This window comes from Eucyclogobius newberryi, unplaced genomic scaffold, assembly GCF_026437365.1.
Source record: "Eucyclogobius newberryi isolate DKJ021-1_F unplaced genomic scaffold, fEucNew1.0.hap1 SCAF_14, whole genome shotgun sequence".
Lineage (NCBI taxonomy): Eukaryota > Metazoa > Chordata > Actinopteri > Gobiiformes > Gobiidae > Eucyclogobius > Eucyclogobius newberryi.
The window spans coordinates 32769427-32841515 of record NW_027315768.1 but is presented as its reverse complement, the minus strand read 5'-3'; the positions used below and the strand labels follow the sequence as shown (position 1 = coordinate 32841515).

Here is a 72089-nt window from a genome sequence, read left to right as displayed (position 1 = left end):
GCAGCGTCTGAATGCATCGCGCTGCTTTAAATGGACGGACTCGAGCTGGAGAGGAGAAGGTTGCTCATTTATTACCCGCGGGCCGCCGGCGGGCACAGCTCCAGGCTGGCACACACAAGCGCGCCAATTCAAAGGCCCCGGCCACAGGTGAAGCCGCCTGGGAGACCGCCAACCTCAGGCGTCGTCCCCCAACCCCGCATTGAGAGGGCATTGTGGAGGCAGGACCCGGGCAGGAAGGACAGCACTCCAACACCACAGAAAGCACCTTGTTTCGGGGCGAGCAGACGGGGCAGAGGAGGGCGGCCTGGTGGGCGCCGTTGGGGGAGCGGCGGGAGGGAGACGGGCGTCGGAGCGTCCGGCTGGCCGTGGGTGAATGGGCAGGAAGGCAGATCGAGCATGCACCTGCAGAGAAACAGAGTGAATGATGAATGAGAGGGGCCTTTCGGGGGAGAGAGAGGGGTTAGGGTCAGGTCATGAGGCGGCGGCGGCTAATTACAGCTGAAAGATGCTCAACTCACTGTCTGGAGTGTGAGTTCAGTTATAGTTTATAGTCTGTGTTATATTGGAATGTTTATCGACCAACTGTCGCTCTGAAATAGTGAAAGGAAGTTTAGACCTGGTTTAGACCTGGTTTAGACCTGGTTTAGTCCTGCTTTAGTCCTGATTTAGTCCTGCTTTAGTCCTGGTTTAGTCATTGTTTAGTCCTAGTCTAGACCTGGTTTAGTCCTGGTTTAGTCCTGGTTTAGTACTTTTTTAATCCTGGTTTAGTACTGGTTTAGTCCTGGTTTAGCCCTGGTTTAGTCCTGGTTTAGTCAAGGTTTAGTCCTGCTTTAGTCCTGGTTTAGTCCTGGTTTAGTCCTAGTTTAATCCTGGTTTAATCCTGGTTTAGTCCTGGTTTAGTCCTGGTTTAGTCAAGGTTTAGTCCTGCTTTAGTCCTGGTTTAGTCCTGGTTTAGTCCTGGTTTAGTACTTTTTTACTCCTGGTTTAGTCCTGGTTTAGCCCTGGTTTAGTCCTGGTTTAGTCCTGGTTTAGTCCTGGTTTACTCCTGGTTTAGCCCTGGTTTAGTCCTGGTTTAGTCCTGGTTTAATCCTGGTTTAATCCTGGTTCAGTCCTGGTTTAGGCCTGGTTTAATCCTGGTTTAGTCCTGGTTTAGTCCTGGTTTAGTCCTGGTTTAGTCCTGGTTTAATCCTGGTTTAGTCCTGGTTTAGTCCTGGTTTAGTCCTGGTTTAGTCCTGGTTCAGTCCTGGTTTAGTCCTGGTTTAGTCCTGGTTTAGTCCTTGATTAGGCCTGGTTTAGTCCTGGTTTAGTCCTGGTTTAATCCTGGTTTAGTCCTGGTTTAGTCCTGGTTTAGTCCTGGTTTAGTCCAAGTTTAGTCCTGGTTTAGTCCTTGTTTAGGCCTGATTTAGTCCTGGTTTAGTCCTGGTTTAGTCCTGGTTTAGTCCTGGTTTAGTCCAAGTTTAGTCCTGGTTTAGTCCTGGTTTAGTCCTGGTTTAGTCCTGGTTTAGTCCTGGTTTAGTCCAGGTTTAGTCCTGGTTTAATCCTGGTTTAGTCCTTGTTTAGGCCTGGTTTAGTCCTTGTTTAGGGCTGGTTTAGTCCTGGTTTAGTCCTGGTTTAGTCCTGGTTTAGTCCAGGTTTAGTCCTGGTTTAATCCTGGTTTAGTCCTTGTTTAGGCCTGGTTTAGTCCTTGTTTAGGGCTGGTTTAGTCCTGATTTAGTCCTGGTTTATTCCTGGTTTAGTCCTGGTTTAATCCTGGTTCAGTCCAGGTTTAGTCCTGGTTTAATCCTGGTTTAGTCCTGGTTTAGTCCTTGTTTAGGCCTGGTTTAGTCCTGGTTTAGGCCTTTTTTAGTCCTGGTTTAGTCCTGGTTTAGTCCTGGTTTAGTCCTGGTTTAGTCCTAGTTTAATCCTGGTTTAGTCCTTGTTTAGGCCTGGTTTAGTCCTGGTTTAATCCTGGTTTAGTCCTGGTTTAGTCCTGGTTTAGTCCTAGTTTAATCCTGGTTTAGTCCTTGTTTAGGCCTGGTTTAGTCCTGGTTTAGTCCTGGTTTAGTCCTGGTTTAATCCTGGTTTAGTCCTGGTTTAGTCCTGGTTTAGTCCTGGTTTAGTCCTTGTTTAGGCCTGGTTTAGTCCTGGTTTAGGCCTGGTTTAGTCCTGGTTTAGTCCTGGTTTAGTCCTTGTTTAGGCCTGGTTTAGTCCTGGTTTAGGCCTGGTTTAGTCCTGGTTTAGGCCTGGTTTAGTCCTGGTTTAGTCCTTGTTTAGGCCTGGTTTAGTCCTGGTTTAGTCCTGGTTTAATCCTGGTTTTACGGACTGACCCTGGAGATGTTCCACGGTGCAGCATTAAAACATGCTCCATACGGCACATTAAAAGTGAGAAATGATTCCACAAAATCATTTCTCACAGATTTGACCCTGAACCTCTGATTGAGAAACACATGATCCATGTGGTTTTCTCCAGTGGAATAAGAAATGTTCTGTTTTTGCCCCTCGGCCAAACAAACGTGTAAATGTTGCTTTTCTCTGAAGTGAAATCGCTGTGAGCGGTGACGCAAACTGGGGTTCACGGGCCCCGCGGATCCGGTTTCCATGCTCGACACCTGCACGTCTCCCGTCGCATCCAGAAGGGCCCCGGGGGTGAAAAGACGGTGCTGTCCCGTGCCCCCCCCCCACACACACACACACACACTTCAGAGCATCCGGCCAGGGCTTTACACGGGCGCAGGGCGGGTGGGGCAGGGCCGAAGAGTGGCGTCTTTATGGCTCGTGGGCCACCGTCCGTCTGGAGAGGCCCCTGGGTCCATAGAGGGGCCGCACCTGGAGCTTCAAAGCCCGGCCTGTGTGTCTCGTTTCTGGACGCCAACAGGAAGGACCCGCCGGCCAAAAGAATCCCGGAGCATCAGTGACACATGCAAACGGACACTACGGGCCCCCGATGAGAGGGGCCTCTGTGCAGGGGGACGCACGGACCACAAGGACCACCCGGACCACCCTAACCCTTTACAGGAGGATTGTTTTTTAATGTCTCAATGAAAAAATACATCAAACATGAAAAGTCTAATTTTTTGTTTTAAAAAAATCAACCCTTGTACAAACTCCAGCTGCAGTTACTGTGATGTTTAAGGATTTAACTTTTGCTTTATTTATTCAGCCGTGGCTGGAGAGCCGCGGCACGGTCAAATAGCCGCGCAGTTTCAGGGACCGCGGCATTTCCCTTATAGCCCTAACCCTAGCCCTAACCCTAACCCTAACCCTAACCAACTAACCCTAACCCTAACATTAACCCTAACCCACTAACCCTAACCCACTAACCCTAACCCTCTAACCCTAACCTCAACCCTAACCCACTAACCCTAACCCACTAACCCTAACCCACTAACCCTACTCTAACCCTAACCCACAACCCCTAACCCTAACCCACTAACCCTAACCCTAACCCTACTCTAACCCTAACCCTAACCCTAACCCTAACTCTAACCCTAACCCTAACCCTCTAACCCTAACATTAACCCTAACCCACTAACCCTAACCCTACTCTAATCCTAACCCTAACCCTAACCCTAACCCTAACCCTCTAACCTTAACCCTAACCCACTAACCCTAACCCTACTCTAACCTTAACCCTAACCCACTAACCCTAACCCTACTCTAATCCTAACCCTAACCCTAACCCTACTCTAATCCTAACCCTAACCCACTAACCCTAACCCTAACCTTAACCCAGCGCGGTCTAAAACGGCGCAGTTTGGTCCGCTGCTCTGCAGACACTGCAGACTCTCCCTATTTATTCATGAATCTCGGGTCTAAATGACGTCTACAGAGAATTATTCTATAAAAAAAGAAACTTTTTTTGTTCTTTACTGAGGATGTTTATGATCTTAATAATTGCAGCTTTGGCAGTTGGATGTTTGTGGTCTGAATGGGATTTGAACCGTTAACCCTCTGGTTTGTGGCTGACTCAAACCCGGTCCAAAAACTGGACTCAGTGCAGGACATTTTTGATTTGAGTCACAGTTTCAGATCAGGAAAACAAAAATAAATATGAAATGGCCAAATGTGGCCCACAGGCCACAAAGAATCTACTTTAAAACCAAAACATTTTATTACAACATTAAACTTTTAAAACTGAGAACTTCTCTCTCCCCATCTACCTCTCTCTCTCTCTCCTCTCTCTCTATCTGCCTCCTCTCTCTCCTCTCTCTCTCTCTCTCTCTCTATCTGCCTCCTCTCTCTCTCCTCTCTCTCTATCTGCCTCCTCTCTCTCTCCTCTCTCTCTATCTGCCTCCTCTCTCTCCTCTCTCTCTCTCTCTCTCTCTCTCTCTCTCTCTATCTGCCTCCTCTCTCTCTCCTCTCTCTCTATCTGCCTCCTCTCTCTCCTCTCTCTCTCTCTCTCTCTCTCTCTCTCTCTCTATCTGCCTCCTCTCTCTCTCCTCTCTCTCTATCTGCCTCCTTTCTTTCTCTCTCTCTCTCTCTCTCCTCTCTCTCCTCTCTCTCTCTCTATCTGCCTCCTCTCTCTCTCCTCTCTCTCTATCTGCCTCCTCTCTCTCTATCTGCCTCCTCTCTCTCTCCTCTCTCTCTATCTGCCTCCTTTCTTTCTCTCTCTCTCTCTCTCTCCCTCTCTCCTCTCACTCGTTCAGCCCCCACTCTCTCTCTCTAATGGGAAATTAACAGTTGCTCGTGACTGCTCTGCTCTTTTCTCTGGACAAACAGGTGCAGATCCCTCTAAAGCTGTGGCCCGAGCCCCCCCCCCCCCCCCCCCCCCCCCCCGAGCCCCCCCGAGTCCCCCCGAGACCCCCCCCGAGGACCCCCCCCCCCGAGCCCCCCGAGCACATGAGAAGGCTACAAGCTGTTAATAAGGTGGAACTGATGGGCCGGAGGTGGGTCTTTGTGTCTCCCAGCATGCTCCGAGGCGGCTGGCCCGGGACAACTGCAGCGTTGGGGCCAATGGGAGAGGGACATGGAGCCTAAACACCCGAGTCAATCATTCTTCAAATAAGCAGCAGATTCATGACGGGTGAGTGCGGGTGGGCCTCACATCAAGGTGGGAAAGTAAAGACCGATGACAATGACAAAACAGTCAAAAAAAAGGAAATTAAACAAGATATGCAGAAAAATAAATCACATAAATCACATGCAAGAGTCTGTTTTACACGGGTTTGGTCTGAGCCACGCCTTGTCCCGATGTGGACTCGGTTTGGTTCTGTTTTAGTTTAAGTTTTACATTTGCACGTTCAACACATTCACCTTTCAACTAAACCTGAAACTAAACCTGACCTGAAACTAAAGACTTAACCAGGACTAAACAAGGTCCAGAAGAGGACAAAATGCACAAACTAAACCAAGTTCAAACCTAGTCTACATTAGGGCTCAAACTGGGCTCAAAGTGGCTTAACGAGGACGTGTCTTCATCTGGTTCTGGTTTGCATGTGTGATGTGTGGATATTGTATGAAATATAAATCTGCATTATTCATTTTATCAATTAGAACTACGGGACAGACAAAATATCAAGGTGAGAAAATATTCGCTTTGAATAAACAAAACTGAACGTGTCATTTGAAAAAAGGCTAAATATATTTAGTGTTTTTACAATGGAGATATTTGTTTTTGTCTTTTACAACACTTTTTACCTGTCAGAAATTCCACACAAAAATATTAAAATCATTAAATCATATGAATTCAGAAAAAAATATTCTGAAATGTGTAACAGTGTCTTATATTCAAAACAGGGGGAAAACTGTCAAAAAAGCAAAGATATTTTAAGACTTTATTGCTCTTTTTTAGATCGCGTAGATCTGAATTTTCTTAATATTTGATGGCTAATTGTGTACGCTAATCTTTTTTTTTTTAAACGTTTAAAATTATGATTCAGAATTTGATTAAGCTGCTGCTGTTCTTTCTTTTTTCATTGTGCACGGACCAAAAAGTGCCTTGGGCCAATCTCATTATCCATCTTAAGTGTCATAAGTGTCATTCTGGGTATTTAGCGGCAGTTAGCGGCTGTTAGCGGCGGTTAGCACGACGTTAGCACATGTTAGCGCAGTGTTAGCGGTGAAAGTGGGGGTCCGCCATCTGCCTTTGGATAAAACCGTGACCGTTTCCTTCAGGCTTCACGCCCTTTTGGCCCCGCTCTCCTCCCACTCCTCCCCCCGCTCCCGTCCCGGGCCGGCCGCCACAAAGCATGCTGGGAAACACAAAGGCCCGCCTCCAATCGATCAGTTCCACCTTGTTAACAGCTTGTGATCTTCTCATGTGTTTGTGCAGTGACAGTCAAAGGGGAAACTGCGGCTTGTTTTAGGCTGTTTTCACTTTTTAGTCCCTTAGTTTGCTCTGGTGTTTCCACGATTAATCCACTAGTTGTGACTCAACGATAAAAAATAATTGCAGTCATAATTGTTATCTGGAGACAAAAACATGTAATAAATAAAACATTTCAGCTTTTCATTAATAATAAACTTAATAAAACAAGACGGCATTTTTAGTTTCATCATCCATCTTCTTCCTCTTTTCCGGGGCCGCGGGGGCAGCAGTCCAAGCAGGGACTCCCAGACTTCCCTCTCCCCAGACACTTCTTGATGACATATTATGCTTTTTCTGGTATTCAGCATTAAACTATAGCATAAGTACATCACATTTGCCTCATGTGTCGGCCTGGTCCACGTCTAATGTCGGGATTGTTCTGTTAAACCCACAGTTCAGTTTCACACAGTTAAATGACTCGGAAACATGTCTAAAAGGCTAATTTTGCACTGTTAACAAAATATATATTATTATTATTATTATTATTATATACCATATATATATATAACGCTCACCTCACCCTCCGCAGGTGGTCTCTGTTTATCCCCTTTCAAGCTCGGGTCCTCCAGAGGCCCCTGGGAGCTTGAGGGTTCTTCAGTGTCTTTGCTGTTCCTGCACTTTTCTGGACCGAGATGCCTGATGTTTTTCCTGGATCTGCTCAAGTCATTCCTCCAGTTTGGGGGTCATTCCTCCAGTTTGGGGGTCATTCCTCCAGTTTGGGGGTCATTCCTCCAGTTTGGGGGTCATTCCTCCAGTTTGGGGGTCACTGCCCCACAAAATGAATGACATGAGGTCTGTGTCATGTGCAGAGCACCAGAGCACCTTGATGACAAATGGGCTGTTGGAACAAGGAGAAATGGGCGATAATAATAAATTGAATAATTTGATAATACATTATTTAAAAATAATAAATAAATAAGTCAAGTAAAATAAAAAATATAAATAATTAATTGAATATATTAATTGAAATTTAAATCTAATATCTGTCCATGATCTCTCCCTCCTCAGGGATTACACAGATCTTGTTCTGTAATAAATGATTCAGTATTTTCCTGTCATTGATTAAGTGTCTCTCGAGGAGCTGTTTCCTCTCCATTATCTCCGTCTGAATCTGTCACGTCGGTCGTCCATCAAACTGCCAGCACCTTCACAGGACACAACCCCAAAACCAGCCTCCACGGACGGGCAAAAACCTCCGCGGCTCCACCCCCCGGCCTCCGCGGCTCCACCCCCGGCCTCCGAGGCTCCACCCCCCGGCCTCCGCGGCTCCGCCCCGCGGCCTCCACGGCTCCACCCCCCGGCTTCCGCGGCTCCACCCCCCGGCCTCCGAGGCTCCACCCCCCGGCCTCCGAGGCTCCACCCCCCGGCCTCCGAGGCTCCACCCCCCGGCCTCCCCAGCTCCACCCCCCGGCGTCCGACTAAACCAGATCTAGTCCAGTCACAACTTATCAGCAGAGGATTTTTGTTGACTGAGGAGTTTAATCTAACGTGTATCGCTCTAACGTATAAATACACAGTTTACTCGTACGTTTATGTCGTTTTTCGCTTGATCTCTTGTCGTTTCTTGACTGCAGTTCGGGTCAGACGCGTGGAGATACTTGATGTGTTTTCATAGCTTTTGCGACGTCCCGTTTCGTTCGATTAATCGGTTGATAACGGCGTGTCTTTAATCAACCAAAGCCGTACGACACAAACCGTCTGGAGAATGTTCAGAGGTTTATCCTTCTCTTTATTTCTGCCCGTTTTAGGTGATGTTTACGGTCATTTCACGTTGGCGCGGTGCAGTTTTGGCCTGAACCGGGTCTTAACCGGGGTGAACCCAGGACTTTACCCGGGTCCAAACTCGGGTCTCGTCCTCTCATTACGTCCGTCTGTCACGTCCCTCGTCCATCAAACTCAGACCCCGGCTTTTAGACTTGAACCCGAACATAAAGAACGTCTTGTGTTTGAGAGTAACTTTGGTGTCTGAATCCATCTTTGTCAGTGGTAAATAGCAGAGTTTATAGGGTTAACCAGCGCTCTCTATTAGCCCGGTTCAAATCCCCAGGGGCTTTGTTTCGGAGTGGGACATCTGCCACAACAATAGACAATCGCGGCGTTTTGCGCGTTGGGTTTGGAGACGTTTTTATTGAGGTCTGACTGTCTGGAGGAATGCGCTAAGAGTTGTTTGTTCAGCGGATCTCAAAATGTGGCCTCGGTTTAAAGTGACGTACGACGGGTTTTTACGATCTTTGGTATATTTGTACCTGTTGTACACGTAGATGATAGTTTTACACCGATCGAGCCGGTATGTGTGGAGAAAACGTTGACAAATCTAGGGGAAATGACAGGAAGTGACATCACACCAGGGACATTTCATCTCATTCCAGACAAAGTTTATGCAGAATTTACACAAAGAAACCAACTTTTTTGACTCTCCAAATATTATTCATCAAAATTCGTCGCTCTATATTTTTGTGACACATGAGATTTTTCCCAGTGTTTGCTGGGTAATTTCCTAGTGTGATGCCATCAGTTACAAACTGGAAGTGAAATTATAAACTTAAAAAATGTACTATTCTGTGACAATTTTTTTAATCATCTTTAACAAAACTCTAAATATATTTATCTTAAGTGCGTTTTAGTTCAATGAGTCGTCCGACCTGTAGGGGGCGCTTTAAATCCTGGTCTGGGACGTCTTGGTCCAATGTTTTGAAATAATTTCAAAGTAAAAGAGCAGTGGGCGGAGATTTCCTGAGTTTTGTCCCGTTCATTTTCACCCGTGGACCTTTCACAACAGAGGCCAACCAGCCATGTGTTTACTAATGTTTTAGTAACTTTGTGGTTTATTTAAGTTTCACAAACAGATTTTGAGCGCAATTTTAAGTCCTGTGGTGTTAATGGAGACAAATTATGCAAAATTGTGGGCTTTAATGAGCGTTTAATCTTCTCAGCGTTTCCTTGTCATTACCGTATTTTCGTTTTTCATATTTTTGGCCGGGGCGCGACTTATGCTTATACTTATAATAATAATAATAATAACTTTTATTTATATAGCGCTTTTCAGTGACCCAAAGACGCTGAACATAATAAAAAAGGGGGGGTATTTACAGACGGGGGGGACAACACGTACAATACGCATTAATATACAGATAAAATGAACAAGACAGAAGAAGTAGAGAGAAAATGATGGGGATGTAACAGGGGGTAGAAGAGTAGGCAATGGGGTAGAGGAGGCTAGGGGAGGGGGAGGTCATAGGCTTGGGTGAAGAGGTATGTTTTTAGGCAGGATTTGAATGTTGTGAGTGAGGGAGAGTGGCGGACAGGTTGGGGGAGGGAGTTCCAGAGTCGGGGTGCTGTTCGGGAGAATGCTCTGTCGCCAAAAGTTTTGAGTCGGGATGTTGGTGCAGTCAGGGTGAGAGAGGAGGAGGATCGGAGAGCTCGGGTGGGGCGGTGGGGGATGAGGAGGTCAGACAGGTAGGGGGGGGCAAGGTGGTGAAGAGCTTTGAAGGTGAGGAGGAGTATTTAAAGTTTATGCGCTGCTTGATGGGGAGCCAATGGAGAGAGCGGAGAACGGGAGTGATGTGATCACGGGACCGGGTGTGGGTGAGGAGGAGGGTGTGGGTGAGGAGGCGGGCAGCGGAGTTTTGGACCATTTGGAGTCTGTGGAGGGAATGGGAGGAGATGCCAGTGAGGAGGGAGTTGCAGTAGTCGAGGCGGGAGGAGATGAAGGCATGGATGAGGGATTCAGCAGCGGGGAGGGTGAGGCAGTGTCGGATTTTGGCGATGCAGCGGAGGTGGAAGTATGAGGTCTTGTCGATGTGGCTGACATGGGGAGTGAAGGAGAGGGTGGGGTCCATGATGACACCGAGATTGCGTACCAGGGTAGAGGGGGTGATGGTCGAGGTGTCGATGCTCAGTGAAAAGGGACCAGTTTTATTGAGAGTGGATTTGGTGCCAATGAGGAGGAGCTCTGTTTTGTCACTGTTCAGTTTGAGGAAGTTGAGAGTGAGCCATGATTTTATTGTAGAGATGCAGGTTTCAATGTGGCTGAGGGGAGGGTTTTGGGTGGATTTGGTGGTGAGGTATATCTGGGTGTCGTCAGCGTAGCAGTGAAAGTCCAGGTTGAGTTGGCGGAGGATGTGACCAAGGGGGAAGATGTAGCAGATGAAGAGGAGGGGGCCGAGGACTGAGCCCTGGGGGACCCCCTGCGTTACTGGGGAGAGGGTAGATGAGTGACCGGAGAGGGAAATGATACTTATATACTTATACTCCGGAGCGACTTATATGTGATATTATTTATTATTTTCACACTTGCAACTGCATTTCATACTCCAGAGCAACTTATATATGTGTTTTTCTTCTCTATTATGCATTTTTTGGCTGGTGCGACTTATACTCCGGAAAATATGGTCGTTTCCTCAAAGTTGTATTTTAATAGATTCCTGCACGTTTGAGTTGAACCTGTTTTTTCCTGCAACCGAGGCTCGAGCGCCTGTTTTCACATTCCTCCTATCCCCGCCCACTTCCCCTCGTACTGAGTTGGGATTCTTTGAAAATGTAAGACTGCAAATGGTTTACACGTTGGGTTGAAAAATGATCACTTTTACGATGAACAAAAGGCATGTAAAACGGTGATCTACTCATGTTTACGTTCTAGAAAAGAGTCTAAAATGTGTCCTTTAAGTCACGACGCAGCTGATTGTCTCAGACAAGCTAACTCTCAATATTCATTCTCTAACTAACCAGGGATGTCAAGGTTATTCTGTTAATCGATAAACCGGGATTGTTCAGGTCACAGTATAATTGTAAGGACCAAAAAATATATATAATCGTGACAATTTTTGAAACACAATTGACTTTTTAGTTCGATCTACCGTCTGAAAAATATGTTTAAAATATAAATAACATTCTTTATCCGGCTGTTTTTGTCACATTTAACTTTAATCTGTCAATCAGAAAATTAAATTCTGTAAAGCCGCTCACAAACTCACGCAGGAACACGGGAATGAACGAAAAGGACAGATTTCACCGTTGTTTGGTCTCGATAATCGTGAATAATCGATAAATCGTGATGTTCTTTTTCCCACACAATAATCGTAACGCTAAACTTTGATACGGTGACGTCCCTCGTTATAACGCCATGTGATTAAAAGCTCGTTAAAGTGGATTGTACTGGGCCACTATAAGAGCCGTTTGCACAAAAGGATGAAAAACAAAGTTACCTTATTTAGAACCCACTTGAGAACCCCATCTTCAACGACCACTGTGTTTACTAAAAATCTGATCATTGTCTGATTTCTGGAGTTATCGGATTACGAGAACGCCGTGTGAAAAACACTTACATCAGATTTTGGAAACGCCCGAGTGACAAAGACAAAAGCGACAGCAAAAACGTTCAAAAGTTGACAAGAGTTACACATTTCCAAAGGTGTTTCGTGCAAAAACGGCACGTGTTGTCCGGACAACGCGCGGACAACGGCACAGACAAGGTAAAGCAAGGCCTGGTTAAACTGTGTTTCTGTCTAAATGTGTCTAGAGCCATGGCATCATAATGATGGTAATATGATGGTAATAAGAGGTGGATTCATGCGGGTGGGACTGTGTATGACCTCACTGAAGGCCCAAGCCCCAGACCCACGGCCCGACACTGATAATAACAACAGTAGGAACTACGTGTGAGGTTGAGGATTTATTTTGGGATTGGGCGTGGTTTCAAAAAGGACAGAAATACTGACTTGAAACTGAACCAGGTGTAGCAGGACGGTCTATTGTCCACCTGCAGGCAATGACGGAGGTGAGGGCGCCCTATAAAAGGAGGGTCTGTTACGTTGCCCGACATCTCACCTCTGACGTCAAACAAAGATGGCAGCTCACAGAGCCGCAGACTGGGCAGCCGAAGGATAGTGGCAAACTAGTGCTACTTTCAGCGTAAAGCGTCGTAGCCTCAAGGTAGTTTAGCTCACACCTGGTGATTTGAATCTATCGTACTTTCTGCACTATTGTGTCGTGGGACTTAACTCGTCCGTGTTCTAGGCTCGGGTGTCTGCTTGTGTTGCGTCACTCTGGTCCTTAACTCAGGAGCCTAACGTGCCTTTCATCAGCGGTAAGCGGCCTTATACAGCCGTCAGTCATGTATTCTAAACTACAGCTTATAACGCGTGGTTTGTGTCTCCAAACGCGCTGCAGGCATAGAATGTAACATCGTGCGGTCCTCCCCTTCTTCTTCTTTTCTCTTCGTCTCCCTTCCATCTAAGACTATGTGATTAAATGATCTGGGACTATTTATGTGTCACGTTACAGTGAAGTGACAACGCTGGATGTAAAATGTCAAACTCATCTGAAGTGTAACATGTGATAAAATATGTGTTTTAATTTATCAAATTAACTTAACTATGATTATGCAGCTTAATAAATGTTCACCCTTTTTGTATCTTTGTCTCTGTCCAATTATCACAGTCCTAACTTACCTGTGTGACCTTTATGACACGGGATTAAATTAGTTTGAGGGTTCCCTGTCCCTTGCTCTAAAAACAGGGTGTCGTTGTTGTACATGTGAAGCAGATACTGTGGGTACGAAGACGGCTCGACCGCTCGTGATGTCACACATGGACTAAAGCGTGGGCCAGAAATCGACTGACCAAAGGGAAACCAGGATTACACAAGATACACAAGAGATAAAGTGAGCCAGATTCTGTCAATAAACAAAGGCCAAGGACAAAACCAGGGTCCAGACCAGGACTTAACCAGGACTTAACCGGGTTCTGGACCAGGACTTAACCAGGACTTAACCGGGTTCTGGACCAGGACTTCACCAGGACTGCCACTCCCTCGTGCACATGCCACTCCCTCGTGCACATGCCACTCCCTCGTGCACATGCCACTCCCCCGTGTGGACTGATACAACACACACGTGTGTTTGTTTATTAGCGCGACGGATCACATCACATCTCTCGTCTCCCGTAGATTTCTGTCTCTTCTGCGTCAGCTCGAACTGTCTTTCTCCGTCTTCATTTTGTCCTGTACACTGAGGGAACTATATTATGATAGATCAATGCGCTTAGACACGCGGAAACATGGGGACGAGCCACACGCGGCTGCAGGTGAGCGGTAGGTGCGTTTTATGATTGATACGTGGCAGGACTAATGGGCCGTCCTCACCACGAGGAAATAAGACTCAGATATGGGCCAAAATTATCGTCCCTACAGTCCTTTTTTGGACATGGTTTATTTATTATTTTTTTCGCATTTGAAGTGAGAAAATGCTTGTCTTTCTTTACCGTCTTTTTAAATTTATTTTTAAGTAAAGCAAGACATTTCACACTTCGTACACTAACCCGTTCCGTTGGAAAATCTTAATTCAAGAAAGTCAAAATACATACGCAAATCAAGATGAATCCAACTGAAGTCAAGCTGTTTATTATTTCATTTATTTCATTTTTCCCCAGTATAAATCAAGTCATTAAGTCAGGTAATCTAGAGTTGTGTTTGGCGTGTTTTTGAGCGAGAGTACTGTGGAGTACTGTGGAGTACTGTGGAGTACTGTGGAGTACTGTGGAGTACTGTGGAGTACTGTGGAGTGCTGCAGTACCAGAATAGTACTGACCTCCTGCATGTCGTAGTGATGCGGGGTAAATGTGGGGTTCAGAGATAGCTATGTGGAAATGTACTGCAGTGTTATGGTTTAATAAGTACCTCTGTGAAGAGGCGGGGAACAGAAAGTACACAAACCTGTTGATCAATACTGCCGTTTACAATAAAAATACTGATCTGCATATGACATGTTTTATTAGTATAAGTACCAGAAAAACCATGACGTGTTCTGAGGTGGTGTCCTCACATGTGCAATACTGTCATATTCATGTGCAATACTGACATAATCATGTGCAATATTGTTATACTCATGTAATATATTTGTATATTTTAAGGAAGTTTTTATGATTCCACTGCAGTTCCTAAACTGTGCCGCAACACTGGAATTTCATCATTGTGGGACAAATAAAGGTTATCTTAACTTATTTATATTATATATTCATTATTATTATCTTCATTTGCAATACTGTCACATTCATGTGCAATACTGTTATACTCATAATAATAATAATAACTTTTATTTATATAGCGCTTTTCAGTGAGCCAAAGACGCTGAACATAATAAAAAAAAGGGGGGGTATTTACAGACAGGGGGGGGACAACACGTACAATCAGGGCCGGCCCAAGCCTTCAGGGGGCCCTAAGCGAAAAAAATGTTGGGGGCCCCTCACCACGTCATCAGAATCAGTTTTATTGCCATTGTCAGTAAACAATTCACATATGGGAACTTTTTTCAACGCAAACAAAGCACCAAAACTCCAGGGCGTCCGTTTGCCAGTTAGTTTATTCTCAGCACTTCACAAGCTCAAATATTGATAACTTAAATCCCACAATGCAACTTGGTATTCCGCTGACATCACCTCTACTCCCTGTACAAATAACACACGTCCCAGATATGTTTTTGGGCGTATTTGTGGGCGTTAAGGGTTGACAGCCACATTAGCACATTAGTTTAAATTAATGAACAGGGGGGGGGTCTGGGGGCCAGAGATTTTCAGACCTTTTTTGGGTCTTCTGGTGCATTTTAATGTGGTCCAGCCGCTAAAGTAAGAGTAAAATGTTGAGGTTGTAATGCTATAAAATGATGATGTGATAAAACTGTGCCAGGAGAAAATGATTAAAGCCAGTTATTAATACATTAGTGTACTTAATTACTCAATACAATATTGGTTATGAAAATAATTATGGTCAAATTGATTCATTTTAACTGAAAATGTAAAAGTAATAGTTATCCTTACTAATTTATCTTTTACTGCTCCCAACTGTTCCTTCTTGCCAAAGTGACAAAACAAGTTATATTAAATTAAACAAATGGCATAAGCATTGCTTGATTAATAATTAACACTGATAAAACAAACATGTTATTCCCAGAGAATGAACAGAACGAGAAGTGAAGGTCCAAACCCAGCTATAGTGAAGAGACTGTGTTTCTGTAACTTTGCCACATTTATATAAAAATATATAGTATTATTCTATAACAGACGTAATCATAATATGTCTGGTTATTTTTCACTATCAATTTATTATAATTTATAACAAATAGTCTAATGATGCTTTTTAAATACATTTAAATGTTTTATTGCTCTATTAAAAGTGAATTACAATATAAATGTTTGTTCTGATCAGAACATCACACACTGGACTCCTGCGTGAAACAATGCTGCGATGTGATTGGCTGATGGACCTTACACGCATAAACCTTTACATTCCTCTCATTGCACTTTAAGAAGTCAAAGTAAAACAGACATGACGAGTCACGATTGCTCTCACACATGGTGATGTGAGAGAGAGAGACGCAAACTCAAACCCGCTCATCTCTAACTGAGGCTGCACAGGGGCCCGGGACAGGGGCCCGGGACAGGGGCCGCACACTGTTCACTCCAAAGTTTCACGTCAGAGGTTCTGGACGAGACGGGGCTCGTCCGGACCGAATCTCCGCCTCTTAGTGACCCGGGGCATAGACGCCCCTCACCGGCCTCACCTGCAGCTCACACGGGCTGGTGTAAATGTGAAGCTTATTATCTTTCATTCAGACACATATTGTGCGCGGAGCAGAGCTCTCGTCTCGCCTCCAGTCTGAGCGAACTAACGTGACAGAATCGTGTTGTTTCAAACAGCAGCATTAACCGTCTCTTTGTAAGAGAAGTTCAATACCTGGAAAGTGTTGTTGAGTTTGCAGTTTCTTTACATCGTCAAGAAGTTTCTTCTTTCGTTTTTCGGCATCGGGGGGATATATTCCTCTGGACATGATGACCACGTTCTGTTGTGTTTATGTTTTGCTCTCGTTCTGCTCGCGCCCAATCAGCGCAGGTTTGGTGTCTTGGTTGCCAGATTGTCATTACAAATAAATGCGGTTTGTGCGTTATATGTTACCGCTGTGTGCGCTGCCGCGCCAGCAGCGCTACTACACTAGTGCCTTGCACTTCGCATAAGACGGGTTGCCAGATTGGGGGCCCTATTAAAGCCTCGGGGCCCTACGCGGCTGCTTAGTTCGCTTATAGGCTGGGCCGGCCCTGCGTACAATACGCATTAATATACAGATAAAATGAAGACAGACGAAGTAGAAAGAAAAAGATGGGGATGTAACAGGGGGTAGAAGAGTAGGCAATGGGGTAGAGGAGGCTAGGGGAGGGGGAGGTCATAGGCTTGGGTGAAGAGGTATGTTTTTAGGCAGGATTTGAATGTTGTGAGTGAGGGAGAGTGGCGGACAGGTTGGGGGAGGGAGTTCCAGAGTCGGGGTGCTGTTCGGGAGAATGCTCTGTCGCCAAAAGTTTTGAGTCGGGATGTTGGTGCAGTCAGGGTGAGAGAGGAGGAGGATCGGAGAGCTCGGGTGGAGCGGTGGGGGATGAGGAGGTCAGACAGGTAGGGGGGGCAAGGTGGTGAAGAGCTTTGAAGGTGAGGAGGAGTATTTTAAAGTTTATGCGCTGCTTGATGGGGAGCCAATGGAGAGAGCGGAGAACGGGAGTGATGTGATCACGGGACCGGGTGTGGGTGAGGAGGCGGGCAGCAGAGTTTTGGACCATTTGGAGTCTGTGGAGGGAATGGGAGGAGATGCCAGTGAGGAGGGAGTTGCAGTAGTCGAGGCGGGAGGAGATGAAGGCATGGATGAGGGATTCAGCAGCGGGGAGGGTGAGGCAGTGTCGGATTTTGGCGATGCAGCGGAGGTGGAAGTATGAGGTCTTGTCGATGTGGCTGACATGGGGAGTGAAGGAGAGGGTGGGGTCCATGATGACACCGAGATTGCGTACCAGGGTAGAGGGGGTGATGGTCGAGGTGTCGATGCTGAGTGAAAAGGGACCAGTTTTATTGAGAGTGGATTTGGTGCCAATGAGGAGGAGCTCTGTTTTGTCACTGTTCAGTTTGAGGAAGTTGAGAGTGAGCCATGATTTTATTGTAGAGATGCAGGTTTCAATGTGGCTGAGGGGAGGGTTTTGGGTGGATTTGGTGGTGAGGTATATCTGGGTGTCGTCAGCGTAGCAGTGAAAGTCCAGGTTGAGTTGGCGGAGGATGTGACCAAGGGGGAAGATGTAGCAGATGAAGAGGAGGGGGCCGAGGACTGAGCCCTGGGGGACCCCTGCGTTACTGGGGAGAGGGTGGATGAGTGACCGGAGAGGGAAATGAACTCTTGCCTGTTGGTGAGGTAGGATGTGAGCCAGTCAAGTGCAGAGCCCTCAACACCCAGTTGGCGCAGCCTTTGTAGGAGGATGGAATGGTTTATAGTGTCAAAGGCTGCGCTGAGGTCTAGTAGTAACAGGATGTTGAGGGCCCCGGAGTCTGCAGAGGTGAGGAGATCGTTGAGTACTTTGACCAGGGCTGTTTCAGTGCTGTGAAGTGGGCGGAAGCCAGATTGGAGGGGTTCATAGAGCTTGTTTGACTGGAGGTGGGTGTGAAGTTGGGCGGCGACGATGCGTTCCAGCGTTTTTGAGAGGAACGGCAGGTTGGAGATGGGGCGGAAGTTGGAGAGGTTGGCGGAGTCTAGTGTGGGTTTTTTGAGGATGGGGGTGATGGAGGCCAGTTTGTAGATGGAAGGAACATGGCCGAGGGATAAAGACTGGTTGAAGAGGGTGGTGAGATGGGGGATGAGAGCAGGGAGGCAGGCCTTGGTTAGAGTCGTTGGGAGGGGGTCGAGAGAGCAGGTGGTGGTTTTGGAAGCGGTGATGAGGTCTATGATATGAGAGGAGTTAACAGAGGAGAAGGTGGTGAGGGGAGGGAAGGGTGGGTGGTCAGGGAGAGGGGGGGGGGCAGGGGTGGGGGTGGTGATGGAGTTAATGGAGACGGCAGTCATGGAGCTGTTGATTTTGGAAATTTTGTCATTGAAGGCAAGGAGGAAAGAGTTGCAGAGGTCAGGGGAGGAGGGTGGAGTGATGTCCGGTGGCTGGAGCAGCTTGTTGACGGTGGAGAACAGGGTGCGAGGGCTCCGGTGGGAGCTGTTGATGAGGGTGGAGAGGTGGGCAGATTTGGCGGCTTGGAGAGCGTCACGGTAGGAGGAGATGTGTAATTTGAAAGCTTCGGTGTGGACAGTGAGGCGGGTTCTTTTGAGGAGTCGCTCGAGTTGGCGGCCAGTCTGCTTCATGGTGCGGAGTTCAGGGGTGTACCAGGGGGCGGGGTTGATGTATGAGACGGAGGAGGTTTTCCAGGGGGCTAGGGAGTCAAGGGAGTTGGAGAGGGTGGTGTTGAGCATGACGGCATAGTCGTCGGGGGAAGAGGGGGGGGAGTCAGGGGGGAAAGCAGAGGATATGAGCTGGGAGAGCGTGAGGGGGTTGACTGACTTGATATTGCGGTAGGTGATGGTGCGTTTTTTTGGGGTTGTGGGGCGAGGGTAAGGGAGCGGAGAAAAGGATGCAGAGATGATCAGAGAGTGGGAAGGGGAGGGGGTGGGGCTTAGATATGGGTAGGAGAGAGGAACAGACTAAGTCCAGAGTGTGGCCTTTGGTATGGGTGGGGAAGTCAATATGTTGGGTGAGATGGAAGCAGTCCAGGAGAGAGAGGAAGTCGGATGTCAGTGGGGCGTTGGGGCAGTCAATGTGGATGTTGAAGTCACCAGTGAGTAGGAGGCGGGCAGAGAGAGAGGATGCGATGGTGAGGAGTTCAGACAATTCAGTGAGGAAAGAGGGGTGGGGCTTTGGGGGACGATAGATCAGGATAGCGGTGATAGAGTTGGGGAGGGAGAAGGCGAGGTATTCAAATGATGAGATGGATGGAAGGTTGAGGTTCAGTTCAGTGATGGATGTAGATTTTTTATGAATAACAGCAAGACCTCCCCCACGCCCGGAGAGGCGGGGTTTGGCAGTGTAAGTGTAGTTGGAGGGAGTGGCTTGGTTGAGAGCATAGAAGTCCAGGGGCTGTTGCCATGTTTCACAGAGGAGAAGCAGATCAATGTTATTGTCCAGTAGCAGTTCAGATATAACAGGTGATTTGTTGGAGAGGGAGCGGCAGTTCAGCAGTGCAAGGGAGATGGATGGGGGCGCGGAGATGGATGGGGGCGCAGGGGTGGGGGGGCGGAGGTTGCTGAGGTTGGCAGTGCGGCAGGTGGGGGTGACGGGGGGGCGAAAACTAGTCCAGAGTGAGGGGATAGGTGAGCCGTCGTTGGAGTGTTGGTTATGGGAGAGACCAGAGCCCCGGTGGATGTAGCGGGGCAGGCGAAGGATCCCAGCTGAGCTAGCTGCAGAGGCAGCAGCAGCTGGGAGACGGTGGTTATGGTTGAGGAGGTGAAGGTCAGCAGCGGTGTAGGTGAGTAGGCGAGAAGTTGGTGGAGCGGTGGCCTGGAGGCGCGGGAGTGATAGTCCGAGGAGGAGATGGAACGTAGCAGCAGATGAGAGTAATCCAGTTAGTATGTTGGCGGTGGCTAGAGGCTGGTTAACTAGAAGCTGGTGGGCAGAGAGTTGTGAAAAAGCAGCAGTGGACCGGGTGTTGAAGCTGGTGGAGTGAGTGGCGTTGGTTGCCCCAGACCTTGTCTGCACGGCAGGGAGGCCCCGCGATACCATGACGGACCTCAGCAGGTGTTAAGCCAGCTGTTAGCTGGCGGCTAGGGCAGTAGATAGTCCAGGAGTGAGGGAGGAGATGAGCGATGGACGGTGCAGTAATGTCCGATGAAGTTAAGGAACAGGGATGTAGACAGAAGACAACACAGAGACGCGGGAACAAAACAAAACAATGGAAACGACTAACAAAACAAAGACGTTGGGACAGAAGCGGCAGTCCACATACCAGACGCCGGCGTTGCTCTAGCCCAATCAAGACGCATTTGAGTCCAGTTTTGTGACCAGATCGCCCCCGTCTGTGGAGCGGGGAAAGCAGAGAAACGGGGCTGTACCTTGGTTGTATGGGGCTGCTTTTCTCCGGGAGGAGCCGGTGCCCCATTCTCCGTGTCTGCTCCTGTGGCGGGCTGGGGCCACACCTTCGCCCAGGTACAGACTTCCGGGGCGGCGGGTGCGGGAGCGCGGAGCCGGTGTTCGGGCGTGGAAACGCCGGTGCAGCGGAGGAGAAGCGGAGCCGCGTGCGGCTCGTGGCGGTGCGTGCCGCTCGTGGTGGAGCCGGTGATCGGACACGGAAACGCCGGTGCAGCGGAGGAGAAGCGGAGCCGCGTGCGGCTCGTGGCGGTGCGTGCCGCTCGTGGTGAAGCCGGTGATCGGACACTCATGTGTGCAATACTGTTATGTTCATGTGCAATACTGTCATAATCATGTGCAATACTGTTATGTTCATTTGCAATACTGTCATAATCATGTGCAATACTGTTATGTTCATGTGCAATAATGTTATACTCATGTACAATAATGTCATAATCATGTGCAATACCGTTATACTCATGTGTGCAATACTGTTATGTTCATGTGCAATACTGTCATAATCATGTGCAATACGGTCATAATAATGTTTAATACTGTAATGTGCAATACTGTCAAATGTATGTGCAAATCTGTTATATTCATATGTGCAATACTGTCATATGCAATAATGTTATACTCTTGTGCAATAGTGTCACAATCATGTGCAATACTGTTCTACTCATGTGCAATACTGTCATAAGCATGTGCAATACTGTCATAATCATGTGCAATATTGCCATGTGCAATACTGTTATACTCATGTGCAATACTGTCCATATAACAGCTGTAAATAAGAGTGTGTCATTTTCCTATTATTTCTATTTACATTTATACTAGATTTAATACTAGATTTTTAGACTGGATTTTCCTCTTTGTGGGACAAATAAAGGTTCTCTTATCTCATTTATATTCATGTAAAAATAAAACTGTAAAATAAATGTTTGAAAAAACAATCAATAGTTGAGTGGTTGAAATGAAAGTGCACTTCACCTTTACCTAAATTCAGCCTTAGTTACATAAAGCTCTGGGTGAAGTCCAAATGTCAATCAAGATTAAACATCCACAAACGTGTCCTTGACAGTGAACTCATTCTTCCTCTATTTACACTATTTAAGAGCGGACGCAGCTCAGATATTTCAGTCAAACATGGACAAGGCTGCCTGTTTGTTCCTGCTGCTGCTGACCACCTCCGTCCTCTCAGCTGAGGGGGACACCTCCGTCCTCTCAGCTGAGGGGGACACCTCTGTCCTCTCAGCTATCAGAGATGAGCTCAAAGAGATGAAAGCTGCTCTGGATGAGCTGAAGATGGAACATCTGCAATCAGACAAACAAGGTAAACCTTTTTTGGTGCCACCATGTGCCACTTGGTGGCACACGGTGGCACATGGTGGCACACGGTGGCACACGGTGGCACTTGGACTTTCTTCTACTAAAAAAAATTAAAAGTAACCAATTTTGTTTCTTCTGCAATAGTTACACAAATACATATCTCATGTTGTTTTGCCATCACTTGGTGTCTCATGATCTATCTCTTTAGATAAAAGGCATTTTTCTATTAAAACTGTGTATTTGTTGTCAAGAACAAAATAGTTGTTTTTTACTCTAAATTACTTATTTCTAAGGATATACTATATCTTATTATTATAGTATTGTAGGAGCCATATGTGGGTTTTTGCACGTGCTTAGATACGAGCACGACTCGACTGTGTTTGGGGGCGGCACTAACATGTGTAATGTTAATTAGTGAGAGCGCTCACCTGTGTTTATTGGCTTGGATAATGGCGGCGGCTTGAGCAGGAAGCAGACTTTGTTGACCGTTACCATTTATTTTATAGTCATGTTACGTTTTGTTACATTTTGTTATCGTTATCATTTTTGTTCTTCATTCACGTTCTACGCCTTAAGTTCAACTAACCCCTAACCCTAACCCCTAACCCTAACCCCTAACCCTACCCCCTAACCCTAACCCCTAACCCCTAACCCCTAACCCTAACCCCTAACCCTAACCCCTAACCCCTAACCCCTAACCCCTAACCCCTAACCCTAACCCCTAACCCCTAACCCCTAACCCCTAACCCCTAACCCCTAACCCCTAACCCCTAACCCCTAACCCCTAACCCCTAACCCTAACCCCTAACTCTAACCGTAACCCCTAACTCTAACCCTAACCCCTAACTCTAACCCTAACCCCTAACCCCTAACCCCTAACCCTAACCCCTAACTCTAACCCTAATCCCTAACCCCTAACCCCTAACTCTAACCCTAACCCCTAACTCTAACCCTAACCCCTAACTCTAACCCTAACCCCTAACCCCTAACTCTAACCCCTAACCCCTAACTCTAACCGTAACCCCTAACTCTAACCCCTAACCCCTAACTCTAACCCTAACTTCAGTCTTCAATCTCAAATACCCGTGTCTTAGCCCGCCGCGGCTTTGGTTTGGTTGGACGCCATCGCTGCAATAATAATAATAATAATAATTCATTTTATATAAAACAGAAAGCCCAACATCTAAGCTTCTCTCTTTTTATATTTTTATTTTTATCATTATTATTTTATTTTTTAACACATTAGAGCTTAACGGGGTAAAAAACGCTATCATTTTTGTGTAATCAAGGGACGAAGGTGAAGAGGGGCAGCAAACATGATTATTAAAACCACCTCAGATCAGAACATTGTTAGAGCGGGTCATACACTGAGATAAAAGACCTGAGATGTCAATCATGAAATGCTGGGAAAATCTCACTAATACATTCCAAAATAAGAATTCCACAGTAAACCACAGGTATAAGATCATGCATGTATTTATAGGATGTCGTTGTTGTTTCTTCCAGTTATAATAAATTATGCTTATTATGATTTATACCAATGGGTCTGTTCTTTCTGTTGCAGTCAGTAAGGTGGCCTTCTCTGCTGGTTTGCAGATTTCCAGCGAAAGTTATTTTGGACCTCACAATGTTGAAACTACACTTGTCTACAAACATGTGGTCTCCAACATTGGAAATGCTTACAACTCACTCACAGGTAAATTATTCTAAACATGATTAAGTATAATCAATGTTGTCATGTCTAATACTTGTCAAAATGTCCTGCAGGGATTTTCACTGCCCCGGTCAAAGGAGTTTACCACTTTGAGATTCACATGTATTCAGTTTTCAGCGATAACCCAGCAGAAGTTTTCCTGATGAAGAATGGGCACCGCATATGTACGGTCTACGAGCATCAGACGAGTGGCGTAGGCACCGCATCTAATTCTATCATTCTGCAACTGGAAGTTGGAGACTTGATGTATGTTGTTTTGCCCGCTAATCGTCGAATTTACGATAACGAATTTCACCACTGCATGTTTAATGGTCACCTGCTGTTCACAATGTGAGACAGAGGAACTGCACACTTCAATAAAAAGTGTCTCAGTACAGAAAATGACTACTTCCTGCCTTTTTTCTCATAGCTTGGTGTATTTAAAAAGGTTAAGTGTTAAATATAATAGTTCTCATCAAAAACATACCTGGAGTCGTACTGAGATTCCTTTACGCTTGTTTCCTGTAAGTCGTCTTCCTCTGAGCCTCACAAAAACACACCAAATTACCCTCAAAGTCATAGTTAGATAGATCTCCTGTCCTATCATCACCTCCAGACTCACACTGAGCATTTCGGCCTCAAATCACGTTCATTACAACTGCATGCCTAAATTAGCATGTCGGGGCAAGCTAGCTTTTGTCTAATTCCCTGCGGTAATTCCCTCTTTAATTCCCTCTTTAATTCTTCTGACGGAACGCCTCACAACTATAAAGTAATGCATGCTTTCAGTAGATGCGTTCTCCACACAGTTTAAAGTAAAATCTTACTCCAGGACGGACATGTTGTAAAAGCAGCTCTTAGGGTCAAAATGAGACCACAGTGTTGTATTATTTCTCTGACAGTCGTAAAAAAGCGCTTATAAGCTAATCATGGGGGAATAGTGGCCCCAAATTCATAAGGCAAGTGATGAATAACTCTAAACTGCTGCAAAAAGTTTAAAATAAATAAGGTTTTTCACATTTTCAAGAGGGTAAATATCAGACACAGCATCTTTAAGGCGTAAAGGTGCTCGGGCGCATGTTTCCAGGCCAATCGCAATAGAAATAACACAGAGTTAGTGTCGTTTAATACGACCGATGAGATCTTTGCGTGGCTTCCAGATCTCGTATCCTCCGCTGTGGCAGTAAACATCGGCCCCATGGGAAACGCTGACCCCCCGGTCTCTTCTTCACCTCAAATCCCCTGTTATTTTCCTTTTTATTTTCTTGTCAGAGTTAAATCCGTCTTTGTGTCCCGCCGCCGGCCTGTTTGCGCATCTCCTCTGCATTCTTCCTGCACAGACAGTCCTCAGCCGTACCTTTGAAGCGCTGCTCTAATCCTTTGGGCCAACACGACACGATGCGTTCGCTGAAAGGCTGTACATCTGCGCGCCTCTAAATCCAGTTACAAATGTGTCGTCCGCGGAGATATGAATATTTAAGACTGTAGTGGATCAGGAGGCGAGCAGCTGCCATTTTGAAAACGCCGAGCTGTTGGTGCTCGAGGAGACGCCACTTCTTTGACTGGTCCATGAGAAGTCTTCTTTCCATTGTTTAACCCTTTCAAATGGATCAATCTGGATGCATAATTCATTTGTTTTTAACAAACGACCATCTCGATGTGTCTTTTTTATTTGATCTTGGACTTTATATGCTTAAAATATCGAAATATATGACTATCTATCATTTCTGTGAATCAGTTTGGTCAATAATGAAGTTAAGTTCTTGGTTCTGGTTTGTCCTGTTGTAAACTTGGTTATGTTCTAGTCCTGGTTTAGTTCCAGCTTTAGTTCTGAGTGTAGTTGTCTCAGTATACAGTTGTTATATCAAAAATAACATTTTTAGTGGTCCCTGAAATTACAATAAAATATAAAAATAATATTTGGTGTGAAAGTGATTTCATCAGAATCAGATTTAGTTTTAATGTCATTGTCTGTGAACAAAATTCACAAACTGGGAACGTGCTTCATCTTAACATAAAACAATGTATAATAATAGTATAAAAGTATAAACTATGCTAGAATAAGGGCATGAATGATAAAATGTGTAGACTAAAAGTGATCCAAATATAATATGATATATATACAACAAGATCAAAAGTGCAAAACAGTGGAATAAGAGGTATATTTACATTAAAGTGACAGGTGTTATTAAGGTGCTTTACGTGGTCATGAGTCCAACAGCAGAGGGAAAGAAACTGTTCATGTGGCGGGAGGTTCTGGCCCTGATGGACGGTAGCCTCCTGCCTGAGGGGAGTGGGCTCCTGCCTGAGAGGAGTGGGGAGTAGCCTCCTGCCTGAGGGGAGTGGCCTCCTGCCTGAGGGGAGTGGCCTCCTGCCTGAGGGGAGTGGCCTCCTGCCTGAGGGGAGTGGCCTCCTGCCTGAGGGGAGTGGCCTCCTGCCTGAGAGGAGTGGGGAGTGGCCTCCTGCCTGAGGGGAGTGGCCTCCTGCCTGAGGGGAGTGGCCTCCTGCCTGAGAGGATTGGGGAGTGGCCTCCTGCCTGAGGGGAGTGGCCTCCTGCCTGAGAGGAGTGGGGAGTAGCCTCCTGCCTGAGGGGAGTGGCCACCTGCCTGAGGGGAGTGGCCTCCTGCCTGAGGGGAGTGGCCTCCTGCCTGAGAGGAGTGGGGAGTGGCCTCCTGCCTGAGGGGAGTGGCCACCTGCCTGAGGGGAGTGGCCACCTGCCTGAGGGGAGTGGCCACCTGCCTGAGGGGAGTGGCCTCCTGCCTGAGGGGAGTGGCCTCCTGCCTGAGAGGAGTGGGGAGTGGCCACCTGCCTGAGGGGAGTGGCCTCCTGCCTGAGGGGAGTGGCCTCCTGCCTGAGAGGAGTGGGGAGTAGCCTCCTGCCTGAGGGGAGTGGCCACCTGCCTGAGGGGAGTGGCCTCCTGCCTGAGGGGAGTGGCCTCCTGCCTGAGGGGAGTGGCCTCCTGCCTGAGAGGAGTGGGGAGTGGCCTCCTGCCTGAGGGGAGTGGCCACCTGCCTGAGGGGAGTGGCCACCTGCCTGAGGGGAGTGGCCACCTGCCTGAGGGGAGTGGCCTCCTGCCTGAGGGGAGTGGCCTCCTGCCTGAGAGGAGTGGGGAGTGGCCTCCTGCCTGAGGGGAGTGGCTCGTCCCAGAGCTCTGGAGACGTACAGGTCCTGCAGAGATGGAAGTCCGCGGCCGGTCACCTTCTCAGCAGAGGGCGCTGTAGTCTCTGTTTGTCCCTGGCTGTGGCTCCAGCGTACCACACGGTGATGGAGGAGGTGATGGAGGAGGTGATGGAGGAGATGATGGAGGAGATGATGGAGGAGATGATGGAGGAGGTGATGGAGGAGGTGATGGAGGAGATGATGGAGGAGGTGATGGAGGAGATGATGGAGGAGGTGATGGAGGAGGTGATGGAGGAGATGATGGAGAAGGTGATGGAGGAGGTGATGGAGGAGATGATGGAGGAGATGATGGAGAAGGTGATGGAGGAGGTGATGGAGGAGATGATGGAGGAGGTGATGGAGGAGATGATGGAGGAGGTGATGGAGGAGGTGATGGAGGAGGTGATGGAGGTGGTGAGGATGGACTCAATAGTGCCCGTGTAGAACTGCACCATCATCTCCGCTGTCAGCTTGGCTTTCCTCAGCTGCAGCAGGAAGTACATCCTCTGCTGGGCCTTCTCGATGAGGGAGCTGATGGTGGGCTCCCACTTGAGGTCCCGGGTGATGGTGGTGCTGAGGAAGCCAGTTTATTATTCCATTGTGAGGGAAATGTATTCTCTGCATTTGACCCATCCTCCAGTGCCACTGGGCGACCCGTCAGGAGCAGAGAGCAGTGGCCGCACAGCGCTCAGGGAAACATCTCCAGATCTTGTGCCGGTCTTGGTCAGGACTTCTGTAGCTGGAGGGTTTTCCCTATTGTGCATGTGCTGAAGGGCTAAACTGGAGCCCGGAGGGAGCTCACCCAGACACGAGGGGAAACGGGCGCACGCCACACCTGAACGTCACTGTGAGAGTGGAGCCGCCGTGCTGCTGTAATGAAGCCTGCGTAAGTTCACCTGGAAGACCTAACTTGATCCGCGTCGACCACCATGGAAGGACCCCTCTCCCCAGCTCCATCATCGCACTCAAGCGGGCGTCCGCCTGTCCGTCTGTGAGAGTCAGATCCCTCACTTCACCATGGACTCTCCCAGGTTTCTAATTTTTTCCCAAGAGGTTTTGTAGTTTTTCCTGGCCAAGAAAGGGCGTAGGACAGGGGACGTCTGCGTCATCGCCCCTCGCATCTGCCCCCCATCCCCAATCAACGCTCTCAAGTCGCTCCTCCTCTGTTCCCAATCAGCGCACAGGCGGTCTCGTTTAAGCCCTCAGGCAGATGGCTCGGCCGCTTCAAACCGTACTGCGACCCACCGCCTCCCCTGCGCCCGTGATCACTATGTCTTCCGCCGGGGTCTGAGCGCCAAATAACCTTTGTCACTTTCAGATTTACTCACAGTGAGAAGACAATATAGGACTCCAGTCTGAAAGCTAATCAGAGAAGTCAATTGTATTAAAACCTTTCTCAATCTCAACTGCACTTGAGTAAATGTCATATCCACAAAGAGATCACACTCACACGTCTTCTCCAGTGTATTTCAGGCGTTTCTTTTAGCATAGAACTTGTAAATCATCTCCACGAAGACATTAGAGCCACCGATTTTGCCCGTACGTCGAAATCACATCGAGTCGCGACGGATAAAGTCAGCGCGACACTTTCTTCAAAAGCGATTGCTGTGACATTTAAAGCGCTGCGCGGTCGTGTCGGCGTCTCCTCTAAAACGCCCTCGGCCCCTCGCGCCGGAGGACTGTGAATAAATCCAGATAATGAGTCGAATAAACAAATGCGCGTATGAATATTCAGCCGCGCTCACACGGACGAGGCTTCAGGGGCGTCAGGAAACACAGGACAAGCTGCTGTGCATCCGAGACACACCTTTTCACGCGGAATCGCCGGGGGTTACGGAGCCGGGCGACGGGACCGCCAAACGCCCCCGCGCTCGTCGGTGGCGGTTTCCGAGGCGAGACGCAGCGGGGTTCTCGTGTTTTTTGTCTAATTGTTTGGCGAGTTCGTCCCCGTGGTAAATATTTATCACAGTTTTACACGGGTGGAGTCGCAGTGCGTGAAGGACAAATGACGGGAAAAGGTCGAAAAATGACAGGAAGCGGTGCAGGATACAGCCATTTCTGTGATGTCATCAAAAAGCGCCGTTCCACCAAAGCTCCAGAGACAATTTAAACAGTCATTCAACGAGATAAACATGTTGTCAGGTGTAATTATGTGTCAAATCACGACTATTGTAGGATTCATGTGCGTTTTGGCCCTTGTTTACAGTCTGGTTGCTATGTAACAGTGGTGGAATGACCCCTGTCTCTGTCATATTTACTGGACACGTCAAAACCAGGAAGTGGCATTATGAACGTCGTCAAATTTGCCAAATTGGAGGGAAAACGGGCAAAATGTTTGGTCAAATCTGAAATATAATCGTGTTCTCTTTGTGCAGCTGAAACGTCTCGTCTAATGTGTCGCGCGCACTTTAAACGGGGGTGGAAAATTTAACCTTCGTCTGTGATTTATTTAGATTAACCTAAGACAAAAGCAAATTTAAGTTTGCTTTAAGTTGTTCCTGAACCTTTGAAAAACAAACCAAGCTCTGCTCAGAGGAAAAATGAGGAAAATCGGATTCAATTTAGTATTTTGTTTGGTTAATATATAAGTCAGGGCAAAGCTGGTGTTGGTGGATGGACTGACACTTTGGGCCTTTGTTGGGTTTTGACAATAGTATTAAAAATGACATTTAGGAACTTAAAAGGTAAAAAAAAAACAGGTTTTAGGCAGAACAAAGGTGATCATTTTTCTTCTTCTTATTATTATTATTATTGGTTTTCAGTTCAGTTTGTCACAAGAATCTTTGCAACAGATAGAAAATAAAAGGCAAGATCAAACTGACCCTGATACGGTGGATTGAACTGGAAATTACAGCTTTTTAACATGTATTTTACCGTCCGAGGAGTTACGCAGTTATTTTTGACCAGAACGTCGACAAAATTGATAAAATGGAGAAAATGTCGGACAGATTTGTAGAGGTCAACGTGTAAAAATGTCTAAAACTGCATATGTTTGTGACGTGTACATCGGAAAACTGGATATAAAAGCCTAGTTTAATTTCTTGGCTCATTTTGATGATGATTAGAAACAAAACAAAAATAAGATTTTGGATTATTTTGTATTTCAGTGCGTTCTGAATAATATTAGTTACAATTTGTACAATCTGCTGTGAGGTACATGATAATTTTACAGGTTTTACAGCGATAAAACTGTGATTTTCAATGTTTAGCTCTTAAAAAAGAGTAAGACAGTTTTGAATCATGGCATAATAATAAAATCAGATTAAATCCAGTTTATTTAGTTCTAGTCTTGGTTTACTCCTGGTCCAGTCCAAGTTTGATATTATGGAGACGAGGCGGAAAAGGAAGCTGTTCAAATCTGTGCCACTTTTTTATTCATGTGGAAAAACCCAGTAGGAGTTAATTCTACGCTAAATATTTCCAAACTGTACATGGAATATTTTACTATCCAAGCAAATTAGCAAATCAAATCAAATAAACAGTCAGGAAATGCAAATTACAGCAGTCAAGTTTTTTTTTTTTTCTTTTTCCAAACGCGGTTAATTAAAAGTCTAAAATGCAAAATGTTTTACTGTTTGGTTCAATTAAAGTCACCGTTTTACCTGCTGTGGTTGTGACATGTATAATCTAAATATATTTACTCAAAATACTTTAAAATACATGATGAATATTTTACTTTTCCAAATTATACCAGAAAATGTTGCATCGGATCCGGATCTTTTTTCTTGGCTTCTTTCTTTACGTTTCCGCTTGATTCAGAGTCACATTTCATCTCATTATGTTAAGAAGCCAAATATTTATATTTTTCGATATATACTATAGATATACTAAAAGACAGTTGAATGATACTTAGAACTTTCATCACTAACTTTTGCTCTAAAATAATAATAGTTATAAAATATAATATAAAAATAAGATCTCCGTGTTTTTGTAAGGCCAATGCTGCTCAAAGAAATTCTCATATTCTAATAAAAATCTAAAGTTATAAATTCATTTGGTGAAAATAATTAAATGTCTGGAGTAAAAAGATGTGGAAGGTTATTTTCCTCAACGGAAACAAATGGTGAATGTTGGTTATTATCAGTAAATTATATTAAAATCCAGCAGTTGTTGTTTTGCTGCTGAAATGATGTAGAAATACCTTTGCATTTATGCAAAGCCATGTATTGTTATTTTAATTAATTAACAATGTGGTTATGGCAAGAATACGACACAAGAACATTCACTTTAGTTAATGTTTTTTTTTATTTCACAATTCAGTCCCAACATGAGAATCAGAAATCACCCAAAATAAGTAAATAAATATCTTTAAATGTATTTACAATAAAGTCCGTCAGAGACAGAGGTGGAGCAGAGCGCGTGCGGCGTGACTCTAATATAGAATATCTCTAGAACACTTTTCTAACGTTTGTACAACAGGTCTAAAGTGTGCGCGCGGGCCCCAGGGGCCCCGCGAGGCCGCGGCTCCAGAGTCTTTCAACAGTCTTAAATAAAACCCGGTCCAGGTCCGAGCAGAGTCCGTGCGCGCGCGCGGTCACTTGGAGTCCGTGAGCCGAGGCACGCTCACGCTGCCCATGGAGGGCACGTGCGGCGGCGGGACCTGGCACATGCTGCACGGGCAGGGCATCCCGCTCACGCCCCAGTGCTGGAAGCTGCTCGCGGGCGGCGCTTTGAGGAGTCCGTGCGGCGCTCGCACCGACGACACCGACAGCGGCGCGGACAGAGACGCACTGGACACCGGCGGCAGCAGCGGGTGATGCACCGCGGGGTGCGAGGACGCGGGATGCGGGGGCACGGGGCCCGCGTGCGTCATGGTGCCACACGCGGACGGGTGGAAGGCGCCGTGATGCCCGCTGCTGCCGTAGATCTCACTCACGAGCCGCTTCATCTCCTCCAGAGAGTTACTGAGCATCAGGATGTAGTTCCGCGCCAGCAGCAGCGTGGCGATCTTGGACAGTTTACGCACGGACGGCCCGTGCGCGTACGGCATGACCTCGCGCAGCCCGTCCATGGCCACGTTCAGGTCGTGCATCCTCTTGCGCTCGCGGCTGTTGATCTTGAGGCGGATGGACTGCAGCTCGTTCTCTGACAGGAGTTTGCGGTCCTTCTTGGACAGGTGCAGGGCCAGCGCCTCCTCGTCCGTGAGGCCGCGCAGTCCCACGTCTGACGGGGAGTCGCTCTGCGTGGAAGACACCGTCCCGGAGAAACCGTGCATGGACTTCTTTAACGTGGACAAGAAGATGTCGTCCACCTCCGGAGAAGACGGCCTGCTGGACATTCGGCTCGTGTCGGACTCCATGGCAACGGCGTGAGTCTGTAACAGAGGGACACGAGGTTAGGATCAGGTCCACGGGACAAAGCGGGGACTAAACCAGGCTAAATGCTCTAAAATGCTCTAAATGCACAGCAAACACACGTGGGGCCCGGAACAGACTCTTACCTCAGAGTTCTGTGGAACCTCAGAGTTCTGTGGAACCTCAGAGTTCTGTGGAACCTCAGAGTTCTGTGGCGGCGGAGAAACGCAAAGGCCGAATCCACCTGTTACTCCAGCGCGCGTGACAGCTGCTCAGCGCCGCGTGCGCACCGGGCTTTTATAGCGCGCGGAGGAGGCTCACGAGAGACTGCGCTGAATGCGGCCAACGGACCAATCACCGGGCGAGGAGAGAAAAGAGGCGGGGCCGGGCTCGTCACAGCATCACTGTGTTCGGAGCCTCCGCGTGCGCGCTCCGTGCAGGCGCGTGCGTTACACCGAATCTGAGGAGATTTTAGGTTTAAAACTTTGACTTTAGGCCCGAGTTTGACGTGTTCAGAGACTGTGACGTCACGAGGGGGATTTAAAGAGAGTGTGAGGCTTATTTACCCGCGTAAAGTGTGTGTTTGTGTTTTCAGATAACGTTTAAATTGTATTCAATCGTGTCCTGCCTCGGCCTGGTCCAGACCCGGTCCAGACCCGGTGCAGACCCGGTCCAGACCCGGTCCAGACCTGGATCGTTACAATATGTTGGCTGCTTGTGTTTGTCGTTTTTTGGCGCCACGTGCGCAGCTGCCGTTACACATTTAACGTTAATTAATGAAGTGTGCAAAATTGTTTTTAACGGTTATGATCCGGGCATGTGAGCGCTGAGGCTGCGCGCGGCCTGGCGGACATAAGGCCCGCGCGAGGCCGGACGTGAATGGAGCTGACAGGTCTTTTGTGCGCAAACATGGCGCGCGCTGCCGCAGTCACACACAATCAGCGCTAATTACCTCCAAACTGACGCGCACAGCAGAAGCCGCGAGCCGAGCACCGGGGATAATTATCACTACACATTTTGGCACATTTACGCAACACACGCACCGTTACGCACAGCGCGCGCGCGCGGTGAGTGTCAGTTGCTCAGAGCCTTATGTCAAATGTCGTTAATGAGGCGGTTAAAGACGTGATGTTTACGGCTGAGTTCTCCCCAAGGTGCGGCCGCGACGGGCTCATATCAGCATCAGCATCTACACACTCATATTACAATATTTATGGAGGGAAAAAATATGTTTTTTTTAAAATATAGACCTGTAACTTTTATTGTATTGTTTTATTAACAAAAAACTGTGAAATTGTGAGATCCAACACGTGCCGCTTAAATGTGTTATAAATGTGTTATACATGTTATAAATGTGTTATAAATGTGTTTAAAGGTGTTATAAATGTGTTATGAATGTGTTATAAATGTGTTTAAAAGTGTTATGAATGTGTTATACATGTGTTTAAATGTGTTTAAATGTGTTAAAGTGTTATGAATGTGTTTAAATGTGTTATAAATGTGTTATAAATGTGTTATAAATGTGTTTAAATGTGTTATAAATGTGTTATTAAAGTGTTATGAATGTGTTTAAATGTGTTATAAATGTGTTTAAATGTGTTATAAATGTGTTTAAATGTGTTTAAATGTGTTTAAATGTGTTATAAATGTGTTTAAATGTGTTTGAATGTGTTTAAATGTGTTTAAATGTGTTATAAATGTGTTATAAATGTGTTTGAATGTGTTTAAATGTGTTATAAATGTGTTTAAATGTGTTATAAATATGTTATAAATGTGTTTAAATGTGTTTAAATGTGTTATGTGTTTAAATGTGTTATAAAAGTCTGTCCTGTTAAAATCTGTGAATGTCAAATGTCATTGCTTATATTTCAACACATTTAGTGCCTCATGTTTTCTAATACATGTGTTTGCAGTGTTAGTTAGTTAGTTAGTTTGTTTGTTTGTTCATCGTGATCATATGAAACAGTAATTGTTCCTTTGGCTGTCGTGTCCGGAGCTCTGTTGCGCCCTCTGCTGGCGCCACGAGGCCCTAAAACACCGCGACCGCGACACATAAAACAGACCTAAAGAAATAAATAACATTTTGTGACAGGTTTAAGAGAAAAACATGAATTTTCATGAACAAATATTTATCCAGTTTTATAATTTTAAAAACAGTGTAAAGACCTGCAGATGCCTCTCCTCTTCTTCTCCCTCCTATTCCCACCTTTCCTTCTCCTCTTCTCTTCCCTCTCTTCTCTCATCTCTCTTTTCTTTTCTTTTTTCTCACTCCTCTTTTCTCTCGTACCTCCTCTCTCCTCTTTCCCCCTCTCTCCTCTTTCTCTCCCCCTCTCTCCTCTCTCTCTCCTCTTTCTCCTCTCTCTCTCCCCCTCTCTCTCTCTCCCCCCTCTCTCCTCTCTCTCCCCCTCTCTCTCTCTCTCCCTTTCTCCTCTCTCTCTCCCCCTCTCTCCTCTCTCTCCTCCTCTCTCTCCTCTCTCTCCCCCTCTCTCCTCTTTCTCTCCCCCCTCTCCCCCCTCTCCTCTCCTCCCTCTCTCTCCCTCCCCCTCTCTCCTCTCTCCCCTCTCCTCCCTCTCTCGCCCTCTCCCCCCTTTCTCCCCCTCTCCTCCCTCACTCTCTCCCTCTCTCTCCCCCTCCTCTTTCTCTCCCTCTCTCTCCCCCTCCTCTTTCTCTCCCCCTCTCTCCCCCTCTCCCTCTCTCGCCCCCTCTCCTTTTTCTCTCTCCCCCCTCTCCCCCTCTCCTCTTTCTCTCTCCTCCTCTCTCCCCCTCTCTCTCCTCCTCTCTCCCCCTCTCCTCCCTCTCTCTCCCTCTCCCCCCTTTCTCCCCCTCTCCTCCCTCTCTCTCTCCCTCTCTCCCCCTCTCCTCTTTCTCTCCCCCTCTCTCCCCCTCTCCCTCTCTCCCCCTCTCCTCTTTCTCTCTCCCCCCTCTCCCCCCCTCTCCTCTTTCTCTCTCCCCCTCTCTCCCCCTCTCTCCCCTCCTCTCTCCCCCTCTCCTCCCTCTCTCTCTCCCTCTCTCCTCCCTCTCTCTCCCTCAACTTTCTCTCCCCCCTCTCCCCCTCTCCCCCCTCTCCTCTCTCTCTCTCCCCCTCTCCTCCCTCTCTCTCTCCTCTCTCTCTCCCCCTCTCCTCCCTCTCTCTCTCTCTCCCCCGCTCCTCTCTCTCCCCCTCTCCTCTCTCCCCTCTCTCTCTCCCCCTCTCCTCCCTCTCTCTCTCCCTCTCTCCCCCTCTCCTCTCTCTCTCTCTCCCCCTCTCCTCCCTCTCTCTCTCCTCTCTCTCTCCCCCTCTCCTCTCTCTCTCCCCCTCTCCTCCCTCTCTCTCTCTCTCCCCTGCTCCTCTCTCTCTCCCCCTCTCCTCCCTCTCTCTCTCCCTCTCTCTCTCTCCCTCTCTCTCCCCCCTCTCTCTCCCTCTCTCCCCCTCTCCTCTCCCTCTCTCTCTCCTCTCTCTCTCCCCCTCTCCTCTCTCTCTCCCCCTCTCCTCCCTCTCTCTCTCTCTCCCCTGCTCCTCTCTCTCTCCCCCTCTCCTCCCTCTCTCTCTCCCTCTCTCTCTCTCCCTCTCTCTCCCCCCTCTCTCTCCCTCTCTCCCCCTCTCCTCTCCCTCTCTCTCTCCTCTCTCTCTCCCCTTCTCCTCCCTCTCCTCTCTCTCTCCTCTCTCTCTCCCCCGCTCCTCTCTCTCTCCCCCCCTCTCTCTCTCCCCCTCTCCTCTCTCTCTCTCCCCCTCTCCTCCCTCCCCCTCTCCCCCCCTCTCTCCCCCTCTCCTCTCTGAATACCACCAGTACAGAGCATATGCGGGCCATACTTAATCCTGCTAATCTTGCTCCAAAAGCCAAAGAAAGGGAACAAAACGTGAGAATGGAGAGAAGGAGGAGGAGGAGAGAGAGAGAGGCTCTGTGACCGGCCAAGTCCAAATGCACCAAAGACACAAACGGCCTCCTGCTCTCGCCTTTAAAAAAAAAAAAAAAAAAACCTTTTCGAGGCTCAAACTTGGATCGAAATGAAGCAAAATTCAGCCTTTTGTGGAGATTACGGCGAGGTCTCTGCCACTGTAACTGTTGCATCTGCGAGATCCAGGGCTCGTACGACGCTCGTTCACAAGTATTTAGAAAGGATGAGGATTGTACCAGAGAAAGGCTCGATTGTGCAACTTGTGTAAAAAATCTCTTAAGCTCTTTTTTTTTTTGTTGCATTTTGGAGTTTATTGTGATCGAAGAAAGTCTGGAGATGTATAAATGCCACACACTCGAATCAATCCGTTTCTTCTTTAGTTTTTTCTTCCCACATGGATTTGTGAGAATGGGGCAAAAAAAAAGAAACGCCTCTTGAAATTCGCACTTGAAATGTTCCTGTGACATTTACTGCAGCTAAATGTGGCGTGAAAAGACATTATTCCGCGTTAGAGCGTACGAATATCGAGCTTATTATGTTTGAAGAGAATCGATTTGAATGTGATACGAGGAATTCAATTGTGATTCTTTTTTTTGGTTTCTTCACATCGCCCTGTTCCCTCTGAACTCTTTCTCATCCCGGGACTCGTCTCCAGATCTCGCTCGGGTCGGAGGCCGCAGATCGTCAGTTCTGTGTCCGTCGGTCCGTCCAGGGGCAGCTGGGGCTACAATAAGATAAGATATTCCTTTATTGTCCACACATGGGGAAATTTCATTGTTGCAACACAGGTAGATACAGAGGAAAAGGACAGAAAACTTATAGGAAGTTTCAAAAACACTCTCAATGGAAAAACTCTTAAAAACAAAAACTCCTATAGACAAAACCTCTCATTTCTTAATAAGGAATGGAGGTGTAAAATAAAGATAAAATAAAATAAAAACAGCTAGCGTAAGACAAGATAATACTAATAATAATGGTAAAATAAACACTCTATTTACATCAGTTATATGCACAATAATAGAGAATAGCAAATTAATAGCGAATGAAATATAGCCGCAAGCGGCAATGATCGGCCCTCGCTACGCCGCCGCCACGCCGCAAGAGGAGGGGGCGCTAACGCGCCCCAATTGTCCTTTTATTACGCCTACTGCTGAATCTGTGACGCTGTCACATCTTCTCCCCTTTGTTTTACCATCAAAAAGCTATTTTATTTTGAATTCTTGGCAAAATGTGCGGCTTTGCCGCACAGACACGGTGACTCTTTGAATAAAAATGTGGATAACTTTTGATGGTCGACCCCTGAAGATGAGTCTCACCAAATTTCAGGTTAATATGTCTAACGCCCTAAGAGGAGTTTGTGAAAGTCTAAAGTGTAAACATGTTCTGGCGATTTCCCCATTGGAATAACATGGAAGGTTTCGGTCATCGTTACGGCAAAGCCATAACAATTATGACATGGGTCTCATTGACTTTTCTGATGGGGATGCCAAAATTGAGTTGTGTGTCAAATTTCATATAATTTCGCAAAACTAAATATTTAACCTCCATATAAAATCTGTAGGGGGCGCTGTGGCTCCAAATTAATTTATTTCATTTCAAGTAGGTTTAGGGCAAAGAGTTTAACAACTGATTCTAATTTGACGCAATTCGGACTTTATCTGCGCAAACGGCAGAAATGTTAAATTTGGGAGATTTCTGAAATTCTTGCTACAGTTTGCGGCTTCGCCGCTCAGAGACCGTGACAGGTATCAATGTAATTTGGATAACTTTTGATGTCCCACTCCTCAGTAGCATTTTCACCAAATTTCAGCTTTTTAGGGCCAACGCCCTGGGAGGAGTTCGTAAAAGTACGACGTTTGGAAAAACTCCGAAGTCATGTTTAGCCATTTTTGAAGCAATATGGCCGACATTTGGTTGGGCGGACGGCGTTGCCGTAATAATATTTTTTACTTCTCTTGTCACCATCTACCTCTGCGCCAAATTTCATGATTCTACGATCAGATTTTTTTTGGGTCATTTCCCATCTCTCAATGCATTTTTGGTACATTTGGGGGTGCTGACGCGCCATTTTTTTATTTTAGAAAAGGGAAATAGCCAGAATGTAGAGAGGCACAATTTTTAGAGGTGTGCAAATTTTTGTGACTTTTCGTCAATGTTCACTGGGTGAAAAATAGGGGGGTTGGTCCCGAGAAGAAGAAGAAGAAGAAGAAGAAGAAAGAATAATATTCCGATGCGAAAACAATGTTTCCCATTTTCCAAATATCATAAACTATACATTTTCGGAAAGCGCTCGCGCTTTCCTACCTCATGGTGTGGGTCCCTCGTCACTGACGGGTACTTTCGTTAATTTTGAGTGGGCTCCGCCCACTTTGTGTTTTTGGCCCTCTATACAGTAATAATGTTCATTTTTTGCATTACATGCTTATATGCACGGAACATGCAAGAGATGGGGAACGTATTCGTGAGGTACTTAGCGCAAATGAGTGCTGATTATTTTTAAAGTGAGAAATGTCTCACGCAGTTTTTTAACAGTAAAATATGTGACTTTTCTCAAGGCGATTTCCTCCTTAATCAAAGTTAGAAATACATAAAAGACGAATAACGCATTATTCAAGGTATGTCTGAATTCAGTTGTTGATGACCCTTGTTTGCTCCGCAGCCTTGTCCCCCTGTCTCTTCTTAACTCAGTGGGGTTTGTGGCCCTGGCTCCGTCCCACACCACAGCCATTAGCAGCTCATTAAGCCCTAAGGCCGCAGCCTCCCGCGGACACTATAACATCACCCCAAACGGCCGACTTACAAGGCCCTTTACACGCCCTGACAAATTGAATGCAACTCTTGGGATCCGGCTATTCTTCCCTCTTCCCCATCTGGCTCTGGGGACATAAAGGAGAGGATTTGAGCCACCATGTTAGGGATTTTTTCAGGAGGACGCGGGGGGGGGGGGGGGGGGGGGGAACGGAGGGGGGGACGGAGGGGGATTCAACAGGCGAGCGCAGATTTGCTTTAGTCAAATGCTACAAATGTTTCGACAAGCTTAGTCTGTGATCCCGCCGGGTCAAACTCGCGGGGCAGGGATATACAACTCAATTGCGCTCCGAGACTCGACAAAGGCAGCATGCGGATGAATATATTTGGAGTTAGGGGGCCGCGGAGATGCCCCCCCTCGGCGCTCGAGACGGGCGACGGGGAGGATAAGCGGGCGGGAGCAGCTGGGGCCGAGGCGAGCTCTATGGGGAAAAGTTGCGCGGGACAAAAAGCGAGTCACGTTCGGTGGAGAGGAGCGGGGCCATTGTCGGATGGTGGAAAGATGGTCGGCCTTTTCGACGACAAAAGCTCTGGAGAGATCGTTGGAGAGCTGATTGAGAAATATGAAGTAGGAGCCATTGTGTGCCAGATCGAAATGTCCAGTATAGATTTTGACTTAACTCGCTCATCAAAGGAGCATACGAGATGATTCAAGACGTGTGACTAATCCCCATTGAAGATAAATGTCAGCACACTGAATCTCTTCAATAAACTGTCAAGACATCGAGAACGTGAACTTCTCTTGTTAAATTAAGTAGTCTTTGTGTATTGTACTGGCAGAAATGGGGGTGTATCTAGTGTCAAACTACAATTTAACATACAGTACCTAGATCCTTATTTTCTTTACTGTCAACTAAAATATTGGATGAAGAAAAAAAAATCTTAATAAAGCAGTGAAATTATAATGCTAAACTACAGTAGCTCCGCAAGGCAGTATTCTTGGACCTTTACTTTTCTTCTTTATCATGACGATCGTCCTCCCACGGGACAATTTTCTGAATCGTTTCTAATGCATGTTTTTTTTACTCCACCGGTAATTATTCAATAATATGAAACTGTCCTCTGATCGTGTGAATATCCTGCAACGGTTGTTTTAGAATCACCAAAATGTGTAAAAGGTCAAGTATAATATGCACGTTCACCCATGACACAGGTACAAACTAACACTCAGGTCACATTGTCTGGTCAGAAACTTAATTTAAACACCACTTATAACAATCACTCAGAATCTGGTAAAAAATATATACCGTATTTTCCAGACTATAAGTCACACCTTTTTTCATAGTTTTGGCCGAGGTGCGACTTATATTTATATTTATACTTATATACTTATACTCCGGAGTGACTTATATGTGATATTATTTGTTATTTTCACACTTGCAACTGCATTTCATACTCCAGTGCGACTTATATGTTTTTTTCTTCTCTATTATGCTGGTGCGACTTATAGTCCAGTGCGACTTATAGTAAAGGAAAATACGGTGTATATATAAATAGGACTTGTCATTGACGGTGAACTGTAGCGTGTGTACTGCAGTGTCTGTTGTTGCTGCTGCCTTCCCTTATTTCTTTTATTTTAGCCTAGTCTATACTTTTACCATTATAAATATACTGTACATTATTGTATGTTTTACCTGACCTATCTTCTAGTTTGTGAGGTCTGTTCACTGACATTGGAAATAAAACCTATTCTGATTCTGAAAACAGTTTTAACAGGTCCAACCACTTCCTGTCAAGAACCCCTGCCTCTACACAACACCAAGTTACCATAACAACTAGCATTATTGTCATGTTTTTATCACTGAAAAATTGGCACTTGATCTTCGCCAACCCTGCGCGTATGAACAAATAACCGCGCCTCAAATCCACAAGCGTCGATCCTCACTGTCCTGCTTCGACTTCATCCGGCGCATGCGGCATCTATGACATCGGCATCGTTCACCGTGACACGCCCAGATGCTCTCTAAGCCTCAACAACCCTCCACAACGAGCTACTTAAAGCCAGCGAAGCAGACGGACGGACGGACGCTGAGAAAGAGCCCGAATCCTCCGCCGTCATTGTCCCCGTCCTCTCTGTTTAAAGTCATGATACCTCTACAGTATCCTTAGCGCCGCATAACAATACGCTCAAAGGGGCTCTAATTACGGGGATGTGCCGCTCCTGTCCGCCACAATGGGCTGCCACAATGGGCCGCCGGCTCACAATGGAGTACACAAGCATTCAATTAGCGTCGTATGCAGGGGCAGAGGGAGTGGGCGGCATTCCTACACTCTTACAGCCCCCTGAACGCATCAACACATCAACCCCCCAAAACAAGGGACGGGACCCCAGAGGAGCGGGGTGTGCTAACCAGCTGTCAGCGAGCGCCAACCACCGGGGGCGGCGAGGGGGACGACGAGAACGTCCGAGTAGCAGCAGTGGACGGTCAATTCGCAATTCGGACGGGCAATAAAAGCTTGTTTTAAGTCGTGATCGCTCAGATTTGCTCTTTTTTCTGCGTTCGTTTGGCCCTTACAGTCACGTTTCTGCTGATTAAAGCTAAAAACTGTAGGAAAAGCATCAGTAATGACTAAAACTATGACAAAAAGTTCATGCATTTCTAAGTATTTCACTGGCAAGAAGCACAAACTCAAGACTCGGATGCAGAAACGTGAAATTAAAGCGGACCATGGATAAAACGGGGGCTTCTGTGGCAATACAAGCGTCGTCCCGGGCCTCGTACCCCCAAAAGACGACTAATGGACTGGGGAGTGTAGGTGACTTTGTTGACTAGGAATGGACTATTATAATTGATCTTAATTGTTAACTGGACATTACGGACTCTATAACACGTGTCAAAAGCTGTTACAACAAAGACAGCAACATTATTACATCAAAATGTCAAAGAAGATTAAATGATTGCTGGTTTTGATCGATAATACAGATCGTTTGTGTAATTGTTCTCTTTCTGGAAGACTCTGACACTTTAGAAATTATGGTTGACTCATTTTCAAATCACGAAAACGATGACGCGCAGGTGAGGTTTGGATTCCGCGATCACCAGAAGGCGTAGATAAGGTGTGGTCTTGCTCCTAAATTTACTTAAAACCAAACTTGTCTTCATTAGTTTGTCGGCCATTTAAAACTCCACCAACGTTTACAAAAGAGACAAACGAAGACATTGGTTTGATCTCCTCTTTTTCGACATTTTCATCAACTAAAACTACTTTATTTGACTTGATACTGACTAAAACTCAAAATAATTGGAAGCAACATTGAAATTGGTTGCCAAGTACTCGCCGCAGGTGTAGTGCTTTAAAGTTACAGTGCGTCACTTTCACAAAAGTCACAAAATAATCTGAAACAAAAGCATGTATTACGTTTTCTGGTGTTTTGGATAGTTTTATTACACTAAAAACCTGTTCTTACCACAAAATGAACTCTTACTTGGCCTGGAGGAGGGTCGTTTCCATGGAAATGTTGTTTCTTTGGCTAGAATATTCCACAGTATGGCATTACATTTATCCATCTGCGTGGAGAACGTTCTGAAGTACATTACAACTATTTCAGTGACGTTCCACCTTCAGAAACGTACGTACTGTGCCTTTAAAGTGTTGCATATCGATGTTGTGGGTTTGCTTCTTGACTTGGACCGTTTGTCGAATGTCTCTGCCCTCTATCTCCCCGTGTCACACTATAGTTGTCCTGTCAAAGAGAGCCATCGAGCAAAAACGTACTGGCTCTTTCTGGGAATAGTTGTTTTCCTTTTGAGCTACTGTTTCCATGGAAATGTGGATCAAACTGGTTGTGTATTGATAAGTACTGACTCCCGTTCAAGTGATACGAAGAATACTTTCTGAAATTTAGCCAAATCAGCAAATTAAACATTATTTATATATATTTTGAGTGTGCCATGTTGTTGACCATGAGTTCAAAAGTCTTTACCATGAGTTCAAAAGTCTTTACCTTTAGTATTTTATTGTAAAGTTTACAAACTGCTGTTAAAGATAATTGCATTAGAGCTGCACAAGTCAACTATAAAAAAGTAATTGCAATTTTTGATAATCATATCTGGACAATACAGACTCAAAAGAACGTTCAAACTAACTTTTTTTGTCCAAAAAGAATGAACTATTTATATTGTTTATCCATAAAACACTTCTTTCAGCATATTTCAACTTTTATTTTATGAGATTTTTTTTTTATTTTCCTTTAATTTGTTTCAAAAGTCACAGTGTTCAATAGAATGAATGGTCCGACCACTAAAACCGTCGTTCTTTGCCGCTCTAGTTGGCATATCTCAACTACGACTGACACAATGAAACGCTGAGGGTCTTGGAGGAACTTGGAGTGGTCTCTTTTGGCCGAAGCGTCGTCAACAAGTCGCCGTTTTCAGGACGGCTCTAAATGAGTCCCATGCTGCTCCTATTAAACCTACACCAGTGTTTCAGCGGCTCAGGGCTCTCTAGCCTTTGTGAGAACCAGGTCCCGGCTGCATTCGGACCCGTTAAAACTGCCCTACTTCTGCCTTTTGGAGAGCGAGGGGGGCGGAGGAGCACAAGGGGGGGGGGGGGGGGGGGCAGTTTGTCAGGGTGAGTCAGCGTGGGGCGGGTCATGGCATTGAGAGCGGCCCCTCCCCTGTTGTAAAACAAGCTCCTGTGGGCCTGTCCCAACACTGTGGCTTTGTGTGCCCCCCTCGGAGGAGACATGCCACCCAACGAGCTGCTGCGTCTGCCCTCCCGGCACCGAGCAGCACCCGCGATACACCCAAAATACAGTCAAGAAACGCCCACGATAAAGCCACGATACATTCAAGATACACCAAAGAAACACCCTCGATACACCCAAAATACAGTCAAGAAACACCCCCGATAAAGCCACGATACACTCAAGATACACCCTCGATACACCCTCGATACACCCAAAATACAGTCAAGAAACACCCCCGATAAAGCCACGATACACTCAAGATACACCCTCGATACACCCTTGATACACCCAAAATACAGTCAAGAAACACCCGCGATAAACCCAAAATACAGTCAAGAAACACCCCCGAAAAAGCCACGATACACTCAAGATACACCCTCGATACACCCTCGATACACCCAAAATACAGTCAAGAAACACCCCCGATAAAGCCACGATACACTCAAGATACACCCTCGATACACCCTCGATACACCCAAAATACAGTCAAGAAACACCCGCGATACACTCAAAATACAGTCAAGAAACACCCCCGATAAAACCACGATACACCCAAGATACACCCAATAAACACCCTCGATACACCCAAAATACAGTCAAGAAACACCCGCGATAAAGCCACGATACACCCAAGATACACCCAAGAAACACCCTCGATACACCCAAAATACAGTCAAGAAACACCCGCGATACACCCAAAATACAGTCAAGAAACGCCCACGATACACCCAAAATACAGTCAAGAAACACCCACGATAAAGCCACGATACACCCAAGATACACCCAAGAAACACCCTCGATACACCCAAAATACAGTCAAGAAACACCCACGATACTGCCACGATACACTCAAGATACACCCTCGATACACCCAAAATACAGTCAAGAAACACCCGCGATACACCCAAAATACAGTCAAGAAACACCCTCGATACACCCAAAATACAGTCAAGAAACACCCCCGATAAAGCCACGATACACTCAAGATACACCCTCGATACACCCTCGATACACCCAAAATACAGTCAAGAAACACCCCCGATAAAGCCACGATACACTCAAGATACACCCTCGATACACCCTTGATACACCCAAAATACAGTCAAGAAACACCCGCGATAAACCCAAAATACAGTCAAGAAACACCCCCGAAAAAGCCACGATACACTCAAGATACACCCTCGATACACCCTCGATACACCCAAAATACAGTCAAGAAACACCCCCGATAAAGCCACGATACACTCAAGATACACCCTCGATACACCCTCGATACACCCAAAATACAGTCAAGAAACACCCGCGATACACTCAAAATACAGTCAAGAAACACCCCCGATAAAACCACGATACACCCAAGATACACCCAATAAACACCCTCGATACACCCAAAATACAGTCAAGAAACACCCGCGATAAAGCCACGATACACCCAAGATACACCCAAGAAACACCCTCGATACACCCAAAATACAGTCAAGAAACACCCGCGATACACCCAAAATACAGTCAAGAAACGCCCACGATACACCCAAAATACAGTCAAGAAACACCCACGATAAAGCCACGATACACCCAAGATACACCCAAGAAACACCCTCGATACACCCAAAATACAGTCAAGAAACACCCACGATACTGCCACGATACACTCAAGATACACCCTCGATACACCCAAAATACAGTCAAGAAACACCCGCGATACACCCAAAATACAGTCAAGAAACGCCCACGATACACCCAAAATACAGTCAAGAAATACCCACGATAAAGCCACGATACACCCAAGATACACCCAAGAAACACCCTCGATACACCCAAAATACAGTCAAGAAACGCCCACGATACACTCAAGATACACCCTCGATACACCCAAAATACACCCACGATTCTGCCACGATACACCCAAGATAAACCCAAAATACAGTCAAGAAACACCCCCGATAAAGCCACGATACACTCAAGATACACCCAAGAAACACCCTCGATACACCCAAAATACAGTCAAGAAACACCCCCGATAAAGCCACGATACACTCAAGATACACCCTCGATACACCCTCGATACACCCAAAATACAGTCAAGAAACACCCCCGATAAAGCCACGATACACTCAAGATACACCCTCGATACACCCTCGATACACCCAAAATACAGTCAAGAAACACCCCCGATAAAGCCACGATACACTCAAGATACACCCTCGATACACCCTCGATACACCCAAAATACAGTCAAGAAACACCCGCGATACACTCAAAATACAGTCAAGAAACACCCCCGATAAAACCACGATACACCCAAGATACACCCAATAAACACCCTCGATACACCCAAAATACAGTCAAGAAACACCCGCGATAAAGCCACGATACACCCAAGATACACCCAAGAAACACCCTCGATACACCCAAAATACAGTCAAGAAACACCCGCGATACACCCAAAATACAGTCAAGAAACGCCCACGATACACCCAAAATACAGTCAAGAAACACCCACGATAAAGCCACGATACACCCAAGATACACCCAAGAAACACCCTCGATACACCCAAAATACAGTCAAGAAACACCCACGATACTGCCACGATACACTCAAGATACACCCTCGATACACCCAAAATACAGTCAAGAAACACCCGCGATACACCCAAAATACAGTCAAGAAACGCCCACGATACACCCAAAATACAGTCAAGAAATACCCACGATAAAGCCACGATACACCCAAGATACACCCAAGAAACACCCTCGATACACCCAAAATACAGTCAAGAAACGCCCACGATACACTCAAGATACACCCTCGATACACCCAAAATACACCCACGATTCTGCCACGATACACCCAAGATAAACCCAAAATACAGTCAAGAAACACCCCCGATAAAGCCACGATACACTCAAGATACACCCAAGAAACACCCTCGATACACCCAAAATACAGTCAAGAAACACCCCCGATAAAGCCACGATACACTCAAGATACACCCTCGATACACCCTCGATACACCCAAAATACAGTCAAGAAACACCCCCGATAAAGCCACGATACACTCAAGATACACCCTCGATACACCCTCGATACACCCAAAATACAGTCAAGAAACACCCGCGATACACCCAAAATACAGTCAAGAAACACCCCCGATAAAGCCACAATACACCCAAGATACACCCAAGAAACACCCTCGATACACCCAAAATACAGTCAAGAAACACCCGCGATAAAGCCACGATACACCCAAGATACACCCAAGAAACACCCGCGATACACCCAAAATACAGTCAAGAAACACCCGCGATACACCCAAAATACAGTCAAGAAACACCCACGATAAAGCCATGATACACCCAAGATACACCCAAGAAACACCCTCGATACACCCAAAATACAGTCAAGAAACACCCACGATACTGCCACGATACACTCAAGATACACCCTCGATACACCCAAAATACAGTCAAGAAACACCCTCGATACACCCAAAATACAGTCAAGAAACGCCCACGATACACCCAAAATACAGTCAAGAAATACCCACGATAAAGCCACGATACACCCAAGATACACCCAAGATACACCCAAGAAACACCCTCGATACACCCAAAATACAGTCAAGAAACACCCACGATACTGCCACGATACACTCAAGATACACCCTCGATACACCCAAAATAAGTCAAGAAACACCCGCGATACATCCAAAATACAGTCAAGAAACGCCCACGATACACCCAAAATACAGTCAAGAAATACCCACGATAAAGCCACGATACACCCAAGATACACCCAAGAAACACCCTCGATACACCCAAAATACAGTCAAGAAACGCCCACGATAAAGCCACGATACACTCAAAATCCACCCAAGAAAAAAACAATGCAGCGCCTTTAAATGCCAACGCACTTTTCCAGATACTCACAATTCCACTTTTTTTTAAGAGAATGATCCTCCCAAAACTTGTAGATTTGGGTTTTTCGATCTGAGCTCCAGCCAGTGTTGTCGTGCCCTTGTGCAAGACACTTCACCCACCTCGCCTGTAAATACATGGAATGTGTGGGCGAGGGTCAGATAAACCGTTGGAGCAGTCATTTTCCACCTGGACAAGTCGTGAAGTAGCTTTTAACCACCGCAAACTCCAAATAGATTATTGTCTGAGCTACTGCACATGCTAACATTTATTTACTAATACATTTAAATCAAAAGTTTTTCCCGTTCAGTTTGCGAAGAGATGGTGAAAAAAGTTGAAAATCTGCCAAGACATTACGGACGGCACACATTCAGCTCAAACACTCAGTTCAGCCAAAGCAAATATATTTGTATTTGTGCGCATTAGACGACAACCAGGAAGTAAAAGTGTTGAAAACCAGACAAGAACCAGCTCAGGAAACTATTGATTAAAGAATAATTTATTTTGGCGGTGACTTTGTATTTGTTTAAATGTATGTATTTATTTATTTGTATTGTTATTTACTTATTTATTTTTTATTCTGAAAAAAGGGAGCTGATAATTCTGACAAATACAAAATTGATAGTTATACCGAACCATACGCCCGTTTTTTAATAAAAAAAAATCCAATTGTTATGTATTTATGTATTTTCTCCACTTTACAGTAGCAGCTAATTGCATCCGTCTGACTCGGTAAAATCACTTTTTGTCTCGTGTTGTTTCCCATCCACGGCGCCCACAGGCCGCGGCGTTAGGGCCCATTGTGCGCCTTCGCCATTTACATTGTGCCGTACAAGAACTCCGCCATTGACCGTCGCGTCCCGGTTTGGACAAAAGCTACATTTCTTGACGTCCGGTTCGGGCCGGCGGACGTTTTGGAGTGGGCCAGGAGGAGGTCCCGGCCCGCTCCCCAGTCAGGACGGCGGGGGGGGGGGGCGTTTCCGTAACACGTCGCCGATAATGGAAAGATTGATGGATTTGGACAGCGGGACAAAACACGGGGGCGGCGCCGAAATGTAGAGCGGGAGGGGGTCACAGCGCCGGGTTTGAATGGCGTCTTGCCCGTTTTTTGGAACAGGAAATTTAGTGGCTTTTCTCGTTGGGGGGGCCCGCGGAGGGGCGTGGCCGGCTCGCTAATTACCAGGGAGGTCTGCGAAATGGTGGCGACATGTCCTGGGTGAAGGCTGGGAGAATGGGGCAGGAGAACGGGTTAGAGCGGGTCAATGCGGCGGGGCCACCAAGGATGAGACGCCCCCCCCCCCCAAAAGGACGTAAACCAGGCGCTTTAGTTTAGACATTACATTTGACAAGACTGTAAAGAGTCAATAAGAACTTAAAGGGCCTATGACAGGTGTTTACAACTTTCCAATTTTGACTTTATTTGGTGTATTTATATCTGTTGTACGTATGAATTATAGTTTTACACCGATCGAGCAGGTGTTTGTGGAGAAAACTTTGAAAAATCTGTAGAAAACGACAGTCAAAGTTTATGCAGAATTTACACAACTTTTTTGACTCTAAACATTAATTCAACAAAATAAAGTCGCTCTCATATATTTTTATCTGTCAAATATTTGCTGGGTAATTTCCTAGTGTGAAACAGGAAGCGAAACCTAAATAAATTGCTTTTCTGTGATAAAATGTTTATATTTTTAAGCAAAACTGTGTTTTATTAACTTAAAACTGTAAGAAATCTCTCTGTTACTGTTGATCATGGTCATGTCGTGGTCATGTTGTTCTTGTTGTGGTTCTTGTTGTTGATCTTCTTGTTGTTGTTGTTGTTGCTCTTGTTATTGTTCTTGTGGTTCTTGTTGTGGTTGTTTTTGTTGTAGTTGTGATTGTTGTGGTTATTGTTGTGGTGCTTGTTGTTGTTGTGGTTCTTGTTGTTGTTGATCTTGTGGTTCTTGTTGTGGTTGTTCTTGTTTTGGTTCTTGTTGTGGTTCTTGTTCTTGTTGTGGTTCTTGTTTTGGTTCTGGTTGTTGGTGATCTTGTTGTTGTTGTTCCTGCTGTTGTTGTTGTTGTTGTTGTTGTCGTCTGACCAACACATTCTCTTTCTTTCCGCTCTCAAACTGTGGCTGGGTTCAGCAGGTTCCCGTGAGCCGTTTGGGACACTTTTTAAACGGGTCGAACATTTTTTCTCTGCATTGTTTGTGACCCACTCAGCGGCGGCGGGTCCATCTGCTCGCCTGGCACTGCCCGCACTGCACCCGCCCTGCGCCCGCTGTCACCTGCACCGGTCGGACAAACGAGACGAGTCCAAAACACTCCAGCGTCTGAACCCTGAGAGGGAAACTGAAAACAGAGAGAGAAAAGAAGGCACAGTTGGCACGGGACGGCTCTGGGTCGATGCCATCGTGGGCCGGGCCGGACGGGGGGCACAGAAGGGGCACGAGGGCACAGCGGAGGGGGAGGTTTGTGGTTAGTTACAATGACATGTGTAGGAGCAGTGGGAAACTTCTCATGAGCTCATTTCATATTTCATCAGAATTTCTGCTGCCCTGCCCTCACTCTCTCTCTCCCTCCCCTTCTCTCCCAATCTATCTCTCTCTTCTCTTGCTCTCTCTCTCTCTTTCTCCCGCTTCCCCCTCCTCTCTTTCTCTCCCCGCTCTTGCTCTTTCTCTCCCTCTTTCTCCTCTCTCTCCCCTCTCTTTCGCTCTCTCCTCTCTCTCTCTTTCCTCTCTCTCTCTCCTTACTCCCCCTCTCTCTTTCTCTCCCCCCTCTCTCTCCCCTCTCTCACTCCCCCCTCCCTCTCTCTCTCTCCCATTTCTCTCCCCCTGCTCTCTCTCTCTCTCTCCCCTCTCTCTCTCCCTCCCCTCTTTCTCCCCCTGCTCCCTCCCCCCTCCCCCTCTCTCTAACGAGGGGGCCGGTGCTAAACTGGCTAATGGCCCTACAGCCTCTAATAAGCCGTAATGACGGTGTGTGTTTGTACGCTTGAAAAGGTCACATTCACAGCACTGCGGCGCTGTCCCTCCCGCCGCTACGATCACACACAGCACACAGAGGCTGGATGATTGACTCGTGAACAGTCGGCTGGTTTCACGTCATAATTATAAGTTTATCCAAAAAAGGGGGTCACAGGAAATGGCCGTCGTTACGTGAGGATGATGCTGGTGCGTCGGGTTAATATGTGGTCGCTTTATTTTAAATATTTGTCCAAAAATACCACTTTATGGAGACATGGTGTTCAGTTTGACAACTAATTAGTGATAGTTTCAGTTTTACTTCAGGGGCCACGGAGAACTGAGAAGGTGTGTGTCTCTGTGTGTGTGTGTGTGTGTGTGTGTGTGTCTGTGTCTGTGTCTGTGTCTGTGTGTGTGTGTGTCTCTGTGTGTCTGTGTGTGTGTGTGTGTGTGTGTGTCTGTGTGTGTGTGTGTGTGTGTGTCTCTGTGTGTGTGTGTGTGTCTGTGTGTCTCTGTGTGTGTGTCTGTGTGTGTGTGTCTCTCTCTGTGTGTATGTGTCTCTGTGTGTGTGTGTGTCTCTCTGTGTGTGTGTGTGTGTGTGTGTGTGTGTGATTGTGTGTGTGTGTGTGTGTGTGTGATTGTGTGTGTGTGTGTGTGTGTGATTGTGTGTCTCTGTGTCTGTCTGAGTGTGTGTCTGTGTGTGTCTCTGTGTGTGTGATTGTGTGTCTGATACACACACCACACTCCACAGCATGAACCCCGCGTCCATATTTTGACACGTTGCGTTCCTCGGCCCTTATGGCTGCAATATGCAAATGAGCCCCGTCGCCGTGCGCTCCTGCTCGCTGAGGCGTCAAATGTGCGCCGGTCCAAGCGTCTGGAAGCAGAGAGGATCATGGGAGCTAATGGGCCGGGACGTGGGGTCAACAAACAGGCCTGTGTATGGTCCCAACAAAAACAAGACCGGTCCAGATCCGGGCAAAGCTGTCTGAAAGATGTCCTCCTTATGAATATGCTAATCCCGCGTTAGCATACTCAAAAAAATACCCATTAATTAAATAGTAACAATGGCCCGCTTTGGCGCGACACACTGGTCCGCTTTGTGTGTGCGTGAGACCGCCTTATAATCCAAAACGCAGGTCATTAACTTGTACAAAATTCATTTCTCGACGGCGAGTTGTGATTGGCCGAAAGGTTCGTTAGGAGGTGAGACAGCGGGCAGACACGCTCGTTTAACCTACATTCAGTCTGGACGGGGACGTGGACGCCGAAGCACGGGCCCCTTCAAATGTTGTTGTTGTTTACGGGTCGGTTCAAATGTTGTTGTTGTTTAATGACTGAGATGTCACAGCGCCGGGCCACGTTACAGATCAGATCTGTGGAGAGGCGACCCCGCTCACATTGACGACGCATTTTTTCCAAGGTGTTTTTGAGCAATCGACACACATTTAACACACGTGCAGAGTAGGTACGTTCAATGCCCCACTGTGGAACATTCCAGGCAGAGTAAAGAGTTACACGGAATTGAACCTTCATCGTAATTCCATTGGAGAAAGTAACTGTATTTGTACTTTTTGAGTCGACTTTTTAAGCGTGTACTTGTGAGGCGACTAGAGGGACGTGTGAGGGACGGGCTGGTGGGGGTCGGAGGGGCCGGTGGCGCAGATTGGCAGCCTCGCTTCCGTCAGTCTGCCCCGGGGCAGCTGTGGCTCCAACAGTGGCTTATCTCCACCTCTGGAGTGAATGAATAATACTTTGAGTGTCTAGAAAAGTGCTTTATACAGTGGTATGATTATTGCTTGTAATTGAATAGAATTATAGCCTTGTGATTGTAATTAGCTACATTTAAAGTCACTGGGACGATGGTCTAAAGCAGGGGTGTCCAAACTTTCATCACCAAGGGCCGCATTTTGAAACTTATACGGGGCAGAGGGCCACAAACAACTTGACAATGTCAAATTTGTTGAATGACAAAGTGAATCATTCAAAATGTTGCATTTGATGTAATTGCGATGAGCCTCCACACCTTTAATTAGATCTAGAACATTAATAATAGGTTGGTATAACATCAATATGCCTGAATTTTCCCAATTTCACAGTAAAAAGTACTACTTTCTGTTGTTTGGGCCGACATAGCAGGAAGCTGGAGGGCCAACAAAAATTGGTCTGAGGGCCGCATTTGGCCCCAGGGCCCTACTTTGGACATGCCTGCTCGAAAACAACTTAGTCCAACGTTAAACAGTTAAATTAATAAAGTTATGTATAAAAGACTGATCTAAAACGTGACAAAATTGCATTGAAATACAATATCTATGTTTTCCATGCATTTACTTTTACTGAAGTAACATTTTGAAAGTAGCGCTTGTACTTAAGTTGAGAATGTATCTGTACTTTTACCCTGATGTCAGCACTTCCAGAGTCAAAATAAATTTAAAAAAAAAAAAAAAGGAAAGAAATCTTTTAAAAATCTAAAAAGCATAATTGTTGCAGATGTTTTGGTGACTTGAGCACATTGAGTAACATCCTTTAGCTTTGTCACTGACGCCGCGATGGAAGCTAACAACTACGTGGGCTAAACATTCTAACTTGTTTGTCAGTTGAAGTAAAACAGTCACAAAATAACATCTTAAGTGTTAAACCCTTGCGTAAAAAGGCCCGTATAATGCATAATAAAGCATGAAAAGCAGCATTAAGCCCCGGCGGAGCCCCCCATATGTTTGAAATGCCCCGTTTTACCCACGCCATATTCCGGACTCATCCAAACCAGCTGATTATCATAAGTTGCATGTTAAAGCTTCCCCTGACCCCCGTGTCCCGGCGTAATCAGCCCCGTTACTGGCGCAGCGCCCCCCTGCTGCTGTGCGCGGGACCACATTACACTTTAATCCCGCCGTCCCGTTTGAGAATGGCGGCGTGTGAAAGGAGACTTTTCTGGCTACATGAGCACATTGGAGCAGGATCAACCATATGCCAATAGAACATAGCAAACAGTGAATGGGACGTGGAGTTAGCAACAAAAAGCCCCGCCCCCCCACGGCCCAAGCCCCGCCCCCCCACCACGCACAAACACCGCCGGCAAAAACCGAAGAGGGAAAAATGAAATGAAATGCGCAAACAGTGGCAATTAAAACGGTCCTGTTTGTAATTATGTGTGTCGTTGTGGTAAATGTGAGCGTTATTGTGTGATAAAAAGGTAATAATTGTGTTTAAAGTTGCTGTACTGTATATTTATGCATCGTTCGCTCACCGATGGTTGAGGATCGAACCGCAAAACGTCAAATGTGTCACATTTGTTATGTTTGTGTTATAAAGGTGGTGCTGCTTCATACTTTAGCTTGAGTGTTAGCGTTAGCCTCCAAACATCACGGAGAAACTGGGCTGCTGTGGTGGCTGATGACCGCACGACCACTTGACCACTTGACCACACGACCGCTCAACTACTCGACCGCACAACTACTCGACCGCACGACCACACAACTGCTCGACTACTCGATCACTCAACCACATGACCGCTCAACCACACGACCGCTTGACCGCACGACCACTCGACCGTACGACCGCACGACCGCTTGACTGCACGACCACTTGACCATACAACCGCACGACCACACCACCGCACGACCACACGGCCGCACGACCACTCCACCGCACGACCGCACGACCACACGGCCGCACGACCACTCCACCGCACGACCACACGGCCGCACAACCACTCCACCGCACGACCACTCCACCGCTCGACCGCACGACCACATGACCGCACGACCGCACAACCGCACGACCACACAACCACTCCATTGCACGACCGCACGACCACTCGACGTACAACCGCACGACCACTCCACCGCACGACCACACGGCCGCACGACCACTCCACCGCTCGACCACACGACCACATGACCACTCGACGTACAACCGCACGACCACTCCACCGCACGACCACACAACCACATGACCACTCGACGTACAACCGCACGACCACTCCACCGCACGACCACTCCACCACACGACCACTTGACGTACAACCGCACGACCACTCCACCGCACGACCACACGGCTGCACGACCACTCCACCGCTCGACCACATGACCACTCGACGTACAACCGCACGACCACTCCACCGCACGACCACATGACCACTCGACGTACAACCGCACGACCACTCCACCGCACAACCACTCCACCGCACGACCACACGGCCGCACGACCACTCCACCGCACGACCACACGGCCGCACGACCACTCCACCGCACGACCACTCCACCGCACGACCACTCCACCGCTCGACCGCACGACCACATGAGCGCACGACCACTCCACCGCACAACCGCACGACCACACAACCACTACATTGCACGACCGCACGACCACTCGACGTACAACCGCACGACCACTCCACCGCACGACCACACGGCCACACGACCACTCCACCGCTCGACCACATGACCACTCAACGTACAACCGCACGACCACTCCACCGCACGACCATACGACCACATGACCACTCGACGTACAACCGCACGACCACTCCACCGCACGACCACTCCACCGCACGACCGCACGACCACTCCACCGCACGACCACACGGCCACACGACCACTCCACCGCACGACCACTCCACCACTCGACCGCACGACCACATGACCGCACGACCACTCCACCGCACAACCGCACGACCACACAACCACTCCATTGCACGACCACTCGACGTACAACCGCACGACCACTCCACCGCACGACCACACGGCCGCACGACCACTCCACCGCACGACCACTCCACCACTCGACCGCACGACCACATGACCGCACGACCACTCCACCGCACAACCGCACGACCACACAACCACTCCATTGCACGACCACTCGACGTACAACCGCACGACCACTCCACCACACGGCCGCACGACCACTCCACCGCTCGACCACATGACCACTCGACGTACAACCGCACGACCACTCCACCGCACGACCATACGACCACATGACCACTCGACGTACAACCGCACGACCACTCCACCGCACGACCACTCCACCGCACGACCACTCCACCGCACGACCACACGGCCGCACGACCACTCCACCGCACGACCACTCCACCACTCGACCGCACGACCACATGACCGCACGACCACTCCACCGCACAACCGCACGACCACACAACCACTCCATTGCACGACCACTCGACGTACAACCGCACGACCACTCCACCGCACGACCACACGGCCGCACGACCACTCCACCGCTCGACCACACGACCACATGACCACTCGACATACAACCGCACGACCACTCCACCGCACGACCACACAACCACATGACCACTCGACGTACAACCGCACGACCACTCCACCGCACGACCACTCCACCGCACGACCACTCCACCGCACGACCACTTGACGTACAACCGCAAGACCACTCCACCGCACGACCACACGGCCGCACGACCACTCCACCGCTCGACCACATGACCACTCGACGTACAACCGCACGACCACTCCACCGCACGACCACATGACCACTCGACTTACAACCGCACGACCACTCCACCGCTCGACCACATGACCACTCGACGTACAACCGCACGACCACTCCACCGCACGACCACATGACCACTCGACTTACAACCGCACGACCACTCCACCGCACGACCACTCCACCGCACGACCACACGACCACATGATCACTCGACCGTACGACCGCACGACCACTCCACCGTTCAACCGCTCGACCACGCCAAATTAGCATAAAAACTAAAAACCACGTCAGTAACAATCTATTAAACGCAATTTATGTGTAAAATTTTATTGTAAAATTATATTCTACAATAAATGTACAGCTATTTATGAATAAAATCTATCTCCTAACAAAGAGGTTCTCAACCCGGGGGTCGCAAAATTTATTCAGATGGTTCTTAGATGATTTGGGGGAAAAAGAGTCTTTTCTGTTTGTTTCCCCGTTGCCTAATTAATTCCTGAGAATAAATTCATGGACATAAGGCGATTCTTTATCGTTTTGTGAGAAGCCTTTTATTCCGTGTTTGGGGGTCGCGAATGCCAACGGTTGCTTTAATGGGGTCACGACTGAAAAAGGGTGAGAACCGCTGTCCTAACATACAGTATTTACCACGTGACTATGTTTTTGACGGTTTGGAAATACGTGCTGTTCGTTTTTCTCGTTTCGGTGCCAAACGGGGCCCTCGAAAAAGAGAGTTTAACTTGTTTGAAATAAAAGTTGATCAACTTTGGGGGAAAAAGAAAAGAAAACTGGCAATTCTCTCATTTAAAATAATCCAACAATTAACAGTAAACAGCCGTATAAATGTCCGTTACCGTGTTTGTCGTGGGTCATATAAGTCACTCGCCCTCGTTGAAAATCTTTATTTCTGCCACAGTTCAAACTCAACACAAACAACTTTCTCCGCTGCACAAACAGAAGTCTCGCTGGATAAACCCCTCTTCACTTCGTGCCCCATTGAAACCTCGGGGGCTGACGTCATGCCCCTCGCCCCCCATTGTTCCAGACGCAACTCGTAAGCACTAAACTAATGCCACTCCACCTCCATCTGTGCGACAGAACCTGGGCCGCCCGATCCCCTCGTTCCCCCCCGGCACGGTGGCCCCGAGTGCCGGGCCGGAATCCGCCGGCGAGCGCCCCCTGACTGTACCCGTGGAGAGGCCGGTGCGATCGCCATATGTCCCGGCCCCGGTCAATAGGATTACCTCCAGTACCTCCACTCAATCAGGGGGTCCGACTCTGCTCAAGTGTAGCCCCAGATCCCTCCTTTACGTCCCGGGCAAAGGGAGAGCGACCGTGGGGGCGGCGGGGGTCCGGGGAGGATTAACATATTCAACGGCGCTGCAGATCAAGGTTTTTAATGGACTGAGGACACAGAGGGGCATTGTCCGGTCCACATTTGGGATAGGAATGGTGTAAGCTGGATTTGTCGTCATTGTCATGGTAAAACGGCAGCGGGCTCAGGGATCGCTCCAAGCTTGTTTTGTGGGAATTCTCTCCTTTTTTTCTTCTTCTTCTTTCGAACGCACAACAAGAGCAAACAAAAATTCAAAAATGAGGCTGTAGGAGCGACGAGCAGCGACATAAGCACGACGCGATCGATGGTCTCGGGTTTAGCGTGGAAGGATAAAACTTCAGAGTGTTGAAGAAGCTGAAGAAGCAAAACAAATTCCATTTTTTTTCGCTTGACTTCAGGATGTAGATTACATTTTGGGACACGGAACTTCTACAATTGACAATTGATGGATACATTTACAATAAACACACTTCTGTCAGCAGAAAAGAGGCAATTACTAAGACATGAATGACTCCGATTGAACAGACGTTTTAGGACTAGACTCAAAAAACAATGGACAATGCAAAAATAATAATAAAATATTCAAAAAATCAAAAATGTTCACACTAAATTTGAAAATGCAACAAACGCTGGGTCAAACGGGACAGATATTATACGTTGGACTCACCTGTTTGTTTGTAAAAAAAGTAAAAAGTCAGAGTAGCTGAGGAAGCTGTTGTGATGAACGACAAAACAAATTAAATTCTCTTTAGCTTTACTTTAAGATATAGATTACATTTTTGGACACGAAACTTCTATAATTGACAATTGATGGATACATTTACAATAAACACACTTCTGTCAGCAGAAAAGAGGCAATTACTAAGACATGAATGACTCAGATTGAACCGGCCTTTTAGGACAAGACTCAAAAAACAATGGACAATGCAAACAAATTCTACAAAATTGAAAAATGTTACTCTAAAACGCTGGTCAAATGGGACAGATATTATACGTTGGACTCACCTGTAATATATATTTTGAGGACAGTTCTACAGAAATGCATTCAAACTGTCAGACAACTTTATAAAACAAACTCAACGGGATTCAAAACGTAAACTGCTTCCGGTGGAACGTAAATATCCTCTGCACCGTGATCTGGTGTTAGCGCTCCATCTACTGGCAGCAGAGGGAATTACCATGGTGGAGGAGGAAGCTAGCTTGCCACCGACATGCTACAGTAAACGTGCGCTTGTAATAAATGTGTCGGGAGATGATTTACGGACTTGAAAACCTCCAGATCTCTAACTGAGCTGGGAAACTTGAAACGGGGTCTTTTCTGAGGCTCGGAGTAACGAAGAATCCATCAAACAAGCGATAATTTAACTAAATACAACTCTTTTTGATGAAAGTGCAATGTTATAAAACGGTTAAAAGCGCAATTTCGTACGATATGTGTCTTTTGATTGATACAACAGTATATTTATCTAAACTTATCCAAATTTAAATACTATAAAGATCAAGTTTGTGGAATTCTTCCAGACGAATCCTCGCTTTACAAGTGGAACAAAAAGAGCCTTTGAAGGACGAGAAACGCCGTCTGACTCCAATCTTTTAGACAAATCCTCCGTCGACTCAGCGTGAGGCGGATTAAGACGTCTTCGCTCAGTCGGTTTGTGATAAATGTGTGTGATTTGGTGATTTTAAAGGCAGGACGAGTGGAAATTGTGAGAAGACATAAATATGGAAGAATCACGTGCATTTGGAGCCGTTGATTTGATCGTTTCGTGAGCTCTGGACAGATTTTCGTTGGTTTGGAAACAAGAAAGTGAATGAGAAATTGTGTTGATTCTAAACTGAAGGATTTCACTTCAAATCTGTGTTTAATAAAGAACTAACGGACTTTTCAAACTTTTGCAGCCGTAAAGTCTCTTGACATCCTCGGGTGAAACGATGGCTCAACAACGATGGTTCTTCTGGAACAGTAAAGTAGACGTTATATTTTAAGCTGAAAAGTTCATTTATCACCAACTATTAAAAGTTTTACACAAGTTTCACAAATGCACAATCTATCTATTGTCCAGATGGTACAGTCCAATTTGTTCTGTTTTATACAGTTTATCCAGTTGAATTCACTGTTTCATGTGATGTTGTAGTTTTTTGTTTTTGTTTGTGTGTTTTAAAATTTTGAAAAATAGATAAAATAGATAAATAAAGTAAAATAAATAAAATAAATAAAATAAATAAAATAAATAAAATAAATAAAATAAATAAAATAAATAAAATAAATACAAAATTATATAAAATATTATATAAAATAATATAATAAATAAAATGGGAATTGCACGTTACAGATCTATAAATGAGATGGAAACCTGTTATTTCAACCAGTTAATGCAGAATTGTTCATGGATGAATAACAACTAAAGACCTCCCACTAGAAGACTTTAGATGGTAGAATTTTACCTGGTTTATGGTTCATATCTCTGTAATACACATAAAACAAAAACTGGCACAAAGTTCAACATCTCTGTCAGCACAAACAAACAAACAAAAGTGATTCATTTTCATGGGGTTGATTATGGGGTTTATTCAACCCCAAAAACTGGATTATTGTCAGTTAAAAGAACCGATCCCAGACAAATAATGAGAAGGTTCGACGTTTGGATACTTCTTTCAAAAAACATGACGTTACAGATTTAGTTTTGCACGTCACGAGTACATTCGAGAGAGACTTTTCCACACATCGGCGCCTGCGGTCGGACGGCGAATGGCAGATCTCGACACCGCATTGTGATTTGACCGTGGAATCGCTGCAGAAACACCGGCTGCCGCTGCGTCTGAGCGAACGACTCCTTTTACGACCTGAAAAACCACCGCCACGACATCTGCCTTGTCCACTTTTGTGCCCGTGTTTGCCCAGGCCTCTCCAGCGCTCTCCGGCCAAACAAAGCCGCGTGATGCATGTCCAGCTCAGGAGTGTCGCCGATTTGTTAAACTCGAGATGGTCCGAGAAAAAGAAGAAGAAGAGGAGGAGAGGAAGAGGAGGAGGAGGAGGAGAGCGGGAGAGTGTGCGCCGGAGACAAAAGCCCGGAGCCGCGGACCGGAGCGCTGATGGATGAGGTCACGCAGAGGCCTGAGAGCGACGCAGGGGTCACGCCAGGGTTGGCCTCGGGTCACAGGGGAAGACGGAGGACGAGCGGGAAACGGCCGACTCGTAGATCTGTCTCTCGGCTTATGGATGCTTCTCGGAGCGACTGAACCTACACGATGTATTGTAAGTGAGCGGCACGTGAGAAACCTTTCTGATTTGCTGCTGAGTGATGATAAATCGTGTTCATTCAGTCGTTTGTAGACGGCGCAGACGTGTGGTTGGAGCGTTTTTAATCTTTCACATTTGCCGACAAGTAATAATAATAATGATCTGTCAATGTCTCGCTTCGACCTGTAGTTTCTAAAGTTCACACGTTACAACACAAAAGGTACATTTTCCTGTTCAACTGTTGTGACTCACAGGGTTTTTGGTGCGTTATTGTCCATTTAAGATAAGATAAGATATTCCTTTATTGTCCGCACATGGGGAAATTTCATTTTTCAAATTTCCATTACATTTAAGAGATCTTTATTACGAGATCGTTAGCGTGTATGCTATCTGCTCTAATCACTAATACTGACGATCTACACAAAACTTTTACAAGTGTGAATAATGTTTAACAAAGTTCTGGTGTTACTCACACGTGGCATAGTTTGTGATGTTTTGTGGCTAATGCGAATGCTGCGGCAAACTCTGAGGCTAACGCTAACTCTGAGACTAACTCTGAGGCAAAACTAACTCTGAGGCAAACTCTGAGGCTAACGCTAACTCTGAGACTAACTCTGAGGCAAAACTAACTCTGAGGCAAACTCTGAGGCTAACGCTAACTCTGAGACTAACTCTGAGGCAAAACTAACTCTGAGGCAAACTCTGAGGCTAACGCTAACTCTGAGGCTAACACTAACTCTGAGGCTAACGCTAACTCTGAGACTAACTCTGAGGCTAACGCTAACTCTGAGACTAACTCTGAGGCTAATGCTAACTCTGAGGCAAACTCTGAGGCTAATGCTAACTCTGAGGCAAACTCTGAGGCTAACGCTAACTCTGAGGCTAACTCTGGGGTCTTTTCACCGTATCCCGCCACGCCCACTTTTGCCTCTTTTTGCCGCGGATCAGAACTTCTGTTGTAATCGGACATCTGTTGTTATGGAACTTCTGTTGTAATCAGACTTCTGTTGTAATTAGACTTCTGTTGTAATCAGACTTCTGTTGTAATCAGAACTTCTGTTGTAATCAGAACTTCTGTTGTAATCAGACTTCTGTTGTTATGGAACTTCTGTTGTAATCAGACTTCTGTTGTAATTAGACTTCTGTTGTAATCAGACTTCTGTTGTAATCAGACTTCTGTTGTTATGGAACTTCTGTTGTAATCAGACTTCTGTTGTAATCAGACTTCTGTTGTTATGGAACTTCGGTTGTAATCAGACTTCTGTTGTAATTAGAATTCTGTTGTAATTAGACTTCTGTTGTAATCAGACTTCTGTTGTAATCAGACTTCTGTTGTAATTAGACTTCTGTTGTAATCAGACTTCTGTAGTTGTGGAACTTCTGTTGTAATCAGACTTCTGTTGTAATTAGATTTCTGTTGTAATCAGACTTCTGTTGTAATTAGACTTCTGTTGTAATCAGACTTCTGTTGTAATTAGACTTCTGTTTTAATCAGACTTCTGTTGTAATTACACTTCTGTTGTAATCAGACTTCTGTTGTAATTAGACTTCTGTTGTAATCAGACTTCTGTTGTAATCAGACTTCTGTTGTAATCAGACTTCTGTTGTAATTAAACTTCTGTTGTAATCAGACTTCTGTTGTAATTAGACTTCTGTTGTAATCAGACTTCTGTTGTAATCAGACTTCTGTTGTAATTAGACTTCTGTTGTAATCAGACTTCTGTTGTAATTAGACTTCTGTTGTAATTCGACTTCTGTTGTAATTAGACTTCTGTTGTAATCAGACTTCTGTTGTAATTAGACTTCTGTTGTAATCAGACTTCTGTTGTAATCAGTCTTCTGTTGTAATCAGACTTCTGTTGTAATTAGAATTCTGTTGTAATAAGACTTCTGTTGTAATCAGACTTCTTTTGTAATCAGACTTCTGTTGTAATTAGACTTCTGTTGTAATCAGACTTCTGTTGTTATGGAACTTCTGTTGTAATCAGACTTCTGTTGTAATTAGACTTCTGTTGTAATCAGACTTCTGTTGTTATGGAACTTCTGTTGTAATCAGACTTCTGTTGTAATCAGACTTCCGTTGTTATGGAACTTCGGTTGTAATCAGACTTCTGTTGTAATTAGAATTCTGTTGTAATTAGACTTCTGTTGTAATCAGACTTCTGTTGTAATCAGACTTCTGTTGTTATGGAACTTCTGTTGTAATCAGACTTCTGTTGTAATTAGAATTCTGTTGTAATCAGACTTCTGTTGTAATTAGACTTCTGTTTTAATCAGACTTCTGTTGTAATTAGACTTATGTTGTAATCAGACTTCTGTTGTAATTAGACTTCTGTTTTAATCAGACTTCTGTTGTAATTAGACTTCTGTTGTAATCAGACTTCTGTTGTAATCAGACTTCTGTTGTAATTAGACTTCTGTTGTAATCAGACTTCTGTTGTAATCAGAATTCTGTTGTAATTAAACTTCTGTTGTAATCAGACTTCTGTTGTAATCAGACTTCTGTTGTAATTATACTTCTGTTGTAATCAGACTTCTGTTGTAATCAGACTTCTGTTGTAATTAGACTTCTGTTGTAATTAGACTTCTGTTGTAATCAGACTTCTGTTGTAATTATACTTCTGTTGTAATCAGACTTCTGTTGTAATCAGACTTCTGTTGTAATTAGACTTCTGTTGTAATTAGACTTCTGTTGTAATTAGACTTCTGTTGTAATCAGACTTCATGTGACCAACAACAACAAAGCACTGATTTACTGAAAATCACTTTTTAGCGTTAAATTATTTTTTTCCTGTCGCCATTTTTTCTCATTACCACCAGCAGGAGGCGCTCAGAGGACAGTTCACTTAAACCACCAGCAGGAGGCGCTCAGAGGACAGTTCACTTAAACCACCAGCAGGAGGCGCTCAGAGGACAGTTCACTTAAACCACCAGCAGGAGGCGCTCAGAGGACAGTTCACTTAAACCACCAGCAGGAGGCGCTCAGAGGACAGTTCACTTAAACCACCAGCAGGAGGCGCTCAGAGGACAGTTCACTTAAACCACCAGCAGGAGGCGCTCAGAGGACAGTTCAAAACAAAAGATGTAATAAGTTTTATTTGTATTTATAATTTTCCAATTCTGGGAGTTTGCATGTTCTTTTCAGTGTAAATTAAATTAGTTAAATTAATTAAATTAATTAAATTAATTAAATTAATTAAATTAATCAAATTAATTAGAAAAGAAAAGAAAGAAAAAAGGAAATAAATACAATAAATAAAATAATTAAATAAAATTAATAAAATTAATAAAATTAATAAAATTAAATTAATGAAATTGATAAAAATCAATAAAATGAATCAATTAATCACATTCATTAAATTAACAAATAAAATTAATACATAAAATAAATAAAACAAATAAAACAAATAAAATAAATACAATGAATAAGATAAAATAAGATAAAGAAATAATAAAAGAAAAGAAAGAAAAAAGAAAACAAATAAAGAAAGAAAATAAATAAAAAAATTAATAAAGAAAGAAAATAAGATAAAATAAAGAAAATAAAGAAAATAAATAAAATAAAGAAGGAAAATAAGATAAAGAAAACATAAAATAAACAAAAAATAAAATAATGAAATAAATAAAATAAAGAAAAGAAAGAAAAGAAAAGAAAGAAAATAAGATAAAGAAAACATTAAATAAAAATAAAATAAAATAAATAAAATAAATAAAATAAATAAAATAAATAAAATAAATAAAATAAATAAAATAAATATAAGATAAAATAAACACAATAAATAAATTCTAAAGGCTCTAATACACAAAACTTGTAAATCATTTCCATAAACCATCCATCTGACAATTCAGTCAATCAGATGTTTCCAATGGAACTCAAGGCAATACAAAAGCATAAATCATTACATTCATCAAACAATAAAACAAACTGTACAAAAAAGTGTCACTGTTTTGCTGAGTGTTAAGAAAAGTCTGAATAAATCTGTTTTGAGCCTATAGATGTCAAAAGTCATTGAAACTCGACTTTCTCAGCTCATTATCGTGTTATTTGCAGGTGACTCTTTAAGGACACGTTTGATTGACTCGTCTCAGTCTCTTTTCTGCTTATTAGAAGTGTCCATCCGACTCATTTACCCAGCAGCCACTCTGTCAGCGCCGCGGACACTCTCTCCATTCACCGCTGTGTGCACACTCTGCTCCCTCACTTCGTTAACTCGGCCGCTTAATGAGTGCTTTAATTGAGCTGTCGACCGGCCACCTGTCAGACCCTGGCTCATTTCCATACTAATGCAGAGAGGGGGGAGAGAGAGGGAGGAGAAGGGAGAGAGGGGGAGAGAGGAGAGAGAGTGAGAAGGGGGGAGGGAGTGAGAAGAGAGGGGGGAGAAGGGGGGAGGAAGATGAGGAGAGAGAGGGGGAGAGAGGGTGGAGAGAGAGGGAGGAGAAGGGAGAGAGGGGGAGAGAGGAGAGAGAGTGAGAAGGGGGGAGGGAGTGAGAAGAGAGGGGGGAGAAGGGGGGAGGAAGATGAGGAGAGAGAGGGGGAGAGAGGGTGGAGAGAGAGGGAGGGAGGAGAAAGGGGAGAGAGAGGGGGAGAAAGGGAGGGAGGGAGGGAGGGAGGGAGAGAGGGAGGGAGGGAGGGAGGGAGAGGGAGAGGGAGAGAGGAGAGAGAGAGGGCAGAAAGGAGGAAGAGAGTGAGAGGGACAGAGAGAAGGAGAGAGAGTGAGGAAGAGGAGGAGAGAGAGGGAAGAAGAGGAGGAGAGAGGGAGGAAGTGAAGGAGAGAGAGTGAGGAAGAGGAGGAGAGAGAGGGAGGAAGATGAAGAGAGAGAGGGAAGAAGAGGAGGAGAGAGAGGGAGGAAGAGGAGGAGAGAGGGAGGAAGAAGAGGAGAGAGGGAGGAAGAGGAGGCGAGAGAGGGAGGAAGAGGAGGAGAGAGAGGGAGGAAGAAGAGGAGAGAGGGAGGAAGAGGAGGCGAGAGAGGGAGGAAGAGGAGGAGAGAGAGGGAGGAAGAAGAGGAGGAGAGAGAGGGAGGAAGAGGAGGAGAGAGGGAGGAAGAGGAGGAGAGAGAGTGAGGAAGAAGAGGAGAGAGAGGGAGGAAGAGGAGGCGAGAGAGGGAAGAAGAGGAGGAGAGAGAGGGAGGAAGAGGAGGAGAGAGAGTGAGGAAGAGGAGGAGAGAGGGAGGAAGAGGAGGCGAGAGAGGGAGGAAGAGGAGGAGAGAGAGGGAGGAAGAGGAGGAGAGAGGGAGGAAGAGGAGGAGAGAGAGTGAAGAAGAGGAGGAGAAAGGGAGGAAGTGAAGGAGAGAGAGTGAGGAAGAGGAGGAGAGAGAGGGAGGAAGATGAAGAGAGAGAGGGAAGAAGAGGAGGAGAGAGGGAGGAAGTGAAGGAGAGAGAGTGAGGAAGAGGAGGAGAGAGAGGGAGGAAGATGAAGAGAGAGAGGGAAGAAGAGGAGGAGAGAGAGGGAGGAAGAGGAGGAGAGAGGGAGGAAGAAGAGGAGAGAGGGAGGAAGAGGAGGCGAGAGAGGGAGGAAGAGGAGGAGAGAGAGGGAGGAAGAAGAGGAGGAGAGAGAGGGAGGAAGAGGAGGAGAGAGGGAGGAAGAGGAGGAGAGAGAGTGAGGAAGAAGAGGAGAGAGAGGGAGGAAGAGGAGGCGAGAGAGGGAAGAAGAGGAGGAGAGAGAGGGAAGAAGAGGAGGAGAGAGAGTGAGGAAGAGGAGGAGAGAGGGAGGAAGAGGAGGCGAGAGAGGGAGGAAGAGGAGGAGAGAGAGGGAGGAAGAGGAGGAGAGAGGGAGGAAGAGGAGGAGAGAGAGTGAAGAAGAGGAGGAGAAAGGGAGGAAGTGAAGGAGAGAGAGTGAGGAAGAGGAGGAGAGAGAGGGAGGAAGATGAAGAGAGAGAGGGAAGAAGAGGAGGAGAGAGGGAGGAAGTGAAGGAGAGAGAGTGAGGAAGAGGAGGAGAGAGAGGGAGGAAGATGAAGAGAGAGAGGGAAGAAGAGGAGGAGAGAGAGGGAGGAAGAGGAGGAGAGAGGGAGGAAGAAGAGGACAGAGGGAGGAAGAGGAGGCGAGAGAGGGAGGAAGAGGAGGAGAGAGAGGGAGGAAGAAGAGGAGGAGAGAGAGGGAGGAAGAGGAGGAGAGAGGGAGGAAGAGGAGGAGAGAGAGTGAGGAAGAAGAGGAGAGAGAGGGAGGAAGAGGAGGCGAGAGAGGGAAGAAGAGGAGGAGAGAGAGGGAAGAAGAGGAGGAGAGAGAGTGAGGAAGAGGAGGAGAGAGGGAGGAAGAGGAGGCGAGAGAGGGAGGAAGAGGAGGAGAGAGAGGGAGGAAGAGGAGGAGAGAGGGAGGAAGAGGAGGAGAGAGAGTGAAGAAGAGGAGGAGAAAGGGAGGAAGTGAAGGAGAGAGAGTGAGGAAGAGGAGGAGAGAGAGGGAGGAAGATGAAGAGAGAGAGGGAAGAAGAGGAGGAGAGAGGGAGGAAGTGAAGGAGAGAGAGTGAGGAAGAGGAGGAGAGAGAGGGAGGAAGATGAAGAGAGAGAGGGAAGAAGAGGAGGAGAGAGAGGGAAGAAGAGGAGGAGAGAGAGTGAGGAAGAGGAGGAGAGAGGGAGGAAGAGGAGGCGAGAGAGGGAGGAAGAGGAGGAGAGAGAGGGAGGAAGAGGAGGAGAGAGGGAGGAAGAGGAGGAGAGAGAGTGAAGAAGAGGAGGAGAAAGGGAGGAAGAGGAGGCGAGAGAGGGAAGAAGAGGAGGAGAGAGAGGGAGGAAGAGGAGGAGAGAGAGTGAAGAAGAGGAGGAGAGAGAGTGAGGAGGAGGAGGAGGAGAGAGGGAGGAAGAGGAGGAGAGAGAGTGAGGAAGAGGAGGAGAGAGAGTGAAGAAGAGGAGAAGAGAGAGAGAAGAGTGACCCAGGACGGTCCCAGGTTGGAGCCCTGTGTCCCACGTCCCGCAGATGGATCCAAAACCAACGATTTGTCCCATTTTTCCACCACTTTGAGACGACAGTAAAGACTGGGACATGTGGTTGACTTTAGGACAACCAGAGCGTCGATCGAAGACACTTTTTAACACGTGTATTATGTTTTTTTGGGCGTGGCTCCGGGTGTAATCTGGACAATCTGCTCGCCTCCTGCGCTAGAGGCCGTTTCCCACTTTCGATTGTCGCTCTTCTGAATACCGACCGCCTTGAGTTCCACCGGGGCCAGAGCGGCGAACACAAGGGCCCGTGTTAGTCCCGCTTTGATGCCACATTCGCACGTTTCCCTTTGACTTCCCGCGCCTTCTACGCCACTCGAGTCCTGACAGCCGCTCCAAATACCTCGTCCCGTCTCAAGCACCCAATTAGCTCAGGCCAAATTAGCCCCAAGACAAAAGCTCAGCTCCCCCCCCCCCCCATAGTCATATTTTGATGATTATTATTGTTATACAGACTCTGAAACACATACAGTACGAACAGACGACTTTATAACAAAGACAGTGGCATTATTAAATCAGAATGTCAAAAACACGGCTAAACAATTTGTCATTTTCATCAATAATACACTTTATTCTTTGTATAAACCATTTAAAATCCTTCAATGCCACATTTCAACCTTAATTCTGTTAATAAAGTGTTAAAAATCGAGAATAATTTGACTAAAGCACAAAAAAATACGGAAAAAACTGAGTCGACCACTAAAATAATCATTAGCCGCCGCCGTTGCTAATCCCTCAATGCTGCGTTTGGATTCAAAGATACGTTTAAATGCGTCGCCCTGCGTGTGACCCATATGTCCCAGTCTCTCGCTTTATTCCCCCCAAAAACCAGACTCGTCCAGAACCCGCATCTTTGTCCCGCACGTGTTTTTTCCGCCGCCACAATATGGACCTTAATTCAAGAGCAACGGCCTCTCAGTCAAAAAAGTGGGCGGGTCCCGAGCGTTTAGCCCCCATGTCGCAAATAAAGAAACAACATTGGCGATTGTGGTGTCTGACACGTTAAATGGCCGCGGCAATTAGCATGTGCCTGTTTAGCACCCGTAGCATTCAGCCCGGGCCTGAATGTGTTTTGGCGCTGCCCTGTCCATCACGCGGGACCACCCCATTTGTGGCTATTATTTTACCTCACACCTCCACAGCTTTTCAACGTCGCTCAGAGCATCCGCGCTCCCCCCCCCCCGCGCCCCAATCAAAACAAATTAGGCCGCTAATTAGCCGCGGCGGTAGCTAAGCTCGGTCAGAGGCTAATCGCTCTCACACTGCGGACGGTTACTTTGTTAGAATGTGTGTTTCTGCGCCGTTTTTGTGGCGGGGGGAGGGGGCGGGGAGGATATCGACCGTGTTAGCATTAATGGCGACGTCGCGGTGCGGATTTGGAGTTTTTACGCTAATTGATGCGTTGACGTGGCCTGTAAAAGAGCAAAGTGCGGCCCGGTGTGGTGCCCGAGCCGCTTTTGTGCAGCCGTTAGCCACATTTGCGCTGTCACATTAGCAGAACATCAAACTTGGCGGTGCCAGGACTTGGAGCGTCCAACGTTACGCTTTAGATCCAGTTATTTCAGGAGGATATGGTTGTTTTGTTGTAACTTGGTTGTCAACGAAACAAGTTACACTTATACCAGACTTTATTTATTTTATTTATTTTATTTATTTTATTTATTTTATTTATTTTATTTATTTTATTTATTTATTTATTTATTTATTTATTTTATTTATTTTATTTACTCAATTTATTTTATTTACTCAATTTATTTTATTTACTCAATTTATTTTATTTATTTTATTTATTTTATTTATTTTATTTATTTTATTTATTTTATTTATTTTATTTATTTTATTTACACAATTTATTTTATTAATTTGTATTGGTTTATTTATTTTATTTATTTTATTTATTTTATTTATTTTATTTATTTTATTTATTTTATTTATTTTATTTATTTTATTTATTTTATTTATTTATTTTATTTATTTTTCCAGATCCGACCGATAGTCGAACCTGGGATTCAGGAGGAGCAGAGTGGTTTTCGTCCCGGTCGTGGAACACTGGACCAGCTCTATACCCTCCATCGGGTGCTCCAGGGTTCATGGGAGTTTGCCCAACCAGTCCACATGTGCTTTGTGGATCTGGAGAAGGCTTTCGACCGTGTCCCTCGGGGTGTCCTTTGGGGGGTGCTCCGGGAGTACGGGGTCCGGGGCCCTTTGCTCAGGGCTGTCCGGTCCCTGTATGACCGGAGCAGGAGCTGTGTTCGCATTGCCGGCAGTAAGTCAGACCTGTTCCCAGTGCATGTTGGACTCCGCCAGGGCTGCCCTTTGTCACCGGTTCTGTTCATAATTTTTATGGACAGAATTTCTAGGCGCAGTCAGGGGTCGGAGGGGGTCCGGTTTGGGGACCACAGGATCTCATCTCTGCTGTTTGCAGACGATGTTGTCCTGATGGCTCCATCAAACCCGGACCTGCAACATGCACTGGGACGGTTTGCAGCCGAGTGTGAAGCGGCTGGGATGAGAATCAGCACCTCCAAATCCGAGGCCATGGTTCTCGACCGGAAAAAGGTGGCTTGCCCTCTCCAGGTGGGTGGGGTGTCCTTGCCCCAAGTGGAGGAGTTCAAGTATCTCGGGGTCTTGTTCACGAGTGAGGGAAGGATGGAGCGTGAGATCGACAGGCGGATCGGTGCAGCGGCTGCAGTGATGCAGTCGCTGCATCGGACCGTTGTGGTAAAGAGAGAGCTGAGTCGAAAGGCAAAGCTCTCGATTTACCGGTCGGTCTACGTTCCTACCCTCACCTATGGTCATGAGCTTTGGGTAGTGACCGAAAGAACAAGATCGCGGATACAAGCGGTCGAAATGAGTTTCCTCCGCCGGGTGGCTGGGCGCTCCCTTAGAGATAAGGTGAGGAGCTCGGCCACACGGGGGGAGCTCGGAGTAGAGCCGCTGCTCCTCCAGCTGAGGTGGCTCGGGCATCTGTTCCGGATGCCTCCTGGGCGCCTGGGGAGGTGTTTCAGGCATGTCCCACCGGGAAGAGGCCCCGGGGAAGACCCAGGACACGCTGGAGAGACTATGTCCCTCGGCTGGCCTGGGAACGCCTCGGGATCCCCCCGGAGGAGTTAGAGGAAGTGTCTGGGGAGGAGGAAGTCTGGGAGTCCCTGCTCAGACTGCTGCCCCCGCGACCCGGCCCCGGATAAAGCGGCAGAAGATGGATGGATGGATTTTTCCAGATTTATTCAGTTCAGATCCATTTTTCACTCAAGATGATCAGGACGTGATGTTTTATTTCACGTTTTTATGCCTTTTCTTACAGTAAATCAAAATTCTCTGTAATAATAATATATATAATACAATAATAATAATAATATATATATAATAATAGCGTTTGCATTGATTTAGTTTAAGAGCAGAACATATTTGATTGTCTCACTTCTTGATTTCTTATAAATTGTCTAAATAACTTAAAGGAAAAGTGCGCCATTTTCAGACAAAATATAAACAAACATTTTTAAAATAAGAACATGTTGTTGTTTTTTGTATTGGACAGTTTTACGGCACTAAAAGTAGAGAAATCCTCGTCCTGTGAGCGGGGCTTGCATCTCCACAGACCTGACTCGTACTTGGCCTGCTCCCGCTCGTTTCCATGGATACAGGATCTCTTTAGAACATATGGCAGCGGGAAACGGCCACTACAGAAAAAATGGACTGGACCAACATCGTGACTGACATTATGGAAAATTAAAAATGAAAAGATTAAAATCACGTTTAGACTCATTTGGAGTATTTTGTATTTTTTTTTATGACTTAATTTTCTGCCTTCTTTTCTTCATTTTAAATACGCACTTATTTTGAACTCTCTGGTCTTGCCCTGTTTGTTTTTGTTGTTTTAAATTTAACTTTTTTTCAAAAATGGGGTTTAGAAAAATACAAATATTTTTAAAAAGTAATGGCACAACACGTGATATTTGTGTGGAGCGGGAGACGCACGAGGAAACCATCATGATCACATTTCATCAATATGTGTTGATGAAATGTGTTGTTACGGCAATGTTGATATGAAGAAGTTTTGTATTAAAATGCACAGAAACAACACAATAAACACTATAAGTCCAGCTCTCCTTTTCCTCAGATTTAAATGATCTAAAACCTGAATATTTATGACATAAAAAGTTAAAAACCTCAGGGTCGGTATAAACGTGTGACATCAGCGAGTGAGTGTTTGGCCCCTGTTTGGCCCATGTTTGGCCCCTGTTTGGCCCATGTTTGGCCCCTGTTTGGCCCATGTTTGGCCCCTGTTTGGCCCATGTTTGGCCCCTGTTTGGCCCATGTTTGGCCCCTGTTTGGCCCATGTTTGGCCCCTGTTTGGCCCATGTTTGGCCCCTGTTTGGCCCATGTTTGGCCCCTGGAGCACAAACCTCTTCAGTGTCTAATGTCATAATGAGGCAGCAACGAGCCAGAGCTGGAGAGAGTCCAGAACAACAACAACAACAACAACAACAACAACATCTGCCAGTGAACTCTCTGTGACTGAATAAAACTGCAAACGTCAAATTATTCAAGTGGAAGTCGTGGTTCAAGATGTTTTTTGTGCTTTGAACGGTCAGAAAAACGGTCAGTCCAGTTCTCGGCCCGGACTTAGTCTGGTCTCAGTCTGGTTCTGGTCTCAGTCTGGTTCTGGTCTCAGTCTGGTTCTGGTCTCAGTCTGGTTCTGGTTCTGGTTCTGGTCTCAGTCTGGTTCTGGTCTCAGTCTGGTTCTGGTTCTGGTCTCAGTCTGGTTCTGGTCTCAGTCTGGTTCTGGTCTCAGTCTGGTTCTGGTTCTGGTCTCAGTCTGGTTCTGGTTCTGGTTCTGGTCTCAGTCTGGTTCTGGTTCTGGTCTCAGTCTGGTTCTGGTTCTGGTTCTGGTCTCAGTCTGGTTCTGGTCTCAGTCTGGTTCTGGTTCTGGTCTCAGTCTGGTTCTGGTCTCAGTCTGGTTCTGGTCTCAGTCTGGTTCTGGTTCTGGTTCTGGTCTCAGTCTGGTTCTGGTTCTGGTTCTGGTCTCAGTCTGGTTCTGGTTCTGGTCTCAGTCTGGTTCTGGTTCTGGTTCTGGTCTCAGTCTGGTTCTGGTCTCAGTCTGGTTCTGGTTCTGGTCTCAGTCTGGTTCTGGTTCTGGTCTCAGTCTGGTTCTGGTCTCAGTCTGGTTCTGGTTCTGGTCTCAGTCTGGTTCTGGTCTCAGTCTGGTTCTGGTC

General features: G+C 46.3%; 1 protein-coding gene and 1 long non-coding RNA gene across 4 annotated transcripts; one reads left to right on the top strand and one right to left on the bottom strand.

Annotated features, from left to right (window-relative positions):
- Positions 1 to 23073: 23073 nt before the first annotated feature.
- On the top strand, positions 23074 to 23387 carry LOC140359222 (uncharacterized). Its single transcript, XR_011926845.1, has 2 exons — positions 23074 to 23212; positions 23284 to 23387. It is a non-coding gene; the product is annotated as an uncharacterized lncRNA (long non-coding RNA).
- Positions 23388 to 30594: 7207 nt separating this feature from the next.
- On the bottom strand, positions 30595 to 31933 carry olig2 (oligodendrocyte lineage transcription factor 2). 3 transcript variants are annotated; one of them, XM_072445264.1, is made up of 2 exons: positions 31809 to 31933; positions 30595 to 31682 (listed from the first exon to the last, which is right to left on the bottom strand). In XM_072445264.1, exon 2 carries the CDS (start codon positions 31665 to 31667, stop codon positions 30903 to 30905), a length of 765 nt encoding a protein of 254 aa, XP_072301365.1. In that variant the 5' UTR covers positions 31668 to 31682; positions 31809 to 31933; the 3' UTR covers positions 30595 to 30902. The 3 variants fall into 3 exon arrangements, with proteins under 3 accessions (XP_072301365.1, XP_072301364.1, XP_072301366.1); XM_072445263.1 differs by having other exon boundaries at positions 31845 to 31933; XM_072445265.1 differs by having other exon boundaries at positions 31863 to 31918.
- Between the last annotated feature and the right edge of the window lie 40156 nt (positions 31934 to 72089).

Excerpts from the sequence above, each read along its gene's own strand:
- olig2 (XM_072445264.1), bottom strand. The coding sequence starts at position 31,667 with ATGGAGTCCGACACGAGCCGAATGTCCAGCAGGCCGTCTTCTCCGGAG.